At 31.7% G+C, this 69,064-nt stretch overlaps 9 protein-coding genes across 16 annotated transcripts; 6 read left to right on the forward strand and 3 right to left on the reverse strand.

The window, feature by feature from the left end:
• Nucleotides 1-11,528: 11,528 nt before the first annotated feature.
• LOC126686414 (SWR1-complex protein 4) lies at nt 11,529-15,768 on the forward strand. Its single transcript, XM_050380451.2, has 15 exons — nt 11,529-11,969; nt 12,071-12,136; nt 12,217-12,276; nt 12,368-12,424; nt 12,550-12,679; nt 12,766-12,833; nt 13,013-13,105; nt 13,231-13,278; nt 13,668-13,844; nt 14,130-14,240; nt 14,404-14,499; nt 14,721-14,792; nt 14,916-14,970; nt 15,071-15,105; nt 15,203-15,768. The coding sequence occupies exons 1-15, from the start codon at nt 11,763-11,765 to the stop codon at nt 15,284-15,286; spliced, it is 1,359 nt and encodes a 452-aa protein (XP_050236408.1). The 5' UTR covers nt 11,529-11,762; the 3' UTR covers nt 15,287-15,768.
• A 737-nt stretch (nt 15,769-16,505) lies between these two features.
• Nucleotides 16,506-19,361, reverse strand: LOC126686416 (nifU-like protein 1, chloroplastic). Of its 2 annotated transcripts, XR_007643958.2 has the most exons (5): nt 18,927-19,361; nt 18,593-18,729; nt 18,303-18,491; nt 17,214-17,735; nt 16,506-17,098 (listed from the first exon to the last, which is right to left on the reverse strand). XR_007643958.2 is itself a non-coding variant. In XM_050380454.2 (3 exons), exons 1-3 carry the CDS (start codon nt 19,252-19,254, stop codon nt 18,303-18,305), a joined length of 654 nt encoding a protein of 217 aa, XP_050236411.1. In that variant the 5' UTR covers nt 19,255-19,360; the 3' UTR covers nt 18,101-18,302. The 2 variants fall into 2 exon arrangements, 1 of the variants encoding a protein (XP_050236411.1); XM_050380454.2 differs by lacking the exons at nt 16,506-17,098; nt 17,214-17,735 and having other exon boundaries at nt 18,101-18,491; nt 18,927-19,360.
• Nucleotides 16,655-17,953, forward strand: LOC126686415 (uncharacterized). The gene is made up of 5 exons (XM_050380452.1): nt 16,655-16,918; nt 17,017-17,135; nt 17,231-17,419; nt 17,494-17,545; nt 17,632-17,953. Exons 1-5 carry the CDS (start codon nt 16,655-16,657, stop codon nt 17,737-17,739), a joined length of 732 nt encoding a protein of 243 aa, XP_050236409.1. The 3' UTR covers nt 17,740-17,953.
• Nucleotides 19,362-21,646: 2,285 nt separating the features above from the next.
• Nucleotides 21,647-31,514, forward strand: LOC126686552 (DUF724 domain-containing protein 6). Of its 4 annotated transcripts, none has more exons than XM_050380664.2 (10): nt 21,647-22,349; nt 23,155-23,574; nt 25,020-25,490; nt 26,792-26,842; nt 28,287-28,392; nt 28,495-28,664; nt 29,673-29,769; nt 29,846-29,950; nt 30,417-30,581; nt 30,654-31,514. In XM_050380664.2, exons 1-10 carry the CDS (start codon nt 21,873-21,875, stop codon nt 31,343-31,345), a joined length of 2,754 nt encoding a protein of 917 aa, XP_050236621.1. In that variant the 5' UTR covers nt 21,647-21,872; the 3' UTR covers nt 31,346-31,514. The 4 variants fall into 4 exon arrangements, with proteins under 4 accessions (XP_050236621.1, XP_050236619.1, XP_050236624.1 ...); XM_050380662.1 differs by having other exon boundaries at nt 21,648-22,349; nt 28,492-28,664; XM_050380667.1 differs by having other exon boundaries at nt 21,648-22,349; nt 28,492-28,664; nt 29,852-29,950.
• Nucleotides 31,515-37,208: 5,694 nt separating this feature from the next.
• LOC126686553 (protein MAIN-LIKE 2-like) lies at nt 37,209-39,846 on the forward strand. Its single transcript, XM_050380669.2, has 6 exons — nt 37,209-37,938; nt 38,015-38,203; nt 38,866-39,151; nt 39,231-39,348; nt 39,428-39,504; nt 39,787-39,846. The coding sequence occupies exons 1-4, from the start codon at nt 37,261-37,263 to the stop codon at nt 39,275-39,277; spliced, it is 1,200 nt and encodes a 399-aa protein (XP_050236626.2). The 5' UTR covers nt 37,209-37,260; the 3' UTR covers nt 39,278-39,348; nt 39,428-39,504; nt 39,787-39,846.
• Nucleotides 39,847-39,933: 87 nt separating this feature from the next.
• Nucleotides 39,934-42,113, forward strand: LOC130015633 (DUF724 domain-containing protein 7-like). 2 transcript variants are annotated; one of them, XM_056106120.1, is made up of 3 exons: nt 39,934-40,072; nt 40,880-41,047; nt 41,120-42,113. In XM_056106120.1, exons 2-3 carry the CDS (start codon nt 40,948-40,950, stop codon nt 41,809-41,811), a joined length of 792 nt encoding a protein of 263 aa, XP_055962095.1. In that variant the 5' UTR covers nt 39,934-40,072; nt 40,880-40,947; the 3' UTR covers nt 41,812-42,113. The 2 variants fall into 2 exon arrangements, with proteins under 2 accessions (XP_055962095.1, XP_055962096.1); XM_056106121.1 differs by having other exon boundaries at nt 40,901-41,047.
• Nucleotides 42,114-47,437: 5,324 nt separating this feature from the next.
• LOC126653931 (long chain acyl-CoA synthetase 1-like) lies at nt 47,438-56,557 on the forward strand. 3 transcript variants are annotated; one of them, XM_056106244.1, is made up of 19 exons: nt 47,438-47,481; nt 49,663-49,829; nt 49,915-49,978; nt 50,053-50,142; nt 50,227-50,332; nt 50,742-50,818; nt 50,912-50,951; nt 51,028-51,122; nt 51,207-51,374; nt 51,445-51,555; nt 51,680-51,773; nt 51,862-51,922; nt 52,107-52,182; nt 52,259-52,376; nt 55,352-55,597; nt 55,680-55,819; nt 55,909-56,091; nt 56,175-56,294; nt 56,376-56,557. In XM_056106244.1, the coding sequence occupies exons 2-19, from the start codon at nt 49,684-49,686 to the stop codon at nt 56,418-56,420; spliced, it is 1,980 nt and encodes a 659-aa protein (XP_055962219.1). In that variant the 5' UTR covers nt 47,438-47,481; nt 49,663-49,683; the 3' UTR covers nt 56,421-56,557. The 3 variants fall into 3 exon arrangements, with proteins under 3 accessions (XP_055962219.1, XP_050203893.1, XP_050203894.1); XM_050347936.1 differs by lacking the exon at nt 47,438-47,481 and adding an exon at nt 49,269-49,430; XM_050347937.2 differs by lacking the exon at nt 47,438-47,481 and adding an exon at nt 49,536-49,554.
• Nucleotides 52,865-54,041, reverse strand: LOC126653933 (uncharacterized). Its single transcript, XM_050347938.2, has 3 exons — nt 53,827-54,041; nt 53,654-53,746; nt 52,865-53,577 (listed from the first exon to the last, which is right to left on the reverse strand). Exons 1-3 carry the CDS (start codon nt 53,902-53,904, stop codon nt 52,972-52,974), a joined length of 777 nt encoding a protein of 258 aa, XP_050203895.1. The 5' UTR covers nt 53,905-54,041; the 3' UTR covers nt 52,865-52,971.
• A 205-nt stretch (nt 56,558-56,762) lies between the features above and the next one.
• Nucleotides 56,763-60,353, reverse strand: LOC126653930 (probable pre-mRNA-splicing factor ATP-dependent RNA helicase DEAH2). Its single transcript, XM_050347932.2, has 7 exons — nt 59,923-60,353; nt 59,594-59,796; nt 58,416-59,500; nt 57,872-57,997; nt 57,538-57,776; nt 57,253-57,371; nt 56,763-57,123 (listed from the first exon to the last, which is right to left on the reverse strand). Exons 1-7 carry the CDS (start codon nt 60,211-60,213, stop codon nt 56,997-56,999), a joined length of 2,190 nt encoding a protein of 729 aa, XP_050203889.1. The 5' UTR covers nt 60,214-60,353; the 3' UTR covers nt 56,763-56,996.
• Nucleotides 60,354-69,064: the final 8,711 nt, after the last annotated feature.

Here is a 69,064-nt window from a genome sequence, read left to right on the forward strand (position 1 = left end):
TTAAAGTAATTAAACCTTTTTTTTTTTTAAAGATGAGTAAAGAGAATTTTGTTCAGAGGAAAGGTTTAAAAGAAAAGGAGTGACTAATTCCACCATTTAGGGCTTGAATTCCCATAAATAAAGGTGCAGGCCAAAAGACAGCAACAAACATGTATATCAGACACACCAGTAAAAATAATTAATTTGTGGGATCTAAAGTATTCCTCTCTTGCCACATGGCGTCCTCTAAAAGTCCCAAGTCTTTTCTTACTCACCGGTGGATATGCGGTACCATCCGATTTTGAAAATGATATGCCACTATATATTCCCAAATATAAAAAAAAAGTTTTGATGTTGATTTTTAAGAAATTAATTTTATTATGGTGACCCCTTATACTTTTTCATAATTAGTTATATTCAATTATATTCCCCTTTCCATTATAATTGTCACAATAATTTATATAACTTTTTTCCTCAATTAAAAATATCTCATTATTAAAAGACGAAGGTGTTTTTGGATCCAATAAACCTGAAGACAAATAAATTCATTATATATTATATATGTATAGTTTAATTTGTATAAAAAAACTTTGTACACGTATATGTTAACTGCTCCACAAATCGCAAGAGAGTAGTATATAAAAACTTTATAATAATCATATTTTGTGTGATTAATTTAAACTGATGGGAAACAGCATAATAAGCTTAATGATGATAAAATATTAGGTGGACTCGATAATGTTTCTTTATTATCTTACGATGATTAAATGAAACATTTATAGCCATGGACGCCACACCTGATATTATTAAGCATTTCAAGATTGCTTGCTTTAGGGTAAGACAATGTGCATGATTATAAATTTGACGTATTTTTACATGGTACTGGGCTCATCAGATGATTTGGATGGCACTCAATTATAAAATGATATTTTAAGTTTTTTTATATTTAATTATAATATTAAATAATTTTCATTAGAGTCGAATAACTCACTTACAGAGGGTAAAACTCTAACTTTATAACACATAAATATAGTTTGAGTCCACAATCTCACTTAAGTCAACACTCACTTGAGTTAGAATAAATAACACCTTAGAGATACGTAGAATTTTTTTTAATATATAGTAAAATAAATCCAAACTTTTACGGATTGTTGCAATTTTATTCAAATTTTTTATTTTTACAATGATATTCTAATTTCAATGTCTCGTTGTAATTTTAATTGTTTTTTGAATTGACAAATGTTTTTCAATTTTTCACTTTAGTGTAATATCTAGTAGTTTTATTTGAATTTTCTGGTCATTTTTAGCTTCAAATTTGTATTTTTTGCTTAAACCACTGGAAAAGTAAGAGAATTTAAAATAAATTTTAATATTATATTTGATTTTTTTAATATTAAAAATTAAATTCTAAAATATTGAAAAATAAGGGATTTTAATTGTGAAAATAATTTATAAATTCAACTAAAAATCTGAACAATTAAATTGATTAGAAAGTATTTGGCTAAAATTACAACAAAATAATAAAACCGCAACATTGCTACAAAAATTAAAAATTTGGATAAAATTGCACAACCCGTAAATATTTGGTTTTATTTTGCTATTAGGCCTTCTAGTATATACATATCAGATGATAACTTCTAATAATTTCCACTCCTTTGTGGTTCAGCTAATGCTATTTATCATTTATAAAAAAAATCTATTAATTTATAAATTTAAAGAATAATTAAGTAATTAAATATTTTTTGATCAAAAAATAATTAAATGTTTAATAGTTCACTAGATTTTAAACAAATTAAAATTAGAAAATAACACAAAATTCTACTTGAAATCTTAATTAACTAAAAATTGTCTCATAAAATATAAGGCTTATATATATGAATTAAGAAACCTAAAGAAAACTAAATAGAAACCCAACAAAACAAAGAAATTACACATTAAAATATTAAAATTTATAATTTTAAAGGTCTAAAGTGACAAACGTTATTATGCTCTCCATTTTTCATCAAAATAGACATTTAAAACATGAAATTCAAATTTAAAAGTTTGACATAATTATAGATATCAGAGCTTATATTCCTTATTTCCATAAACTTCAATTTTGCATCCAAATCTGCATCCAATTGGAACGTAAATTGCACCATTCTAGACACTTTATTTAACAATGTATATAAGGGAAAACTTCACGTAATGAATAAACAATTCTAGGCAAAAGAAAATATATAAATGTATAAGGTTGTGCAAAGATGAAGACGAAATTAAAAACTGTGGGTAGCTGAAGATCGTTGTCTACTATCCAATCAAGTTAGGGCTAAGTGTAGGTTAAGTAATTGTGGTGCGATGACAGTGAAATTAGTGATAAAATGACGATAATGATAGTCAGAATAATCCTGATTTTGACAATTAAGGAAAAAAACTAATGCAAATGTAGCTCAGTAGGTATATTACTTGTATCCTTGCTTAAGAAATTACGAGAAAAAGGGTCCTTTGAATGTATTTTATATGTTTACTTGTAGCTTTGTGATAAATTACAGAATATTCGTAGTGATCTGATGACCTAAATGAGACATAAAACTAAAACTAAAAAGATCATGATAACACTAAAAAGGAGTTCCAATTATTTTCTCAAATGCTTAAATTAGTATAAATGAGAGGAAATAGAAAGAAAATAAAGAGTATAAGAGTGTGATGGATAAAATTTTGTATCTAAAATTTTATTCTTAAAGAGATATCAGATATATATAAAAAGTTTGGATCAAGTCCCCTCAAATTGATTGAACATGACCTATAATTTTCAATCAATCTACACCATTCATTACAAAATGAACGGTGTAGATTGAAAAATTTAAAATATAGTAAGTTGATCTACACTTCATTTTGTAATGAATGATGTAGATTGATTAAACATGATAGGTCATGTTCAATCAACTTTAAATGATCTTAATCCAAAAGATTGGATTGGGATTTCCTAAATTTTATTTTGAACTTGAGGGGGTCATGTTCATAATTTACATCGTTCGTTACAAAATGAATGGTGTAAATTAAAAAAGTATAATTTTAATCAAATTAATTTACACCGTTCATTTTAAAATGAATGGTGTAGATTGTAAATAGGCCTAATGGTAAAAAAAACCAAACCATTACGACTTGTTGCAATTATATCCAAACCTTTTAATTTTTGCAATAATATCCAAATTGCATTTTTTTGTTGCAATAATATCCAAATTGCATTTTTTTATAGTAATAATAGTCAAATTGATGGGTAAACTTGTTGTTTTCAATTAAGATATTAGGCTATTATTATGTTTTGATGTATAATAATATAGTAAAAGTCCCAAGAAATGACAAAAAACTCAAAAAGATTCATATAAAAAGTGCAATTTGGATATTATTGCAACAAAATAATGCAATTTGGATATTATTGCAAAAATTAAAAGGTTTGGATATAATTGCAACAAGTCATAAAGATTTGGGTTTTTTTTGCCATTAAACCTTGTAAATATGACCCTCTCAAGTTCAAATGAACTTGAGAAAATTCCAATTCAAAAAGTTTGTGACGTGTAGGATTTCTTCCACCAATTTATACGGATATTAAACTCTCTATGTTATTGGGATTACCAGTATTTATAAAAAAGTCATTATGTTTCATTTTATTACAAAAAAACCACCGAGTTATATATTTTGTTATATAAATATTTATTTTATTATAAAAAGAATATTAAACTTCTCGTGAATTATATAAAAATCAATGAGTTATGTCTTTCATTATAAAAAAAGTTAGTAAGTTTGTAATTTCGGCTATCACATAACAAAAAACGCTGCGAATGGTGCGTTTTATACGAGTGAACTACTTTGTAATAAAAGGTATAACTTGGTGACTTTTTGTAATAAAATAAAACATAGTGATCTTTTTGTAAATATCGATAATCTGGTGACTTAAGGAGTTTAATATACAATTTATACCGGTTGTCACAACAATTCGTCTTGGATCATATTTAGGGTTAATTTCCATAAAAATTCACCAATTTTATACGTTTTCTCAATTTAATCACGTTCTTTGAAACTTATCATAAAAATATACCAACTTTCATTTTTTTCTAAATTCATATACGGTGCTGACGTGTCACCCATTCATTAGTTAAAAATTATTTACACCTCATCAAATTGCACCAATAAATGAGTGTCACGTCAGCACCGTGTATGAATTTGAGAAAAAAATAAAAATTGATGTATTTTTATGAAAAGTTTTAAAGAATGTGATTAAATTTTATAAGGTTGGTAAATTTTTATGACATTGCCCTTTAGAAATACCATCAACATTTTGTGTAGCTATGAATCCTATTTATTTGTATTAATTGATATTTATTGATTTTATATACTTTTTTGTTGTAAATAAAAAAATTATCATAGTTCTATTGCGTTTTGATATTAAACCAATTTTAGTCGGCATTTTTATATCTAGATTACTTGTAATAAGTTTTATTGGATATTGTTTTGGGTTAACCTTCTCAATAACTAAGAGATCTGTTCGAGGAACACGAAAACTGATTGAAGTGAAAAAGATCAGATTCGGGGCTCTTGATGTCAACTACGATAACAAAATGATTTCATCTTTTAATTAGTTGGAACTTTGGGCGGCTCTAAAGCAAACAACTACTATAAAATCAACATTATTTGGTGTAAATTGGTGAAACATATTTATTTTCACCAAGCAATAATAAAATGAAAAGACATATGAAACCGATAGAGAGGGGTCCTGCTGCAGATAAACTTGAAGATTGAAGAATAGAGGAAGGTAATAGTATAGGGCATAGCCATGGAGTATGGCATGCAAGTCTCGAAAGTTGACTAATGAATTATTTGAGGCATGTTCTATGGTATGCAGCAAAAATGACAAAAACAAGTACACATAATTGCATTACATATATAACTAGTATATAGATATAATACCTAGCATATATTTTGATACAGTAACAACCAAATGACATGCAGCCAAGAAGATGGATCAAATTCATAAACAAATGAAATTAATATGAACAAGAACGTACCATCAACTACAAAACAATGGCCAAATATCTTTTAATATACCAAATTGAAATATAATGGAAACATAAACTATCTCTATCATCCGATATAAGAAGAAATGTGCCAACAAATTGCATGAAAGCAGCATGCTTAACGTCCTTTTCTCCATTTTTTAAATTAGCTATCTTCACAGATTACTACCCTTATGTTAAAAGTTGTCGAGGCTTCAATCGAGGTGCAATTACATCAAAATTGATCCAATGATCGCGATTATATGTGAAATTTGATGATATGTTTAGAAGTTCATTGATTTTAGAGTAAATTATTATGAGGATCACTACATACATCATAATTAACAGTTTGGTACTCTTTATTTGAAAATCTTATTTAATGGTCTCTCACTTTCAATTTCGTTAACTATTAGGCCCTTCTGTTAATTTAGGGTACCAAATCGTTAACGAAATTGAAAGTGAGGTACCTTATTTTTAACAAAATAAAAAATGAGAATCAAATCGTTAATAAAATTGAAAGTGGGATATCAAATCGTTTGAAAGTAAGTGCCGAAATTAACGGAGAGGCCTAATATAGTTAAGAAAATTAAAAATGAGGGACCATTAAATAGGATTATCAAATAAGGAATATCAAACTGTTAATTATGGTATAATTAGGGATCTTAAAGAAAATTGCTCTTGATTTTATATAGGTAAAATGTATATATCTATGTAAAAATTTAGCCCATTTGTTAAATATATTATATTTTTAAAATTTTATCATATATCGTATCATACATTCAATTTGAAGCTGATATAATGTGATGCTATACGTTTATGTGTATAAAATTAATTATTCCTACCTCATGTAGCATTGCAACACATCTCTTTCAAATTAAATATGAATATACTTGATAAAGTCGAAAAGATGACATATATGATAAGATTTTAAAATATACAATATTTTTGACAAATATATTAGAATTATGAATAAATAAATATATTTCACCTTTTATATCTTTTTTATATATTGTACTTCAATATCACTTATATATAGTTTAGATCCCTATTTAGTCTAACACATAGCACATAAAATTTATGCACAAAGAAGTCAAATTTCTACACAATGAGAAAACATAATAATATATATAAAGACCAGTCGATTTTAACATATATTATTAGGCTTAATACATCATTTGACCCCTAAACTATACACTTTTATTCTCTGAGACTCTTAAACTAATTTGATATTCTATTGGACCTCTTAACTTTATTTTTTGTTCTATTTAACCCGTCAATTGTAATTTTTTTGCCGATCTGACCTTTTTCATCCAACGTGGCAAAAACGCGTGTTTTCAAACGCGTTGAAGCGCGTGAAGGATAATTAAAATGCATAACTTGTTCTATTGAACCTCCGAACTACACTATTTTGTTCTATTTGACCCCTGAATTTATTTTATTTTCCTATTGCACCTTCAAACTTTTAATTTTTACCCATTAACCTTCTCAAAAATACAATTATTTAACTTTTATCCATTTAATCTTCTAGAAAAATAAAAAAATATTGAAATTTAGTCAAATAATTAAATAATATAACTTCTTGTACATGTATATATTTGTTTACATTTCAATAATGATAAAAGAAGTTTTGTCTTTTTAACGATATTATAAAATATATAAATTTACTATACTGTGATAATATTAAAAAAAGACTGATTTTTTTAAAAAATTATAATTTTTAGTGTATTTCACGAATTTCCAATTATAAAAATTTTAATACACCAGCTTTTAATTTTTTGCAATTTCAAACTTTTCAAATCAATTCTGAATTTTTAAAATTTGTGTTAAAATTGGAAAACACGCTAAATTTCATGACTTTTAAAGCCTTAAATGATTTTTTCAAATAATATGTAAAGTACATCATTTTTTATTTTAGATTAAAAAAAATATTTAGACTTAATATATTTTTTGACCTCTAATCTTACCTTTTTATTTCATATGACCTCTAAACTATTTTAGTGTTCTATTGGACCTCTTAACTACTTTTTTTATTCTATTTAACCCCATGTCAGCAAAGCCATGTCAGCAATTTTATCCACGTCATCGCGCGTGGTGTGCACATTCCGAATGAGGGGTTAAATAGAACAAAAAAGAGAGTTAAGAGGTCCAAAAGAATACGAAATTAGTTTAGAGGTCGCAGAGAATAAAATGGTATAGTTTAGGGGTCAAATGATGTATTAAGCCTATATTATTATGTATTATTACTTGATCCTTGTCCAATCTTATATAACACTCTCACATCACAGAGTTTTTACAAGAAAAAGTCGTCAAATTCGTGCATAATATGGTAAGAACCCGTCAAATTGAACAAAGAATGCGACATTAATGATGGTTTTGGAGTTTAGCTGTTGTGCCTTAATAATTGAGTGATTTAAACAATTCTTAAAGAGTTTCTTGAAACCTGACACTAGAAAGATAATCCACTCATAGTCGGTGGTCAAAAAATGTACTTTTATCAATCGTAAATGTAACAGTTTGGTGCCTTCTGTTTGCTTTTTTGCCAATGTAATTATTATGAAATAAATTAGACAGTGAAGGATTTGTGAATTGTAGGGCTCAGAGGTCAAAATCCATTCCAAAATTAAACAAACAACTCTTACTAGACTGGGTGTAATATAGTGCAAATGGACAATCAAAAAAACAGCAGATATCACCATCTTTGAATTGAATCTCTGCAAATTGCATCCCCATTTTTTTCTGTTAATTTCAACTCTCGACTTCTAAGCTGGACCTTTATTCAGATTACGCTAATAATCACCTATAAACCCTAATTTTAGAGCCTTGTTATAAAAATTCTCCTAAATTTTAAAAACGGTCAAAAAAATCCCCTAAATTTTATAGCGGCGCTGAAGAAACTTCTTCAGTCCAAAACTTTACTAATGCCGTCATTGTTATGAGATGTCACTTCAAAAAAAATTCATACTCACCTTTTACTTTAATTGACACCTCACCAAAAGATCATAATATTCTAGAATACTTAAAATACTCTTAGGATCTTAATATTTAATTAAAAAATTAGAAACTAATAAATAACGCTATGGCCTGTTCTCCAAGACTTGAAGAGGAAGAGCAAACAAAGATTAGAAGGAACGCTGATAGGGTTTATTAGTTGTCCGCTGGACGCTCAAGTCAGTTTTAGTGAGGGAAATAAGAGAGAAGAGAAAGATAATTACTTAAATGTGAAAAAAGTGGTAACTTAGGGTTTGCACATAATTAAGGTGGTTTATATAGTCATGTGTGAAAACCTTCTTCTCTTCTCTCTCTTTGGTCTCCACTTTTTTATTTACCTTATGCGGCCAATTCAGTTACCCTTTAAGCGGTGTATTAGGTGTCTGCTATCCAGAGAACATTCTCGTGTGCCAGGGGATATTTTGTAGTCCCTCGAGATTTGGTGTGTACGGATATGAGCCAACTAAAGAGAGTTTGGCCCGTTTTCTAGCATAACCTTGTGTCTTCGATATTTCGGATGAGCAGACAACTAGTCTATTTTACGAGTTCCGATTTATGGTGCGACTTCCGAGCTACTAGTTTTCCGAGATTCAAGTGTCTCTATAGTCTTTGGTGTTTTTCTGGTTGTGATCATCTTCTTCGTTGTTTCATTTAGTGATACTTCATTTTAGCGAGTTTGCTTCACCCTTATTATGTATTATTATTGCGTTATCACTCGTCCCCCCCCCCCCCCCCCCCGAGTTTCAGATATTCATGTCCGAGTTTGCTTTTACTTGTATGTTTATTTTTAAGCTTGTTGTTCGGGTAGTATCTTGATGCATGTTTCCTTTTTCCCTTTTCTTTGACTTCTTGAGCGGGTTTGACGAAGAGTTTTCTAGCTGTTACTTATATGTACTTCTTAAATTTAATTTTTGCCATATTTCGCTTTTCTATACGTAATATTTATATTTTTAATTTCTCCCTTTTCCATTGTCTTCTCCAAACTTAATAGATTAGTGATCCTTATCGCCCTAAGCCCACGTGGAAACATGGGCCACGAACTCCCAGAAAGACGTTGAAAGTGGTTAACTAAAGTTTTGGCTGTTGTCTTTTGTAAAAAAAAAAAATCTTGATCAATTGTCGCTTGAATTCAGAACGTGCCCCGTGTGTTTTATTTGTCTTTTGAGAAATATTTCTCAATAAATTTTAGTTGTCGTCTTTTGTAGAATTCTTTTTTTCTTCATCAAGTGTCTTCTGTTTTTTATTGTCTTTTTTGTATTTTTTTTATTGAGAAATGTTTCTCAATAAATTTGACCGTTGCTTTTGAGAAATGTTTCCCAATAAAATTCGGTTGTTGCCTTTTGTATAAATTTTTTTTCATCGAGTGTTGCTTGTGTTTTGGCCGTTGTTTTTATAGAATTTAATTTCCTTCATCAAGTGTTGCTTGTGTTATGGTGTTGCCTCTTGTAGAATTTTTTTTAAGTGTCACTTATGAGGGGCGGCGCCCTTCCAATGCCAGTTATATTTTATATTTAATTTAATGAGTAATTGGAACTATGATTGGCCAACCTCTTCATAGATGATTAGTTGTACAAGAATTCAGGATATTGTATTAAATATATTTATAGTGCTCAAAATGACAATCATTTACACATAATTTTGAAATGAGAATTACATAACATATTCTCTAAAATGCATTTCTCGCACATCAATAGAGGCATATCTATACCCATACAAGGTTTTTCGTAAATAAGAGTGAAATATAAATGAATGACATAATACAATCTGGATGTATCGCTAGTCTCACATGAAATGATATTTATACTTTTATATTTGAATCTATCATTTACAATATACATGAATATATAAGTTAGCAAAAATTTCCTAATTAATTATCTAATGCGTTGGGTGTCTCTCCTACATCATGTTACTATGAGCTGATTTATTTAAGGAAATATTTGAATAAATTTACTAATCTTTTGCCACTTGTTGAAGACTTTTGAAAGATGTAGATCTCTAAACAAATCTGAACATCAAAACTTTGTATATAGGAAACTTAGTCGTTTTTCACAGACGGAGCAAAATAATGGATTCAGAAAGAGACCATGTTGTCCTTCGGATCGCTTCATGACAAATTTTATATATATCTGAGTTACGTCCTACAAGACAAATAAGGTCAGATAGAATTTCAGACTCTTGATCAGAATTCCACTCCGAAATTTAATTCAGTATTTGTTTCCATATAATATAGTAAAATACTATATAAAAGAGGTAATAAAATTTAACATACTATAGTAATAGATTGACTTGTCTTATATATAGACTTGTTGAGTAGACTTTCTTATAAACTATCAATGTCGATTTTTGGTATAAAATGGTTATGTGAAATTTTGTCATTTGAATTATTATATCAATTATTATGTTGCATGTAATTTTCTTTTATTATATGTATCGTCGGAATATAACAATTAAAAATTACATAAAAATATAAATAAGCTAATACATATGATCATACAAAGACGGTGAAGTGTAAAATGTATTAGTTGCATATAATTTTTTAAATAGGTTTCTTGCAACCTTCCAAATTTAAGTTATGTATGTTTGCGAACTTATTTGTTACAATTCATTTAGAATTATATGCTTAATTTATCTATTTTTATTTTAGGTGTGGTACACATATTTAATTAATATAATGATATTTTTAAGGGCTAATGTCATAAAAATTCACCAACTTTACACGTTTTCTCAATCTAATATGGAATTACATTTTAAACAGGCACAAAATTGAAATTTCCTAAGCCGCGTAGACACAAATCCGTCAAAACCAACAAATTTCTTAGAGTTATATGTTTTTCTTTGTTTTTGCATTTGTTTCTTTTGAATTTCAACCAAAAAAAATACAGGAACCCTTCAATTTAGTTTCAGCGAACAATCTAAAATCTAAATCAATACCCAAATAGCAATACAGCCCAGGAGGGATAGACAGAAAAGGAGATGATGAGTTGATGGAGGAGCAGCCATACAACAAGGCCAAGCAATTGCCTTACAAGGTCAAGAAAAGATATAATATGCAAATAAGTAATTTATGAAAAGCTTAAGCAGGGTAGCACCAAATTAAAAATCAAAATCCATGCACATAATAATAAACTTCTACATAAAAGTGAGAAAAGTCGCGTTTCAAGCATTGTAAGACAGTTCGGTTCATATCTAGAATTGGCGACCGAGTAGTCACTCCCCCGACGAGGAGAACTCCCGACGGCCGAGGCAATTCAATGATGGACGTTGGAGTCAGGTACATTGTCATACCTTTAGCAAAGCAGAGAGCTACTCATAATAAATTAATACTAATTGTTATGATAAAGTTTGTAAACAAAAGATCAGTAGTGGGGATTTGAGCGTCAAGATGAATCAAGTTTTAAGAAAGAAAAGTTGGGCCGCTTCTTGGGCTATTTATATGGGCTGATGAAGCCCATAATCATGACGATATTGCAGCCGGTAGTCCGTAACAATTATGGTTCAACCCAGTTATTATTACCCGAGGGAAAGTTGTCTGTCACCCGCCGGTGACGCAAAGGCATCTGGTTACACTTCTTGAAAGTTTCGCGCTCGAAAAAAACCCTAATTACACAACCAAAATAATCCCCGATTTCTTCGAATTTTGATCTATCAAAACGAAAATTCATCAATCAAATGCTTGAAAATCATATTAGAAACATGACAAACCCTAATTGAAGCATCACTTACCAGTCGGGAGTAAGATCAAAACCCTAATTTTTTTTCACTATGGAGCTATCAAAGGACCTTCTTGCCGGAGTGCCCAAGACTCCATTATCAATAACGCAAGAGAAAAAATCACAACCTAAAAAAGACTCGCAGAGAAAACCTGATGGCATTTCGCGTGAGGTTTACGCGCTTACTGGTGGATTGGCACCTCTTATGCCTGCAATTGATACTAATCAGCTGAAGAAACGACCGCCGTCGGACGAGAAGGTAATTTCACTGTTAAAATTTGAAATGTAGTGTTCATTTCAGCTTACGTTTATGTTTTAAGTATATGAATTAATGACCAAGTTATGTATAATTGTGTACAGATTACGTGGCAGTGGCTTCCTTTTACTAGTTCGGCTCGTAAAGATAATTTACAGCTCTACCATTGGGTAAATTTGATTATTCATGACTGAATGTATTGTTTGTTAGTTGGATTGTTCAGAAAGTTTGTCTGTTTTATGGTTTGTAGGTTAGAGTTGTGAATGGTGTACCGCCAACGGGTGATTATTCATTTGCCAAGTATAATAAGGTGTGTAAAAGTATGCATTATGCCGCAGTTGGATTTTATAATGTTAGTTATTAAGTGAAATGAATGTTCTGTTTTTTCTTAAATTTCGCAGTCAGTTGATGTCGTCAAGTATACGCAAGAAGAGTATGAGAAGTATTTGACTGATCCTGTAGGTATCATCTCATGGTTGCAAGTTTTTTTAATTTTTGATAATTGCAATGCTGCCTTTTTTAGCATGTTGGTTTAGTATAAAGTGCTTTGTTGAATTAAGTTTTCTATGCTTTGTCTTCTTAGATGTGGACCAAGGAAGAGACAGATCAATTATTTGAGGTGTGTGAAAGGTTTGATCTTCGCTTTGCTGTTATAGCTGACAGATTTCCATCATCTCGTACTATGGAGGAATTGAAGGATCGTTACTACAGTGGTATATTTTATCTTTCTATTTGTTTATCTTTTTTGATTCTTAAATAGTCATGTTTTTTTACGATTTCAATTTTTTATTGTTTCTAGTTTGTCGAGCTATTTTAATCGCTAGAGCTTCATCTCCTGGGGATGTCTCAGGACACCCTCTTGTCAAGGTATGGTAGCACTGTAATTGGAATTTGTGCATGATTGTTGAGCTGCATTGTTATGATGTTAGCCGTTGAATGCTTTGGCTTTATTTTATACTTGTTGATTTTAATCAATTACCTAATTAGGAGTTTTCTATATTAATCTATTCTATTCGTAAGGATTTGATCTATATTGCTTCATGTAGGAACCATACAACTTTGCACAAGAGACAGAGCGGAAACGTGCATTGTCCATGTACCTTTCACAAACAAAACACCAAGAGCGAAAAGATGTTGAGGTCCGTAATTTACTTTGTTACTGGTCATAACTGGTCACTCTGTATTTTTGAAGGATCTGCGAATGGAGTCTTCAGTTACATATGCAATATGTATTTGTTTGCATTCTCATATTTCCATTCTATAGGTCCTTGCTGAGGCTAAAAGAATCACCGAGACACGCATTGCTGCAAAGGTTAGTCATGATACTGAAAATGTAATAGTTAAGGCATCCACAAGGAGTAGGGGTGCTCAATTTTATTTTTGTTGATAGAAAAAAGGAGAAATCTGATGTGAAATTTTGGTACAAGATGAAATGATTCTTATTTAGGTCCTTGCAAGTATTTTACAAATTTATATATCTACGCATGGGTTGGAACTCCCTCGGTGCTCTTTGGTTTAATTCAGGTCCTCTGTTTTTAAATGAAAAAGAAATCAATAGAGAAGTGTAGTTTATGAGTCCATAATATGGCTACTTTGCTTTAATTTAAAAAATCATGTCAGGATATTCTTTATTTATATGATGCATGCTCTCTTTGTTTTTATCATGTTGGTCATTATCTTTGTCTTTTTTTCCTTTTCTAGGGTGTTGAAGAAACTCAATTGCCTGTAGCATCAAATGCACAAGAAATGGCCGAGGTTGCTACTAATCTTGATGATACCCCATCGCCTTCATCCAATGTTCAGCTTGCCTCTGCAGCAGTTGGAACTTCAGCTTCAGTGATGGCAGAAAATGCTTCTACTTTAGCTTCTCTACGGATGGTATATGACTTTGTTTTTTACTCTTTTGCTGCTCCTTCCTTCTCATGCTCCTCTCTTTATTTTTTAATCTTCTCCCAATCTCACCCAATACTTTGAAGGAATTTTCTTATGGAGGGAGAAGAAGAAAGAACAAATTGTAGTTCTTGTTTTTCTTGCTAGGATTTTATTTTAATAGCTTTGCTAACAAGTTTGGATCCATGTGAACCTTTAAAAAGAGACACCTACTGCTTATTGATTATGTTTATATATTCAATTGTATATTGACTAATTTAATGAAATTGTCAGCTTCGAGTATACTTGAGAACGTATGCACTTGAGCAAATGGTGCAAGCTGCTAGTTCATCAGCAGGGCTTCGGACAATCAAGCGAGTTGAACAAACATTACAAGATCTTGGGGTCTGTACTCCCTGCAATTTCAATGATTTTTCCCTTGTTATATTTGTTTTGTAGTGCTTGATTTTTTCATGAGGCCAAAAGTTAAAGCTAATCTTGGTGGCATCTATTCTTTCATATATACATTGAGAATATGGTTATAAGGTACATAGTTGTCATTTTGCAGGTTAATTTGAAACCAAGGGTGCCAACCAAAGCTGTTTGTGCAGAGCACCTTGAATTAAGAAAGGAGATATTAACTTTGCTGAATCTTCAAAAACAGGTTTGCATATCCCTGATGTTCATCTTTTGGATTTTTTTTTTGTTAAGGTTTTCATCTGCCACATAATTAATCGTTGAAAATAGAAAAATAATTTTCATATACAAATATGTGCTTGTGTATACTTTTCCTTTAAGATTTAAGGTATATTGATGTGATTATTTTAAATGATGAGTTCTGCATTAATACTTTCTGACATCCAAATTTTATTGCCTATTTATCAGTTGCAGTATAAAGAGGCAGAAGGTTCATCTTTTCGTGAAGGTTCATATTCTGAAATGCCAGGGACACCTAAGGTTACTGATCTATCTGATCTTTTGGAATTTTGTTGCAGTTCTGTTTTGTTTACTTATGATCATGGGAAAAAATGCATATATTTAGTAACTATTATTTACTTTGTGTATGTACATCAATCACAGCGTTTACAGCGTGATCAGGATCGTACATTTATTCCAGACACAATGAGTTTTGGAGGTAACTACATAAGTTGCTTACTTTTTGTAGCCATTTGGCCGTTCCTTATTTTTGTTAATTATGAAGTTAACTTTATAATCCTGTTAATTTGGGATATTAGGGGAAAGGCCTGGTAGAAAGGACCCGAAACGGAAGGTAGATACAATTTTGTCTTTTTTGTCTAACTTCTAACATATCTATTTTCTATAAGTACTGTGAGACTAATTAGCCGTACATAATTTACTACCTTAAGGGACCTGGAGCTGGAAGGGGATCCGATGCGCCATCATCTCCAGCTCATAAAAGGCCGAGAAAACTAAAAGCTACTGACCTATGATTTAAAAGGATTGAAGGAAGCAAAACAATGGGGAAAATGAAATATTACCACTGAATTGTTCTCCTAGGATCCATATATTCTCGTCCAATTCACCAAATTTCTTGACTGGCAAGCTAGTTAGCTGTTCGTGCTATTTATAACTGATCAGAAGTCGTGCTATTTATAACCAATCAGAAGTCGTGCTGGGATTTGGTTGCTACCTGAATAACTGTAAGGTAACCATACACCGCAGCTGCAAGATTGTAAAATCTGTAAAATCTTTTTCGCCAGTGTTCACATAGAGCACAAGGCTTTGGTTTTGTACAAATGATTTTTATTTGGAAGCTTTAGGCATTTGTTATCAAGTAATTGTCACATTATGTGGATGCATCTAATCCTGAAATGTAAATTATCAAATACTTTAGAGCGAGCGGCTGTATAAGATATTGTTTCCGGCCCCTTTTTGGAAGTTGATTTTATCGCAAAATACATTCTACCGTAAACATGTATGTGTTTTCTTTCAAAGTTATAACTCTTACTAAAGAACATGAATTCTCTCTCTAAATTACAAGGAATATTTCATACAGCAGCTTTGAATACAAATTGACTTGCGTGCTCATGAGTAACGAGCTATCTAAAGATAGCTAAAGACTGAGAGACTTACAATATTGTCGGTAAGACTGCATGAAAAAATTCACATTTTCTTGCTAGCTAGAAACTAATGGTTTAATTTAGGTTTATTTGCATATTAAATCCGAAGGTCTCACTTTAATATCTTTTTAATTTTATTTTTTAAAACGTTGCATGACGCATCCAACTTTTTAGTTTTCGACATTTTGTAGCATATTTCTATTTCGTGAACGTCGTTTTACACAAAACGGCACGGTTTTTCACATTTTATAGCTTTATATTTGGTGAAAAATAATTTTAGTGCAACAGCGCGCAAAATTAAGATGTACAATAAAATATTTTAAAAAATGAGATTAAATCACTGCAAAAGTTAAACGTTGTGATTTAGTATGCAAATAACCTTTTATTTACCATAGCATAGAAGAATGATCCCACTGGGAATGTATTTTGGTTTCACATCTTTTTCAAAAAAATACATTTAAATTTGTTTTACAACTTAATTTTAAAAAAGAAAACATATATTTCCTCTCATATAATTGATAGGTCAATTTTTTTTCGCAAGTTCACTACAAACAAAGAGATAGGAACTACAGAAATTTGAAGCCAACAATCAACACCAACCACACATTTTTCAGATACATTCTATGATTACACATGATCGATATACATGACAATTAATAATTTATTTTTATTTCTATAATGACAATATTAATACAACAAAATAATAACTATCAGCAATGGAAATCCTAAGAATAGAATATGCTAAGCCTGCATCTTCCCCGTTTCATTCCCAACCTCCGTCCCTCTAATCGGAACCCAAAACGCTTTATAACGAAACCATATTGTAGTTTAAGAGAGCAGGGCAATGAAAGTCCAAGAAACACTTGGCCATTTGTTTCTGTTTCTCTTTTCTGCTCAGGATTCTTCTTGGGTCCTCTCATTGATGGTCTACATTCAAGGGTTAATCTTGTAGAATATCAAAATGGCTCGATTGACATCGGTCCTCTTCATACAAACATATGGGTATAATGGAAATCTTTTTCTTGCTTTTTATTCACTTACTGTTCGATTCAAGATGATTCAGTTGACCTGTTCTTTTGTATCTTTACTGTTGGATATAGGTTCCTCCTTTGCTTGGATTGTTCTATTCCTCTGTTGGGTTGCTGCAACTCTTCTTGGATGAAAGGAACTCTTCTAAGATTCCTGAAGAAAACCCAGAAAAAGTCGCTATTTCACTGGCGTAAGTATTTAATCTACCTCCTTGCTACAAGAAAATTAGTCTACAACACAGTAACTAAAGGCGATTGCTAATATTTACCTTATTCTTTGATACAGAACCCTTTTGTTGTTCATAGAATTGAGTGCTGAGATGTATAAAGCTGGAATACCAGACAACATTGAGGCTTACATATTGTTCGCCGCGGCAGAATTCATATGGTTGTTCCTCGACAGGACACGCCTAGGCTTCACCTTAGCATCCATTATCGGCGTCGTTTGCCCGTTGGCTGAAATTCCCATTATGAAGTAAGTTTGCTCCCACCAAAGCTATCAAACATGACATGCTTATTTATTCATTTGACACATTTGGCCGTTTTCAGGTTCTTCCACCTTTGGTATTATCCACAAGCGAACATTGAAATCTTCGGTCAGGTAATTGATTATGATACCAAACAAAAACAGTCATAGCTTAGAATCAATAGTGTTCTGAATAAATAGACAATTTCTGTTTTATGCAGGGATTAGTCACTTGGACATTAACTTGCTACTTTGTCTACACGCCGTTCCTGATCAGTTTAGCACGCTGGTTACAATCAGTCGCAGCTGCCAGAGATGAATCAACCTAGACAATATGTTGGGAATTAGCATTCTTTTGGTTATTAGGAAAGGGAATACTAGGTCTCATAACATTTCAAGCTAAAGGACTATGAAATGTACTGACTTTTGAACAAGTGAGAAGTGTGCAATTAGATCACCAGTTTAATAACATATTTTGCCTCATCTCCTTGCCTAAATCTAAATGCTTGCAAAAATGTTGACCAATCTTGCTTGCAAGAAGAACTTGGGCGTCTTTGTTCTATAGCCAGCCATATTGATTAAACAGAATCAAGTATTATCCCTATTGCGGCAAAACTTAAATTTGAATTCAACAAATATATTAATATAACAATGTCAAGCAGAACCCACGTGTGAAAATCCACGAAAAGGTGCAAGAACAAGTACACACTCTTATTTCAAGTTGCAGGCGTGGAGCTTGATAGGCTCGTGTTCGAATATAAACGACAGATACAGTATATCGAAAAATTTACAAAAAAGGTAAAAACACAAGAATAGAATGGTAAACACAGCATGACATTCTGACTAGTTCATAAACATTAATCAGTTTTAAAAATCGAATGTAAAGCCTGACCTAGTCGACAAACACAACATTCGTGATATCCGGAAACTTCTCCTTAATAGCCGCTTTGACTCCAGAACCAATAGACTCCGGACCTGTATATTTCACAAGACATTCCCCATTTTCAACAGATGTTACTTCTACACTCCCACCATAGTTCTTTATGGCCGGTCTCAGTATATCAAGATGCCGATTCACAGCCTGCAGGCAGTTGAATTGCACAACATCAAAAATTGCTAACATAATCAAAACAAAATACAGCTAATGAAATCAGTTAATCACAGTTAGAGAAATTTATTTACCTCGGGAGTTGTCTCCTTCACTTCTTCATCGTAAACTTGGCGAATATCTTTAACTGCATCCCCAAATTTTTCCTTAAGTACTCTTTCAATCCCCATTTTCATAGTAGTTGTTGAGCTAGGGCAGCTACCACATGCTCCTGTAAGTATCATAAACTCTGTTACATTTATAAATAAAAATGCTACCTTTGGAGTGAATTACAGTTGAATTTCAGCAAACAGTAAAATCATAGCAAAATTTGATTTGTAAAACATATAATTTAAACTTTTCAAACATGAAAATCTTGCATTTATACCCTTATAATTCCATAATTGAAAAGTCTGTTATAATAATAACCTTGGAGTTGGAGGGAAACGACACCGTCTTCAACGGAAACAACGTCAACGTTCCCGCCGTCGGCAATTAAGTACGGCCGAACATCCTCAAGAACCAAATCCACGTTTTCAGGAGTCAGCTCAAACGTCTGGGCTGAGTATAGTCCTGGAGACTGGGAACCAGTGGCGGTGTTTTGGCTCGTTGCTTTTATTGCTGTTTTGGACAATACTACCCTTGTGCCGGAGACTTTCAGGGTTACGGATGTTGGATACTGCTGATGAGTGCTTGCCGGAATTTTGGGGAAGTACTGTGGAATCTTGGATAGCGTCGTGGATGCTAGCGACGCCATGGTTATTAGAAATTTAGAATTTGTTGATTGTATGGGTTGTGGATTTTCTGGATTTTGAGAAATTGACTAGTTTTAGAGAGAGGGCTGTATTGATGATTTTGGAAAGTTTATGGGGCGAATGTGTAAATTTCGAATAATAATATGCTGGAAGCTGATGGTGGGCGCGTGTCATGTTGGACCGGTAGTAGGGGCTGTAGTGTAATATTTCCATTTTCTTTTATGAAATGATTTGGTTTTCCATCAATTAGTTATTTTATATAATCAATAAATATAAATAAAGGAATTAATAAACTTTTGGTGTTTCTGCTAAAAAAAATCAAAAAGTCCACTTGATATTGTGGATTATTGGTTCTTTTTCTCATCGAAAGATGAAATCCTGTATTTTATTAGTATTCAGGCATATTAGAATATGTAATTTCATAATAATGATATAAATGAATTCAAACTTAGTAAGTGATAACGGGACCAGTAATATAAAGGCGGTAAAACAGCCTCACCCACATATGACCTCATCAGGTCAAGCAAACATGGGGACCCGGCATAAGATATTTACTGTGACTGACCTGCTAAAATGGAGATTATATAAAAGGCCGGATCAAAACATGATCACCTCGGTGCGAGACACATCGGTCACAGGCGAATCAGAGCTCGACATCCTGTCTCTCAATCGAGCTAAACCTTTCTCCTAATAAACTCTAACAGAATCTGACACATTGATGGTTCTATGCGTCGCACTTTACTCGATAAACGAGATGCAATAAAAAGGCGTCACCTCAGATAACCGATTCTGTGGGGACCAAAAAAGAGCTATAATCTATTGTGGTAAAACTGTACCAAATAAAACTATATAAACCACCTTATGGACAAACCCTAAAAGGTAATTCTTTCCTATTTTATACTCTCTCTCTTTTCTCTTCTCTTCTTCCTTTTCTTCCTCAAATACTTATTAGACCGTCAGAGCGATTTGCTAGTGTCCCCCACCGGTATTTCCGCTAACGTTCTGCTCTTCGTTCTTATCTTTTCAGGTTCAGTTGACCGGACCAGACGGCAGTGATTTATCAGTAAGAATGACAATATAATGAATTACAGAGCTAGAATTTCAACATAAAAAGAACCAAATTATAATATATGAAATTGGCGATCTTAAAAGTTTGAGAGTTAAGTTATAAATTATTAAATTTTTGATGCTAATTCAACAATTTTGAATATTTAGAGGAGGCAATAACACTCACATGCCTCCCTCCCTCCATAAGCGAATATGATGTTTAATAAAAATTTATATTGAACAGATAAGTGAACCTGTTATATAATTACAAATTCGTAGATTTACCATAAATACTTTTAGGAGGTTCCTCTAAAAATGAGGCAATCCGGCCGAAATATTAGATCGAGGACGTCGTTTTGTCGAACTAAAACCAACTTAAAGAAAATTTAAATGTTCTTCTTAAATCTTTAATGCATGCAATTGTTTCTTTATTATTTAGTTTGGTAATGTGTTTTAATACATTTCATGATTTTAGTTTGAAGATTAAAGAATTTTTAGTAAGAGAAAACGAGGTTAGAGTGAGAAAATGGTACAAAATGAAAAAAAATATGACATTTTTAGCCTGTTTTCAATATTTTCACAGGAAAACTAGGACCAACGATCGTCCAAGACCGTAGACAAATTGTTCACCATTCTAGTCCCAAATTTACACTTTGGGACTCTTGCAAAAAAAAAAATTACACTTTGGGCGATCGTTTATTTAAACGGACGATCGTCCACAACAAGCAACACTTCAAATGCAATTTTTTTCAATAAAATTGTACGGCAAAACGTCTGAATCAATACCAAACTTCAATATAACCTGTAATCCACTTCAAAACATCAAGAATTCATATCTCAAAAAACAAAAAAATCAAAAAATCACATGACAATAGCAAAACACATCAAATTTATAATCCATCTAAACAATAAAATTTCCCGACAAGCTTCACATCTATCTATACTATATATAAAAGCACGGATGGAGGGACAGGCAAATTTGCTGAATAATCCTTTTCAGTTTACTACTAAATAAAGGTTTTATAGTCATTAACTAATTAATTATTTAATTAATCACTATTATAATTAAAATCCTAATTAAAATAGGTAGCACGTAATGCGAAACTAGTATCGACAAACACGTCAAAAAACTACACATATTCATCGAAAAGTCGACGAAACATACGTCACACACCGAAAAAAAACACTTAACTAAGATATGGGGGCATCACAATTACATTATGCCTCATCAAATGAAAGCTCATTATCATCACCAATCCCATTGTTTGACTATTATTTTATTAAGATCTTTTTGACCATTTGCCATTTAATTATAAACTGCCACCCGATCTAAAATTATCCCATTAATGTTTAATCTTAACCTGTAAAGGCAACTCCAGTCCGAAAAAACATCATTTAAAAGCACTACAAATTTCGATCCTCTTCTGCAAAAATTAGCCCGCCAAAAAAAATTAACACAACAAACTCACGCCAAAAAAAGGAAAAAAATTATCCATTTTCACCCATAAAATAAAATCAAAAATATCTTTACACAAAAACCCTCACTAGGGTTTTCTAGAACACACTCCAGTGAATGAAATTCAAAATCAAATTCAAAATGCGCACAGAATCAAATCCCCAGCAGCACATCAATTTCATCAAAGGGCAGCAAATTGAAGTAAGCAGCGACGAAGAAGGGTTCAGAGGGGCATGGTACGAGGCCACAATTGTCGAACCCATTTCTAAAAAGAGAAAAAAATTGAAGGTACAGTACAAAACATTGGTTAATGAAGACGGGTCTACTCCATTGTCGGAGCTTGTCGATGTGGCTTATATAAGGCCGTTACCTCCTCCTGGTGGTGAGAGCCGGGCTGTGTTCGACATCGGCGACGTGGTTGATGCTGGGTATAGAGATGGGTGGTGGACTGGTATTGTACGGAAGGTTTTGGATGGTGGGTGTAGGTATAGAGTTTATTTTGATAATCCGCCTGATGTGTTTGAGTTTGAAGCTCAGAGTTTAAGGCCTCATTGTGATTGGATTGATGGCAGTTGGGTTTCAGCTGAAAAACAGGTGTTTTTTTGTTTTAATTTTTGTTTTCATTTCTTATTGTTTATGTTTTTTTAATATTGTTCTTTGAAATGTTGATGTGGGTGTTTTTTTAATTTTGTTAATGTTATCTATTTTTGCATGTTTTGAATTATGTTTTATTATGCTGCTGTAGTCTTTTTTTTTTTTTGATAGCAAATAGATTTATATTATCTCAAAATTGTAGCGGGTATAATTGTATGTGATAGTGCATATACGAACTGTTTGTTTACTTTACTGTTTGAGCAAGATAACCTTGATTCATAAGAATCGGCAACATGTAAGTGTGAAGCAACGCGGAAAAGAGGCTCGAACAGACCAAGAAACTGCATTTACAAAGACAAAGCACCATAAAACAACCAAAAAAGACACTGAAATAGGAAAGCTCCATGACAAAGCAATTTTATTGAAGATAAACTAATAAAAGTAATATAGACAAAAATCATGTGAATCAAGTTTTGGGCTGAAAACCACCCCCTCCATAAACAAAAATCAAGTTTTGATAGAGAGGGTATTGAGAGAGATAGGAGTATCTGTGCTGCTATAGTCTAACTAAAGGCTTTTGTTGCATTTTCTAGTTATACAAGTGTTAATCACATGATTTATCTTGGGTCATTATTTGTATGTTAAATTCCACTTTTATTTTCCAACTACTTGTAATGTGTTGTATATGGTGTTGATGTACTTCTTTTTGCTCTTTCTATTTTGTAAAACAGAGTTAAAGCTATATGTAGTATCACCAATTTGCATACCATATGAATAATTTGGTTTTACTATTTGATTTTTAAAGCAAGTGGCGCCGGCGGAATCACTATTTAGCTCAGGCACAGCAGTAGAGGTGAATATTGACAAACAAAATGCTCGCGATGCTTGGTTCCCTGCAGTCGTCATAAAGGAAAATGGAGACAACACTTTCTTGGTGAAGTATCAAAGTTCAGGGAATAGCGATGAGGCTGCCACCAGACTTAATGTGGATTCCCTTCATATTCAGCCTGCTCCTCCTCATTATGAAGACAGAAAATTTGAACTGCTTGACAAGGTGGATGCGATGTATGACTCTTGTTGGCAAAATGGATTAATAACTAAACTTCTTGCTGGAAGGAGGTACAATGTCTATTTTAAACATATAAATACGGAGAAAGCACTTAGTCATATAAAATTAAGACCTCATGCAGAATGGATTGATGGCCAATGGAGGTGTAAATACAAGGTATAATTCCACCACGGCTTGCTTTTTTGGAATTTTATTATTGTTTTTCATGCTCAATGAGCTTTTTATGGTACTTGTGAGGCGTTATTTTTGCTTCTGGATTGCAATAGAAAAGACAATTGCATTTCTGTTTTGGGTCTCTAATACTCTCTGACTCTCTCCGTCCCAGTAGAGTTGTCCACTTTGAGAAATACTTTTGTCCCAAAACTCTTGTCCACTTCAACACTCATTTTTCCTATATTATCCCTATTTAAAATCCACTAATGAGTAAATTGAAAGTAAATTGCATGTGGACCCTATATTAAATAGGGATATGACAACAAAAGTAAGGAAATATTTACAAAACCCATAAACAATAATTACTTTTCTTAAACTGTGTGATAAAGGCAAAGTGGACAACTCTATTGGGATGGAGGGAGTATTGTTTTTGATAGTCATGAAATGAGGTGGTGAATATGTGTAGATTCAGGGGCAGAATTAGAAATTTTAGTATGGGATGACTGATTGGTACCAAAAAAATTTTGTAGGGGCGATTGTACAAAATCTAAAGTATAATAGCCATAATTTTTAAAAATGTTTAAAAGTTGAAGAACTAATTCTTCCTCTTCAAAAAATTTGAGGGGCCGGACGCCACCTCAGCCTATAAGGCTGGGTCCACCTCTCTGTAGATTGTATCTTCTTCAGTTAAATTTTTTCCTTGCGATTAACGATTTAGAATTTACACTGTCTGTTTCTTGTTTTAATGCTTCAATTTTCACCTTGTTTATTGTGTTGATTTTTGTATGGTATCCAAGGAATATGAATCTGTCATAGCTTCTAGATCAAATGATGATAATCTTTTTGTGACTGTTAGGTTTTGATCCCTCTCACTGCCACATGTCTGCCTGCTTCAATTACTTGTGACATATAATGGGTTGCCAGCTTTTGCTTGTTAATCGGAACATTGCCTAGTTTGCTTGGTAATTTGAATATTATCTTATCGCTAGGCATATATTGCACTGAATAAAAAATGGTAATGCCTTTCATATTTTGGTTTATAATGTATAAATTCACAAAAAAATAGGAAGATGTGAAAATACAGGTCCAGAGCTGCATAACGAGGCCTTAAAAGCAGAACCGACTGTATTCTCTGATGATTGTGCTTTTTTTTTTCCTATTGCTCCATTCTTACCTCTAATCCTCTGGTAATACGTATCTCTCGATGTTTTTGGTCGTTCTCCAGCATTGATTTCGGCTGTTTTTTATTTGATTAACTTAGCATTTGGAATGTGGTAAATTGTTTGGAGAATGACAAAGTGGCGTTTATGATTATTCTGCCATCTTTTCTACCGGATGTTTTGGCTTCTTGCTATTTTAAGAGTTTATCAGCATGTACATTAGGAAGGCTAAAATTTTGGAGTTTCCGCTCATCATTTGGAAGCTTAGACAACAGTTTTTTTTTTCAGGAAATAACGCCTGCTTCTCATGATGATCAGAAACAGTTCGGTGTTCTCAATGGCTGCAGTTTTAGTTCTGGCTTGTCCATAGAACAAGAAAGTTCAGGTACTGCAGAGGCTAAGACTGAAGAAAAAACACCTTGTTCTGCAACTGTAAGGGATATGTTGGAGCAGTCTACTCGTTGCAATGAAAAGACACCATCTAATACCTTGCCTCCAAGCAAGAAGATTAAGCTGGCAGCTCCTAGTGGTACCGGTGTGCATCCAAGTTACTCCATAAAATTACCAGAAGAAGATGCTTTAGATGTCCCATTATCAGCTTCAGTGAAAATGCCAAATAAAAGACCAGATATAGAAACTCTTCGTGGAATAGCAAGTCAAATAACCAGTGGTAATAGGGCCAGATTCTCCAAAAAACCCATTGTTAGCTCACTGGTTGCTGCTAAATCTGAGAGCACTACTCCTGCAGGAAAGAAAAAAGTGAGTCAAACTTTTTCTCGGAAGCATCAGTTAATATCTACTATAGTTGTCAAATTGAGATTCGAATCAAGAATCAAAATGCTTGATTAGTGAATCGAGAATCGGGATTCGAATCGAATCATAAGATTCAATTTATATTTTTAATATTATTTAAAAAATATATACTTGCATAAATTATATATAAATTTTATATATTTTTAAAATTTGAACTATGCAATATTTAACACATAAAAAGCTTAACAAATAAAATTAGAATAATTTTAGCAAAAGTGTTCAACAAACTAACTATTTGCTTCTCCAGTGTTTTTATTATATTCTGTTCTAAATTATAAATTAACGCTCTAGGCTATTTTAAATTAAGAAGGTTAGTGATAAGTCACTTTCAAATTTTTCCTATTTATGTTTCTCAATTTTTTTCCCATTTATTATACTCTTCTTCATTTCTCTTTTAATTTATGATATATGGAAAGACATTATTTGAATAATTATTTTTTATCTTATTCTTTCCTATTTTTGATAGTTTTTGTCTAATTTAATGAATCGTGGTATCGCACGAATTGTAGATTCATTACGATTCACTGTAGATTCGGTAGTTTTGGCACCGATTTGGTTTAATTTGCAATTCACTCAGAGATTCAAATCGATTTGGAGGTGAATCGAATGGAATTGTAAGATTCGAATTGCGAATCGTATGCATGATAACAGTTGCTATGCACCCTATGCAAAATTTCAATGTTTCTAATTGGACTTAGCCCAGTTTGAGCTTAAGAAACATGTTAGTGTAATCAGTAAGTTTTTGTTAGCTCCTCTTGCAATTTTAGGACAGGAACAGAATATGGGTCCATGTTTTAGCTTTATGTTGAATGTCTAGATTTGTATATTTTACGACTATTCACTGCCTTAACTAAAGAAATCAGCTTGCCTGTAAATGTAGTGATTTTGGTTCTGTTTGACAGAGTCAGAAATAGTTCTTCTAAATGAATTAGCTCTGGTTTCTATCTATTTATGTATCTCTAGTACAAGTATGAAATTATTTAGAGTAAATTACATTAAGTTTGGATGACTTAGGAAAATACTGTAGGCAAATGAAGACTTCTTATTATTGTCCAGTAGTAATTGAACTAAACGTAGAATAAACGCATGCGGTAACTGGTAAGTAAAAGCTATTGATTTAAACGAGTCCTATTTATAAATCATGTGAATGTTTCTCTACACTTAAGCCTTTAGCTGCTTCATTTCTACCATTTTTCTTTATACTCATTTCGTTGCTGATGCTTATTAGAGAAACTCAATGTTTGCAGCTTGTTTCTCTGTCTAATAGCAGTCTCATTCGTATTAAAGAGCTACCTGAGGTATGCTTCTATCCCTTTACATCTCTCTTTTCTTTTTTTCAAATCTTTTTGTGGTTCTGTTTTTTTCTTCATTGGACTCTTAAGTTGGTGTTGGACAGCATGTGAACCAAGTTTTAACATATAATATTTTTGTTTGCAGTTTGCAGTTTGCTTTTGCATTTGTGGTTTTGGTTTTGGGATATGGTTATTTGGTATAGTGACAGTTTCGTGATTTTTGTGCTCTAGGTTAGGTTTTTTTCCTTCTTGTTTGAACTTGTTATTATGGAAATTTATTAATCTTGAATATAACTAATGTTCTAACATGCCGGTTTATATAGTTGTTGCTTACTTGTGTCTCTTATGTCATCATTATATATATTTGTAACTGATAAAGCAATCAAGGATTGTTTGTAAACCCTCTGACATTATTATATATATATATATATATATATATATATATATATATATATATATATATATTAACTTTCACAATTGTAAAATCTCGTGTATAACATGCATTATATAAATTTTTGATGATTGATACTGCATTTGATTAATTGGAGTTGTAACTTTTGAATCTTAAATCAAAATGTTCATCTACTTTTTCTTTTTCCTACTTTTGGCATTTGACATGCCAAAAAATATACTCTCTCCTCCGTCCCATAAAACAGAAAAAGTTACATTTTCTCAAGAATTAAGAAATTTATTAATGATGGTTAAATTTGTAAAACTATTCCTACAATACCCTTTTAATTTTTTTAAAAGTGAATTATTATACAGTCACTATATTTAATGCTCATATAATAAAATGATGAAAGTATATTAATAATTTTGTCTCCAACTAACATTAAACGTTGCAACCTTTTTCTTTATGGAACACCAAAGTGACTACTTTTTCTATGGAGGGAGTAGTATTTATCTCTATATCAATACTCGTGAAGTCACATAAAAGATAATTGAGCGTCAAAATAGTATTTGTTGTAAAGGATGTATCTTATACCAATCAGATTGTTGATGAAGGAGTTTTAACATTACTTTCACTGATAAGATCTTATAATTATTAGTTATAATTATTTTAGTAGCTCATAATTTAACAAATCGCAATTGGTTCAATAAATTCGTATGATTGCTTGATGTTATATTTGTTACGAAATTCTAATTGCAACAAATTTCTTCATTGCCTTTTAAAATCAATAGGAGTATATTGAATTTGATGCATATTGTTTTTATTCAATTGTTATTTTCTTGTTGACATTTAACGAAAGCAGAAATTTTCTTGTTGACATTCAAGTCTGTACCAGTTTTTTTGGTCGCAAGGGTAGCTAATTCATTTATTTATCTTTTGAAATGAATATATGCTCATCTGACATTTTTGTTTGTCCAGTGAGCAGTGACCATGTTTTCTGTATCAAATAATCTCTTATCCCCCTCTGTTTTTATAATCACATGTTCCTTATCCATGCAGAAGACTAGACTGCAGAAAACTGCTGAAGTAAAATCCCAAACATTGGACATTGTCACAATGAAAGGGAGACATACTAAATCACCATTTCGAAGTCCAAAGGTTTCAGGTACAGCTGTTGCACAGACTGCTCTTGAATAATTAGAATGTGTTGCAATGCCTTACGCTTTTTTAAAGGAAGTTGTTTGAAATAGTTTTTGTAATGCAGTAGAATCTGCTACTTGCATGGATGCAAATGAGGGTGAAAAGAATGAGGATGAAGCTAATGTCCCTCTTGACTTATCATTAGAAGCTACTGGAACTCCGGTTCATGGTGATGAGACACTGAAGCTTATAAGGGAACAAAGAAACTTGAGTGATTCAGCAGGTGGCACAAATACGGTAAGCAGATATAATTTTCGTACGTCTTATATCAGGGATTTTATTTGAAGGAATATCAAAATTGAACATACTGAGAGATTTTGAAGAGTATAAAGAGAAATTTGTTTAGCTTTTGGAATTATTTTAGTTAATGGGTATTACATTTTGTGTCATAGTCTAGGTTTTTGGCACTCTATGTCAGTTCTGATGTTTGTTAATTATGAATATTGACCATGAGTGGTATCCCTATTTCAACCATTGTTCATTTATGCTAAATTTGCCAGTTCATTGGATTGTGCCATTATCTCCTTTAGCCATTGTTATTGTACAAAGATTTGAAAAGAGAGAGTACTTACTATTTAGCACAGTCTTAAGGACATGGTTGTGGATTAATGGAATTTGATGATGAAAAATCAGAGCAACTTTGAGGAAACTCGGAATCGTCAAGAGACAATTACAGAGCAATCTCTATAAAATAATAACCACAAGACTTATTAATTTACTAATTACAAGATATTTTTAATTTACAGAGGTTATTATGCAATTGTAACTTTTCAGAAAACGGCAATCATCAAGAGATATTTTACATTTCAACCTCGATAAATTTAACAACCGCAACTGCAAGTCCTATTTTTTCTTTTAATTTATCAAAGGTTTATTTATTTTGTTAGTCAAGTCTGAACATCAAAAAAAAATTTAGTTAGTAAATGTGTCAATTTATCAAATATTTTTAGGTATAGAGATTATACTGTATGGGTCATCCATTGATGCTTTAGTTAATATCAGCATATTTTGTTTCAAGATTCCAAATAACCAACTGTACAATTGTTTTTCAAAGGTCTCAATACCTTGTTATCTGCTACTTATATGTTCATTTTTCAATTTGATTAGGTGTGTATTCCCCTGATTTTGTTCTACCTTACTTTTTACACAACTGGCTTATCTTATATAGCTGTTACTTCACGTATATTTTGTTCTTATCTTGATAATAATTGTTTTATCTTTCTATAATTGTTGTTTCTTCTGTAGATACTTCATCAGTATAAACGTGGAGGAAGCAGTCAACGAAGAAAGAGAGGAAGACCACGAAAACTAGTAACATTAAGCCAATTGGGCACAGAAGCCGGTAAAATTCAAATCACAAGCATTAGTCAAGTGCTCATATATGTTTTGAGATACACAAAAACATAAACCAATTGTAGGTACAGAAGACAATGGAATTCAAAATGTTGCTAATGAAACAATTGTAAGAGCTCAACCAGCTAATGAAGTTGAACTTCCCTTACAGAAAACAGTGAAGTCTACAGGTACAAGACATTTAGATTTTAAAATTTATTTTGGCTTTCCTATAAGAAATTATTTTTATCAATACCAGGAATCACTTAAGACTAGCTAGGAGATAAAATTACATTATGACCTTGAATTTTGAAAATTGTTAACCTCAAAGTAAGTTGTGGTTTGGTTTGTGCTTGAGTGGTAGTTGGCATCTTGGCACAAAGATTATATCCAATATCTCAAAAAGAGGTAAAATGTAAGTTTATAATAAATCTGATATCAAGTAATGAATATTTTTAATCTCTTAATGTTTGCAAATAAATATCTGTAATTTTCTGAATTTATACGTAATCTTAGATCCTCTTAATGACATAGAACTCATGGAGAAATTCGAATGGTTATGTTAATTCTGCAATTGCCACTGAAGAATTTCTAAGTTTCTATTTGTTTCTAGACATTGAATTTTTTAAGAACTGAAGCTCAGTTTATAACTTATAGTTCCTGAGACTGCATTTACGGAGGAAGCAGCTAGAGTTTCCAGGACAGATTGCTTCACAACAGATATGGCAATTAAACCTGCATCAAAGACTCTGCTTGATGATGATCAACCTTTATCAATGTGGATCGATGGGATGCACTCCTCTGCGTCTGCTGATGAGTTAGGTAGGTTGCTTGAGAAAGTTGCACTGTACTCTGTACTAAAGATACTTGTTTGACTATTTGTTTTCTACTCAGTTTCTGGAAGGAATTCTAGTGGACTGGATGAGACAAATGGAAGAAATGTTGATATGGCAACGGTACCTTGTGTGAAAAAGGCCCAAGGCGTAAAGATACCAGATGAAAATGAGTGTGTGCCTTTCGTAAAGAGATCATTGGTATGGAATACCATTGAATCTATGGAAATCTTTCAAATGATACCACAAAAACCTCATTTTCGTCCTTTAGCTGATTGTAAAGAGGAGTATCGTGAAGGATCGGCCATTGGCATAATGGTCACATTCGCCAGTTTGTTTGAGAAGATAACCTCATTGCAATTTGATGGTTCCGAGAGCATTTTGACGAGTATTTTGGAAAGTCTTGTTGATTTAGAGAAGCATGGATTTGATGTTGCCATTCTGAGAAACCGTGTGAAAGATTTGCTGTCAATTAAGGATGGGAAAGAGGAGCTTCTAAACCAGTCAACAGAAATTGAAAGACAGATACGAGAGCATACCGATGAGAGGGGACAATTGTTTTCAAAGATAAATGATATCGAAAAGAAGATAACCGAGTTACAGAAAGAGCTCGCGACGTTTAAGTCGGAGATGAAAACCAAGGAAAATGTGATCGCCAGGCTGCAGTCGGATGTGGATTCTATGAACAGACGCGTTAACACTGACCGAGATAATTTTGCAAAAATAGCTAGTGCCCCTTGGATTTCGTCGTGATTAGTTGTTTTTTTTTTGTGGTAGTACACGTAGAATATGTAGGGCGCAGCGACCAGGAAAATCATGACATTTTCGCTGGAGCAATGAATTCAGTAGTGATTGATAACAATGTACGGACCATACTCACTTCTAATCTGTATTTACGTAGTGGCGCATCTGGTTCTGGAGATGATGATTTTCCATGATAGCTCATAGATTATATTGGATGCTGGGATAGAATCAGAGATGTCATTTTAGCTGTGTCTCGAGTAAAAGTTCTGTTCCAAAGGTGATCAAACTTGAAATTCTTTTTGGGTGGACTTTTTGATAACTCCTAATTCAAGTTCAAATATAAATATTTATAGCTAATTAGGAAACAATTGAATTCAAGATCCAAATAGATATGATTTTGAAATTAACAGTTTCTCCTATAGGTTAATTATATCCTATATTTCAACCATTTGTTATTTTTGATCTTTTTTCCCCTTTCTGTACTTTGCCATTTTGATTTTGCAATTACTTGAAGTCGAGATTCGGTTATAAAATAATTTTAAAAATTAAGACAATCTCAATATGTCGGTTCAATTCGTTCTTTTTTTTTTATTTTGTTTCATCAAAAAATTAACCCAAATTTTTACATTTTTAATTTATCGGGTCATTTTGATTATTTAGTTTGGTTTGATTTTGTAGTGGTTTGATGTTGTCATATGCATCATTTTATTCTTTTACCTGAAAATTCTCCAATCATTTAGTGTTATAAATTAAAGGTGCATGACTAGTATAAAGATGAATCCAAAACATTATACATTGAATAGTGTTTTTTTTGTTTGGTACAATTTTACCCTTGTTTCTTATTAAATTACAAAATATCAAGTATGGATTTTTATATTTTTTTGTCCATATCTATATAACTAGTATAAAGATGAACCCAAAATATTGTACATTGAACCGTGTTTTGGATTCTCTTTTATAATTTTACCCTTATTTCTTACAAAATTACAAAATGTTCTTTTATTATTGAAAGAGAGGGGCTAATAATCACCCATGGCCCCTCAACTTTAGGGGTACGGGCTCTAAACCCCCTGATGTTTAAAACGGGCGCTAAACATCCGACCGGACCACACCCACCCGACCACCCGACCACCACCGGAAAATTTTCCGGTCATCTTCTCCGTTGAAGATCTTCCGGATCTGTTATTTTTTCGGTGACCGGAAAATTTTCCGGTCATCATTCACTCGGAGAAGATGACCGGAAAATTTTCCGGCGGTGGTCGGGCGGCGGCGGTGGTTAGATCACTGGTGGTTTGGATTTGAATGGGTGGTTGGATTTTGGATTAGGTTTTTTCATTTTATCAGATATTATATTTAAGGGTGTTTTAGGTATTTTTATTTTTTTTGTCTTTTGATGACATGTCAACTGACACTTGGTGTTGTCAATTTTTTTTCTGTTTTAAAAGACAGCCGCCAAACAAAAGAAGGCGTTGGGGGTATTTTCATCCAAAAGGGCTTTAGTGAGCGCCGCCACAAAGATCAGGGGTTTTAGCGTCCGTTTTTAAACATCAGGGGGTTTAGCACCCGTACCCCTAAAGTTGAGAGGCCATGGGTGATTATTAGCCCATAAATTGTGTGGACATTTTATGTAAAATATAAAAATTAAAAATATAACTTTGTAGATATATTATATGTATTGAAAGAGACCAATCAATAAGTGTCATGTCAATGGTTGTAGGAGTTTTTTACAATTAAAGTTGTAGGAAAATTTTATTCTTAAAATAATTTAAGTGAATATACCTTTTTAGTAATAAAAATAAAAATCAAGTTTATTGTAAACTTGGTGTCCAAGTTTAGGATTTAAATTTATTTAAAATAATTTAAATAAATAAGTAATTTAATAATAAATATAATTTCCAAGTTTATTGTAAATTTGGATACTAAATTTATTAATAAACTTTTACACCTGCTTTAGAATTGGATTCAATTTAAGATAATATGAATAAATAAATAATTTAATTAATAATAATAAATAACAACATTATTTGTAAAGTTTGACACTAAGTTTATCCCAAAACTTGGACACTTAATGGTGTTTGGTTCAGCTTTTTGGTGGACTTTTTAGTTTTTATTTTTCAAGAAACTCTACTAAAATATTTGGTGAGAATTTTCTATAAGCTTTTTGGAGTTTTTTGAACCTCCAACAGCTGTTTTTTGAAAAGCTTTATTTTGGAGTTTTTGCCAACAGCTAATAGTTTTTTCAATATTTTTAATTATTTAGACAAAACTATCCTATTAGAATATATTGTTTTTTCTAATATATATATATATATATATATATATAGTTATTTTTTTAATTACTCTAATCATTTTTAAATTATTTAATATTATTTATTTATATTAACAAAATTAAAATTTAATTATTATTTTAAAATAAATTATAAATTTATCAAAAAAAATATCTAAATAAGTTTAAAATAAATTCCTTCTTATAAAAAAAATAATTTTTAATTTTTAATATTTTTATTGAATATTTTATAATATAATATAATTATAAATTAATAAATAAAAATAAAAATTATGCCATTTACGGTCATTTTATATATAAACAGCAACAACTAATCAAATCTCACTAAACACGTATGGTCTATCAACTATCAGTTACCAGCTAACAGCTATCAGTTATAAGAAACAGCTGAACCAAGTTTGTTGCACAACTTGGATAACAAGTTTATTGATAAGCTTAACTTGCGTTGGAATTGAGTTTCAATAAATAATTATTTTAGTAATTAAAATAAACATTTTAATACATTAATAGATATCAATATAAAATAAATGCAGAATTTAAAATGAAATCAATTCAGTTATATAATTATTTTATTTCTAATTAAATTAAACAAAATTTATTTAAAAATTATATTAAAATTTACATTTAATATAAATAGAGTTTGATAATTTTAAAAAGCTTTTTGGAAATGCTTCTTTTTATATAAAATAAATAGATCCCACATTCTAAACGCTTATCTCAATAATTTGTTTGTGAATAATTGGACCTTCTTTGTTACGTATGATTAAAATGTTTAGAAGGATTTGAATTAGTTGTTTTTTAAAGGTAATCATCTATAGTTTTCACTTTGGAAAAAAAAATGTAGTCTTCATGTTAATATTTAGTTTTTCATTGTCTTTTGATCACAAGTGTTTTATTCGTTTTTCAAAAATCTATTTGCCTTTTATTCTATTCGTTTATATTTTACAAAAGAAAAATCTCATATTTTTTGCGTAGCATACATTTAATAAGTAAATATGGGCTGGAAAAAATGAATTTTTAAACAGAAAATATACCGTAAGTTTTGTTGGTATTAGAATTTAAAGACAAATTATCATTATTTTTTGATGTTATTGAACTTGAAAATGATATTATATTGAATTAAGTATGAATTTCATATTAAATAATCTTTTATATTGATGAATAAAAATATTTTTAACCAAAAAATATATTAATTTTTTAAAAAGACTTATCAGTTGCATTTAGTATTATTTATATTTATCTGATATACTATTATATAATACTTAATAAATATAATATATAATATATTTATTTTATTCAAATTTTTAAATTATCATATCAATTTAAATATTAAAATAAAATATAAATCATGTATATATCCAAAACTACTTTTTTTCTTCTAAACTATTACTAATATTTAGATAATTCAAAATTATTAAATTTATATTTATATTTCAACTTAATCAATTCCGAAACGAAGTGAGGGTTTTACACCAGTATTGTTAATAAAGTGATTCAAATGAATAGATATATACAATTCGCTTTTCATTACGAATCCACTGAACCATTTCTTTCCAAGAAAATAATCCCAAATTTTTAAATTTTTAAATATATAATATATATTTTATATATAATCTGAATTTGATGGGTGACGAATCCAACAAGAATAATATCTACTCTTAAAATAAAAAAATTGTAAATAATAACAAGTAGGGTCAAACCCACGGATATATATATTTTTTAACAAAATTTAAATAAAAATAGAGGGAGTTCAAATTTGGAATAAAAAATTTAAATTATTAAACTAAAAGTCAATTGAAATCAAGTAAAAAAAATTGAGAAAATAAATCAGTATGAAAAACTCCAACCCAAGATATAATTTTAGTTCAATTCATTAAGTTGATCATCGATGCAAATATAGTTTTTAAATTTATTAATAAATTGGTTATAATTGTTGAGAAACTCTAACAATCTATTTTCTCTTTAATTTATCGTTAATCAGTAAAAATTGTTTTATTAATTTTTCTATTTGATAAATAAGAGTTAATTGCAAACTAAATCACGAACTTTAACTTGATTTGTAATTACAACACTAACTTTGAAATTTGACAATATCAGTTACCAACTTTCATTTTTTGAATATATTTGAATCAAATAAACAGTTCTATGAGTTTCAAATTTAAACAAAACACTTATTTAATTTGTTGAAGTTATTATCAATAGACAGTGTGCTAATTTTTCTAAATAAATGTTTCGCCAAAATAATTACAACTTTACATTGCAAGTTTTGAGTTTTATTTTTTGACTTTTTGCCCTAACTTTATTTACCTGTTTTCTTTTTTTATTTACCAAAATACCGTTTTCGGTTTTTCAATTTTGGTTTTCGGTTTTTTCGGTTCGGCCAACCGAACCGACCGGCAGTTTTTTTATATAATGTAAGATTAGTGTATATATAGTGTTAATTTTTATTTTTTATAGATTTTTTTCCTGGAATTTTTTATTTTATTTTTTATAGTGTAACAGTAGTGTATATATAGTGTTTATGGTGTTTATATAATATAAAATTAGTGTATATATAGTGTATAAGTAGTGTATAAGTGGTGTATAAGTAGTGTATTTATAGCATTTTGTAGTGTTTTTTGTGGTTTACAAAAATTAATATTAATAAATAATTCTCATTAATATTTCAATTTGAATAAAATATTTATACTAGCCGAATGTTCCCTTAGGTTTCAAATTTAAATAAAACATTTATTTATGAGTTTTTAATTTATAAAATATTTATTTATTTTATTAAATTGTTACATTTAAAATACTTAATTTCAGATTAATTTACATTATAATCAGCAATAAACAATCAATTATAAGTATTTAAATTTATCAACTTTAAATTAAAATTTATAAAAAAATCAAAAATTAAAAGAATTATAATGATTTGGCGCAACCACAAAAGTCAATATGTTAATTAAATGATTTTGATGAGAAACTAAACTCATTAAAAAGCTACTGATATCAAGAAATTTAAAATTGCCGCGTCTTTTGGCTATCCAAAAAATGAGAGAAGGTGGAGCGATTTTATTACTTCAAAATTGTCCATAAAAGAAAGAAGAAGAAAAGACTGTGAAATTGAAGAAAAGAATCGGACTGAAGAAAATTAGGCATCTCCATCTCCATTTTCAGAACTTTCCCGCAACTTCAGATTGTTTTTTTTTTCTTCTTCGTTTTGAATTTGAAAAACGGACTGTTTTTTAGGATGTTGCATATTAGCTCATTGATATCAGACCAAAGCTGAAACGAATTTGATTAGTTAATGTTTTGTTCATTTCTTCTGATGGTCAGTTTTAGAATTAGGTCACTCTTTTATATTTGTAATGCAATCTTGATTGTTCAGCCCATGTAAGATTATACAGTGAGCTTGTGCAATATTTGTAAGATTATTCGTAGGTTCCATCAGTTACGGAGATTATCGTGTATTTTTATGTAAATGTAGATAAAGTTTTGTTCTGTTTCTTTAAATTCAGTTGGCTATTGGATTGGCAGGTGGTACATTCAGTCGCGGCTCTCGTGAACCCCAGTACCAGATTGAATTCCATGTCTACTCTGGTAATGTACAAGGAAAACCAGAAATCTACATACTGCTTTTTATTTTTCTTGTTTTATGCACTTTGTTCTAAGTTTCCTTTTCTTTATGCAGAATAAGATTCGTGCACGTTTCAAATTTGTGGAAGATTGGCAGCTGGATGCTAAAGTCACGAAAGCAATTCAGCATTTAAGTTTCTTCCAAATTAGTACCATTTCAGGTTGTAAATTCAATCCGCGCCTGGTAGCAGCTTTTTGCAACCTCTACCATGAAAGCGATGATGTTTTCGAAATTGGCCAACATAAGTTGGGTATTTCATTAGAAGATGTGTTCATGTTTACTGGGCTTCCTGTTGATGGAATGCCGTTGGTGATTGCTGAATCACTAGAACCTCTTGAGGTTTGTAAACACCTTTTGGGATGGGACAGAGTCGGAATTGATGCTGTAAAACCGGGCAGCATAAACTTAAAGAGGCTGCAGGAGAAGTTTATGGTTGTTCCAACTGAAGTTGAGGACCATAGCCAAGAGTTGAAATATTACGTTAGGGCGTACCTTCTTGCCTTGATAGGGAGCATACTGCTTCCTCGCTCGACGGAACAAATCGTTCCAGTTTCATATCTGCTATTTATCGACGATATTGATCGAGTTGATGATTATGCTTGGGGAGCTGGGCTATTGGCACAACTCAACAGTGGAATCAGAAAATTCAGGAACGAACCACGGAAGTGTGCTTACGGAGCTTTTTGGCTAATTCAAGTGAGTCTTCTTTTATCTTTTGTTTAATGATTTTTCTATTTCTGTAATAACTCTGCTTTTATTGTTTGTGGTCTAGATGTTTATAATGGAGCACTTCCCTTCCTTGGCAAAGAAGATCATGTTGGATCATTCTAATACCCTTCCTACACGTCTCCCGAAAAGAATCCCTCTCGTAGTTGAGTGGTCAAAGTTACTTAAAGGTCCATCCATGCAAAGTTTGAAGAATACCAATTTTGCTGAAATGCTTGCAGCTCCTAATCTAGAGGTATAAATTTAACTTGTTAATATTGTTGGAAATTTGAAAATATAAAGAAATTGTAGATAATTGATATAAAAGAAAAATAAGATGAGATAATTTGATTAACTTCAATGATACAATATTCATAATTTAAGATGCCTTTATATATGCTTACAAAGAAGCTGATAACATAAAATCTCAACGAAAAACTCCTATTTTGTAGCAAAAGATTGGTACACAAGATTGGTACCTAAACTGATGTTGCATTATAGCTTATGAGTCACACTGTTGCCAATGTGTAGGCAAGAACATTTTTTTTCATTTGTTTATTGTTGAACCGATCTTTTAAATTGAAGTGTTATTTTGGTTGACCTGCGGAGAATTTATCTTATATGTATGCCAACATTTGCCTAATGAGTATCCATTTATTTATCGACAAATTTATTGTGGATTGATGAGAATGTTGGTGCCTCTTGGTTTTGCTGCAATTAGTCTATTGATAATATTATAGTGTTTGACAAAAAATCTCATCCAAATGTTAATGTCTTGGATGGCATCTTTTCGATAGAGTAGCGAAGTCATTGATAGTAGAGAAGCAAATTGAGAAACTTTGTCACAAAGTAGGATATTCAATCTTGCTTTGAAATTTATTATCTTTTGATATTTGGTTATGCTTTCAACTTTTATAGTTCATATCGAGGCCATATGAACGAATAGAGGGGATTGTCCGTTCAAGATTATTTTATTCTCGAACATTATTAATCGGCCTCAATTATCTTGCATATCACCGGCCTGATCTCTTCCCTGATCAACTGGGGATTGGCGAAGTAGATATGTCCGATTTGCGGAAAATAATACGATTTAAAGAAAAAATACGAACTGGGGACAGCGGAAAAAATTGGCCGAGAAATTACAAACAGTATATAAATGAATGGAAGTTTAGGTACCAATCTTGTGTGAAGGATTGCAGCGAGGGTGAGTCCTCACTCAAACTTTGACTTTTTTCTACATATCATTTTTTAGTCTTTGATATTGTTGTGTTTCTTGCATGTAGGTACTGACTTTGTACTTCCACAAATTAATACCACAGAATGCTGTTAGGGAAGTGTATCAGGGTTCCTCTTCTCCTATCACTCAGGATGATGACAGGGTTGTCCAGACAAGCAACTCAAGTGAGTTCTCCGAAACTTGGGTTCTTTTGATACTTATCATTTTGAAATCTCTGAAATTGGTATTGTTGCTTGCTTGTAGGTCTACACAAAGTCATTGATGGGGATAGTATTTTAAATGCTGAATCTTCCGTGCCTAGAAGTTCTGAACCTGAAATTGTATGTAATCTTCTAAAAAGTGTTTTAAATGTTTACTGCTTTTTAACTGATCATATTATTATCGTATATATTTAGGAGAAAAGTTGTTTAGGTATAGTTTTATTCAATGGAAATGATGAGGGGACGATTTTAGTTGCTGATTCTGAAGCTCTATGTGTTCCGAAACTTACATTTTACTTCGTTATCTGCTACTTATATGTTCAGTTTGTCATTTACATAAATTTTGTTCTTAGCTTGATAATATTTGTTCTTATCTTTCTATATTTGCTGTTTCTTCTGCAGGTACATCATCCGTATAAACGCGGAGGAAGCAGTCAACGAAGAAAGAGAGGAAGACCATGGAAACTAGTAACAATAAGAACAATGGGCTCAGAAGCTGGTATGTAAGAACTTTTCAAATTACAAGCATTAGTCAAGTGTCCGTATATGTTCTGAGATACACAAAAACATACAAAAGTTGCAGGTACGAAAGACCATGGAATTCAAGATGTTTCTAATGAAACAGTTGAAAGAGCTCAACCAGCTAATGAAGTTGAATTTCTCCTACAGACAACAGTGGAGTCTACAGGTACCAGTGTTCAGATTTTGAATTTTTTTTTGGCTTTCCCAGTGGCTTATCAAAATTTAGAGAGTGCCTATTTTTTTTTATTAATACCAAGAATCTAATACTCCCTCCGTCCTGTAAAGATAGAAAAAGTACCCATTTTACAAGAATTAAGAAAGTAGTTATTTATAGGTAATTTATGATAATTTGTCTAAATTACCCTTTTTACTTTATTAGTTATGTACATTTCCCAAAGCCACTCTACTAATTATAGCACTTACAACTCATTTGTTTATCTTTTCAAAATATGCATTTAATGTTTTATGATAAGCATGTAGGGGTATTTTGATAATTTTTGACTTAACTAACTCTACTTTTTCTATTTTTATGGGACAAAAAAAGGTGGTACTTTTTCTATCTTTATGGGACGGAGGGAGTATATATCTAAGAGATCAAATTCCTCGCTAAATGACCTTGAATTTGAAGTTTTGCTGTTGACCTCAATCTAAAGTTGTGTACTTGTTTTGTGATGTTGAATATTAGTTGGCAAAAAGATTATACACAATTTCTCAAATAGAAGTAAAATGTAAGTTTATATTAAAATCTGATACCAAGCAAGAATGTATCGAATCCCTTAATGGCCATTGTGAGTAAATGTTTCTAAATTTCTGAATATGTAATCTTAGATCCTCTTAATGTCATAGAACTCATGGAGAAATTGGAATGATTATGTTAATTCTGCAATTGCCACTGTGAAGTATTTCTAAGTTTCTATTTGTTTCTAAACATTGAAATTTTGAAGAACTAAAGCTCAGTTTATAACTTATATAGTTCCTGAGACTGCCTTTACAGAGGATGCAGCTAGAGTTTCCGAGACAGATTGCTTCACACCAGATGATATGGCAGTTACGCCTGCATCAGAGACTCTGCTCGATGATGATCAACCTTTATCAATGTGGACCGAGGGGATGCACTCCTCTGCGACTGCTGATGAGTTAGGTAGGTTGCTCGAGAAATTTGCACTGCACTCTGTACTAAAGATAATTGTTTGACTATTTGTTTTCTACTCAGTTTCTGGAAGGAATTCTAGCGGACTGGATGAGACAAATGGAAGAAATGTTGATATGGCAATGGTACCTTGTGTGAAAAAGGCCCGAGGCGTAAAGACACCAGATGAAAATGAGTGTGTGCCTTTCGTAAAGAGATCATTGGTATGGAATACCATTGAATCTATGGAAATATTTCAAATGATACCACAGAAACCTCATTTTCGTCCTTTAGCCGATTGTAAAGAGGAGTATCGTGAAGGATCGGCCATTGGCATAATGGTCACATTCGCCAGTTTGTTTGAGAAGATAGCCTCGCTGCAATTTGATGGTTCCGAGAGCATTTTGACGAGTACTTTGGAAAGTCTTGTTGATTTAGAGAAGCATGGATTTGATGTTGCCATTCTGAGAAACCGTGTGAAAGATTTGCTGTCGATTACGGATGGGAAAGAGGAGCTTCTAAACCAGTCAAAAGATATTGAAAGACAGATAAGAGAGCACACCGATGAGAGGGGACAATTGGTCTCAAAGATAAATGATACTGAAAAGAAGATAATCGAGTTACAACTAGAGCTCGCGCCATTTAAGTCGGAGATGAAAACCAAGGAAAATGTGATCGCCAGGCTGCAGTCGGATGTGGATTCTATGAAGGGACGCATGAACACTGACCGAGATAATTTTGCAAAACTAGCTAGTGCCCCTTGGGTTTTTTTGTGATGCTGTCATTAGTTGTTTTTATTTTTTGCGGGGCGCAGCGACCTGGTAAATCATAACATTTTCGCTGGAGCAATGAGTTCAGTAGTGATTGATAACAATGTACATATCATACGCACTTCTAATCTGTATTTACGCAATGGCGCATCTGGTTCTGGAGATGATGATTTTCCGTGGTAGCTCATAGATTATATAGGATGCTGGGATAGAGTCGGAGATGTGTCGATTTAGCTGTGTCTTGAGTAAGATGCCAATGAAATTATAATTTGGTATTTACCCCTTTGATGCCAAAAGTTCTGTTCTCAGAGGTGATCAATCTTGAAATTCTTTTTGGGTGCACTCCTTGATAACTCCTAAGTTTGGTTCAAACATAAATATTTATAGCTAATTAGGAAACAATTGAATTCAAGATCCAAACAGATTTTATTTTGTTATTCACATTTCACACTTTCTCCTATAGATTACTTTTATCCTCTGCTTTTCTCCCATTTGTTATTTTTTTTAATCTTTTTCCCCTTTCTGTACTTAGCCATTTTGATTCCCGATTACTTAAAGTCGTGATTTGTTTTTAAAGTAATATAAAAAAGTTAAAATTAAACCGAAGATGTCGGTTCTGTTTGATTTTTTAAATTTTGCCTCATCAAAAAATAAATTGGAATATTAGTTTTTAAAGTTGAAATAAATTATCGGTTCATTTTGATGATTTAGTTTGGTGTTCTAGTTTTTGTGATGGTTTGATGCTCTAATATATGCATCATTCAATTCTCGTACTTGAAAATTCTCCAATCATTTAGTACTACTAGTTTCGCATTACGTGCTATGCACGTGGCTCGTAACATAACTCGTTAATGTACATGTTAGTAAATTTATTATAATTATATTAATTTTTTATTTATAATTAATATTAAATTAGTTAAGAATTTCTGTAAAAGCAAATATAATATATTCGGTTATTAATTTTTTTTTTCATAATGAATTTATTCTTCTTTTGGTTTTATAATAACCATAATTAAGTAATATCTTTAAAAATAATAAGATAGAAATTTAAATAATAATATATTGACCAAATAGAGTATTTTAATTTTGTAGTTAAATCAAACTAAAAGATAGGTATTCCTACTAATTTGGAGATAATTTAGTTATTTTTTACATACTAAAAACTAAATTGGAGATAATTTAGCTACCTATTCTAATTAGAACTTTAATTACAATAGTGATTAATTAAATAACTAATTAATTTATGACTATAAAACCTTTATTTAGTAGTAAACTGAAAAGGATTATTCAGTAAATTTGCCTGTCCCCCCCCATCCGTACTTTTATATATAGTATAGATATAGATAAATTAAAGGTACTAGATATTTTAAAATACAACTGGATTTTGTCTCTTTATAATTTTAAAATGTAGAATGGTGGCTAGCAAGTAGTAAAGGCAGTGCTACCAGTGCAGAGGATTAGGTAACAACATTTAATATGATCTACTAATAATTATCCAAGAAAGCATGGTGTGATATTTAAATGCAAAGAAATTTTCCAATGTAAAATATGATAGTTTAAGTAAAAAATAGAAGTATTGGCAAAACAAATATCAATGTTTTATGTTTGTAGCAATTTAAATTAAATATTCAAAATGTTACAAAACAAATCTCAACCATTTTTTCCCTTGCATTTATAGTTTAATTTTGATTTCTGGAAAGAATATGTGGCCGGAACCGAAGGAAAGACGGGGTTCAAAGAAGAAAAATGAGTTTGATATGTTTGAGGTTAGGTGTTTAAGTTCAAAAAAAAAATAGTAACGTCCTGTCCAAAATAAATTGGTTTCATTTTATTCAAAACAAAATCGTTTCTTTAAATTAAAATTCAAAGAAAATGGCTGCGGTTTGAAGTCTTTATAAATTTAGCATTCCGGCATTTTTCACGTACGGAAAAAATGGCCGGAAATTAAAATTGGGATTACAAATGCAAAACAGAAAAAAGGTTGAAATTTGTTTTATAACGTTTTAAAGATTAAAATTAAATCGCTGCAAACATGAAATATTTGTATTTATTTTTTCAATACTTTAAAAACACGTAGGCGATGATAGAATCAGATTAAATCTAAATTAATGTCAACAAATTGGTACCCCAAACATCAACATCTTTTAAATTTTTCTCCCACCAGAAAATTAATAACATATGCTCTTCCAGTTCCATCCATCTCCTTAACACCAATAGCCAAACCTACAAAAACTACTCAATGGCTCCACTGAAAGTATTGAAAATTACTACCACATTTCAATTATAAGATTTTAACATTTCGTACTTTATTTTTGGGACCAATTTCAATAAATTATATTAGCCTAAGCTGCACTAATTTGTCTGTACGATAGTTAGAAGCCTAATACAAAAACTTCATGCATATTAGAGGAGGACTTCTCTAATTTAGCAGGCCAATTAGTCAAATGAAACTGGATTGTATTTCTAATCAACTAAGTAAATATTAAGTACTAGCATTAAAAGGTTATGCCTTGAGTAGAAGTAAAGCTAGTTAAAGAACAATTTAATATTCGCTGTCCACAATTATTTTCCAGAAGTATTTTAGAATTTTATTTCGTACTTCAATTGTCCATAAACTTTTATTCAATAATTTGGTTATTCCGTCGTGAATTATTTTAACTCTGCAATCAATTTGATTTTGAAATGATCAAATATTTCAATAGGTTGATCAGCTATGGTCATTATGCGAACTCCATGGACGCTATCACGAGGCCACAATGTCAGGTAAAGACAATTGGATCTTTCATCTCGAAAAGACTAAGCTAATTTTCATACCTCAGCTACAATTCTCAGTAATAGAGAGCATTAAGTAAGGTATATAGTCGATTTAGCAAAATTTGAAGAGAATATTATTGATAACTTAAAATTTTGTTTCGGATACTCATTTCAATGCTCTCTTTTAACAAGTCAACAAAATAAATCTTCATAAATATTTTTGTTTTGACATAAACCAAGTCTGGTTCGATTATTTATATAGAATAAAATTAATAACCGACTTCTTTTCATCCTTTTGTTTTTGTTGGTAAATTTATCGATTAGACACATCAGTTTCACATATACACAAATCAAGAATTAGAGATTGACCAAAATCGTCCAAAACTGAAGATGAAACCGCTTAAAGGCTATATTAGTTTTATTGTGAGACATTTATGGGTTAATTACATATAAAATCACCACTTTTATACGTTTTTTTTATTTTAATCACGTCCTTTAAAAAGTGTAAAATAAAATCATCACCTTTCATTTTTTTACAAATCTATCATCGATGAGTAAAATTTGATGTCTTTTTTCTTCCAAATAAATATTTTAATCTGACTAATACCCTGTTAACATACAAAATACATTCCTCTTACTCTTTTCTTGTTAAATCCAGTTATCGAGTCAATAAAGATACACCGAATTTTCACATTCGTGATAAATTTACAAAAAAATGAAAGGTGGTGATTTTATTTGACACTTTTTAAAGGACGTGATTAAAATGAAAAAACGTATAAAGATGGTGATTTGAGTTCCTCCCATGTTTTCTTAAGGAAATAATTGAAGGAAAAGTAAGAAAATAAACATTAATTATAGGTACGAGTGCATGAATTCAACAACTAACTAATAACTACTCATGTATAACCATTAACCAATGCCATTGACATTGCCCATATATATCGATGTTGTCAAATTTATTGTCTGTTGCAAATATAGGATTTAATTACTTCACTGCAATTGAATTTAATTGAATTGACATTACGTTGATGATATTTTCCATCAAAGGACGAGATTGAATTTTTTTTTTGTCTTTTCTTTGACAATCGCAAAATACTTAACTCGCATGCAACTTTCATGCCTCTATTATGATTAATTCTCATTAAATGTCTGTTTCTAAACCATTTTATATTTATAAAGATTCATCAATATCGAACAGTTACAAGTATAGAAATTTAAAAAGAAGGCTTAATTTCTTAAAAAACCCCACCTTGCATTTTATTTTAGTTTATACCCTGACCTTGTAAAAACACCATTTGTACCCAATTTTGAGTTTTTATGTTTCATCTCTACCCAAAAGCATTAAATTGTACTCTTTTCATTTGAAAAAAAGTTTAAAACAATCCTTTTTTAACTTATATACTAATTAGATATTAATGTTATTAATAGTACAAAAATACCATTTTCTTCAAAAAATTAAATATAATAATAATTTTTTTAAATTTTTTTAAAAAATATTTCTGAATTTTTTTTAATTTTTTTAAAAAATATTTTCGATAAAAAATTAAAAATAATAATAATTTTTTTTATTATTTTATAAAATTAAAAAAATTAATTAATTATTTGGATGTATTTGATTATTTTTTAAGTTTAAGGATTTATTTGTATTTTTTAAAATAGAAAAAAGTATGTTTTAAACTCTTTTCCAAATGAAAAGAGTACAATTTAATGCTTTTGGGTAGGGATGAAACATAAAAACTCAAAATTGGGTACAAATGGTGTTTTTACAAAGTCAGGGTATAAACGAAGAAAAAGTACAAGGTGGGTTTTTTTTAAGGAATTAAGCCTAAAAAGAATAATAATCGTTTCTAATAATCTGACGTAGAACAAAATGCAAAATCTTGATTGCAGATCATTTTACAAAATAAAAATCAACATTATATAATTGCTCTACTATAATAAAAATCCAATTTAAGTAAGCCATTTGTAGTATTTTGTGTTATTAACTCTACAGTTTAGTAATCTTAGAATGGGTTATTTCTAAATGGGAAAAAATATCATTTATACTCTTAATGTTTGACTTAAGGATCAAATAAGTCCTCAATGTCCGAAAATATTCAATTATGCCCCTAACGTCTTAAAAAGTGAACAGACATGCTCTAATTTTGACACAGAAATGAGACGTTGGGAGTCTAGTTGTTAAAATCAAAAGGTAATTTATTCACTTTTTAAGATTTGGGGAGAATATTTGAATTTTTTTACACGTTGAGAGTTTACTTGATTTTAAAGTCAAATTTTAGGAGTATAAATGACCATTTTTTTCTTTCTAAATGGAGTTAGCTAATCCAATTTACAACCATATTGCATGACTTCACTCTCTTTACTTGAAAAGCAAACACTCTTTTTGTCTATCACATAAATGGCAATGACGCTACTTTTGCATGCAATTCAGTACACTACCATCAATGCATTACCTAATTTTATGGCTCGCCTTTTTCACTCAAGCTTCCTTAATTACGCTGCTGCTTTTCTGGGATTTATGGGTGAGCATTCCATCGGTTCGGCTCCGCATTTCTCAAAATCATCCGACCCGAAAAAATTAATTCGCTCAAAACTAAAACTGTGTGAACAAATAAAAATAAAATCTCCAGAAAAAACCCAACCAATAACCAAAAAATTGGAATATCGGTCAGTTCGGTTAAAACCGGTCGGTCGAGGTATTATTCTCACCCCTAGATTGATTAATGCAATGGGTGCTTGCTAATCTTTATGTTTATATGCCGGATTGCATGGTTTCACGCTCTTTTAGCTTGTGGGTTATTAGTTGTACTAATTAGTAATTAATGATTATCAGTTTGTTGCTGCCTGCATTTATAAATTCCAACTGCCTTTTATCCTTGTTTTGCCCTCTTAATTTATGGGTTTCACACTCAGCTTATTTAGGTAAATTATTTTTCTGATTTGATTTCTTTTTTCAATTTTGAGGATTTTTACATGTTTTACTTTAATACTACTACTAATTTAAATTACAAACCAGCACCCACCATTAATCTTATGCTTCTTTGTTTTTTTCAATTTTTCTGGTTAAAATTGTACTATATTTTTCAAAACGTTAACTATATATAAAGATATTATTTAAATTTTAATTATAAAATTTATTTAGTTTGCTTTTTTATTTTTTAATTAATCACATATTGTCATTAAGCAATTAGATTGAAAATATTATTAGCTTTAATTATTGTATTTAACTAACAATCAAAAAAAGTTTATTGTATTTAACTAAAGAAGTAGAGTTGTCTATTTCTTTATTTCCAAGGTCAGTGACGGAATTATAATTTTTATCCATGTGATGTGAATTTTTTAATCGGATGACCAAAAAATACTTTATTGACCTTTTTTAGACTAAACGACATATTTTTTAGCTAGATCGAACAACATGTTATTTGAATTTTTAAAAAAGTTAATTTTTAAAAAGAAATTATTCAGTCTTTTTAGAATAATTATTCAATATTTATTGAAATTTAACATCTTGGAACCGGAGTGGGGCGGTTGTCCCACCTCGGCCTACCCTTATTCTGTCTTTGTTTTAGGCGCATTTGAGTTGACAATGTGCTTTTCTAATTTAAGTAAAATTATAAGTTTAAATTTTATTCATATATATTGTTTAAAATTTAAAGTTAGAATTTTATTTTTCACAAAAGATCTATCCGCCTCATATGAAAATTAGGTTATATTTAAAAAGTTTAAAGATTTCATCATAGATGTCCAAAATATTTCATGAACCATTTGGCATATATAAGAAAAATGAACCTTCAAAATTTTAAATCTATTTATCCCCCATCCAGCCAAACCCACTGTAGATGACCGGTTAACCTCATAAATTGCTGCCCAAGCTCATTTAATGTTAGTTCGGCATTCTTGACTTACATTTTTTTTTTCTGAAATAGTCAAATTGAAGCACTAAAAACTAGTTCTCCATGAATTCTTCGGTCTAAGAGGTCTTATATTTTAATTCTAATGTACTCCCTCTGTCCATTTTAATTGCAAAAATTCTCATTGCACATTGTTTAATAAATTTTAATAACTTTACTTTTATATCCTTATATTACATTAAATGCTTCATCATTTTTTATATAAATATTTTAAAACTGCATTAATTGATGAGAATAAAAGAAGAAAAGTAGTGTGAAAAATATTCTATAAATAAAAAAATTTAAATAGAATGGAACACCCAAAATATATAATTTGGTCAATTAAAATGAGACGGAGAGAGTATATACTAGTAGCGTATAATTTTTGTACGAAGAAATTTATCGTTTTTATAATTCTATTCAAAATTTTCATCATTCTTACGAGTTTGGTATATTGATTAATGTATAATTATATTTTCAATATAAAAAATTATAGTATTTCATGATGCATAAGTATGTTTTTGTTTCTAAAAAATATAAAATCATAAAGTTCAATCTTAATTTAGTTTAAAAGCTCCTTCCGCAAGCGCTCCTTCTACCTAATTATATATATATATATATATATATATATATATATATATATATATATATATATATATATATATATATATATATATATATACATACATATGGTAATATATTTTTTAATTTGTCATTTAAAAGCATTGGCAATGGCAGTGGTACCCATGTTAGTATGGATATGGTTGGAAATTAATTATACACTAATAAATAGTAATACTTAACTTTGAATTGTGCCCATCTATTTTGTCATAATTTTTACTAGTCTCCTTCAAACAAAATTCTACGTTCGCAGGACCGCCGCCACTGCTTATGCTGTTTATATTACAAATTCAAATAGATCCACACTTAAATAGCCTACGTTACAGAAATTCAGCTGTCTGCATTCTGTCTGAAAATCCTGTTAGTTTTTCTTAAACTCTTAATTTTCTTACCTAACAAACAATCTAATCACTGATCATAAGCAAGTCTTTTTCCCACTTCGAAAACACATTCATATGACTTTTTTTCCTGCTTGTTTTCGGATGTAATCGACCGCTAACTCCGATCATTTAATGCTTCATCAACTGCTTCTCCTCTTTAAAATGCGTGCTTCTTGAGTTATAATCTTACGCTAAAATTATCTCAAGTGCAGGATTAAAAACAAGACTACAAAATGAAGATTTTTGCAGCTAAAGTTGAGGAAGGAATCGAAGGCCAAGACGGAAAACTATCCGTTGGTCCCGTCTATCGTAATCTACTCTCCAAGAATGAATTTCCACCGCTTGATTATGATATGAGCACTGCATGGGATCTTTTCAGGTATTCGTTTCCGCGTTTTTCGTTTTCCGTTTCTGTTTCCGTGCTATATATATGTTCTGAGAGCTGAATGTTTCTTGATGTTCAGTGTATCTGCAACGAAGTATCCTGATAACAATATGCTTGGCTGGCGTTCTTTTGTCAAAGGAAGGGTAAAATTTTAACTGAAATTATTTTTACAGTTAGATTGAACTGGTCTGGTAATAATTTGCCATATATTTTGAAGGTGGGGCCTTATTTATGGAAAACTTATAAGCAAGTGTACGAAGAAGTTCTGCAAATTGGCTCTGCAATTCGAGCCTCTGGTGTTGAGCCTGTGAGTGATCACTGATATGAAGATTATGAAAATTATGGAATCTGTTGCGTTTTCTTCTTAGATTTTTGGTTTTTTTAATGATAGGGATGCCGAGTTGGAATTTATGGATCAAACTGTCCTCAATGGATTGTTGCAATGGAGGCTTGCAGTGCCCACAGCTTGGTTTGTGTGCCACTTTATGATACCCTTGGTAGGCTTTTGTATAATAAATTAATAATGGGTTATTTGCATATATATAAAATTTTAAATTTGTGCGTTTTTAACGATTTAAGTACGACTTTTAAACCTTAACAGAAAAGGGCTCTAGACTTTTATTTCTTGGCATTTTCTAGCACCAAAGGCATTTTTTCTTCGCCGCGTAATGTTGTTTTGGCGGTTTTTAATGATTGAAACGACATTGGATATTGATTTTGGACTGTAAAGCCAAAAGAATGAAAAGTTGGATTTTTGTATGCCAAATTTTAAACGTTGGGCTTAAATCACTACAAACGCGACGGTTGAAATCTTATATGTAAATAACCCTGTAATAATTTTACCAATCTGGTGATGAACTTGGATGATTGTACAAAGTTGAGTTGAATGAGTTGTGTTTAATGCAGGACCAAATGCTGTAAATTTTATCGTAGAGCACGCAGAGATTGATTTCGTTTTTGTCCAAGATAAAAAAGTTAAAGAAGTAAGCTCAAATTCTGCTCTTTAATGTTCTTCTGTAGAATCTTGCATAAGAAAACAGTTTTGTCAGTAACTAGGAATTTTCTGGCATTTGCAGCTGTTGAATCCTGATTGTCGATCTGTTTCACGTATTAAAAGTAAGATTGAACATATACAAATATGCAAATTCTCTGTAAAAGCTGCATACTAATTCGTGTCGTTTTTTGATTGAAGCTATTGTTTGCTTTACATCAATGACAATGGAAGAGTATGACAAGGCAGCTGAAATGGATATACGACCATACTCGTGGGACGAGTTTATGCAATTGGTTATTTCTGCTTACCTGATGTTCTTGAAAATTCATGAGTTATTATCTAGCTAGATCTTTATCTATAGAAACTCTGTTTCTCAGGGGAGAAAGAATCCATCAGAAATAGTACCTCCTCATTCTTTTAGCATTTGCACAATAATGTATACAAGTGGAACCAGTGGAGATCCGAAAGGCGTCGTATTAACACACGAAATGCTGGTTTCTTTTGTTCGAGGCATGGATTTATTTATGGAGCAATTTGAAGACAAGGTAAGAAAAAAAGAAAAAAATTGGATTTTGATTCTTGTTTTATATTGATACACGTTTTGGCTTTGTATAGATGACGGTTGACGATGTATATCTATCTTTCCTGCCCCTTGCTCACGTACTGGACCGCGTGATTGAGGAATACTTTTTCCGAAAAGGCGCTTCTGTTGGTTACTATCATGGGGTAAGCTTCTTTCTGATAGAGATCGATATTCAATGATGTTGTAAGAATCTCTTATAATTTGCATACTTTATTAGCTTTTGTTGATCAGGAGTTATGTCTTGAAGTTGTTTTTGTTTCTTTGAAGGATTTGAATGCATTGAGGGATGATATAATGGAGCTGAAACCAACTTTTTTAGCCGGTGTACCTCGAGTCTTCGAGAAAATATATGAAGGCATGCCTAGTTGTTAATATGTAAACATAATTAAGTTGATCTTGGATGACTATTGTTTATTAAGAATGGGAAATAATCCGTGTTCTAGGTATACAGAAGGCACTGGAAGAACTGAATCCTGTCCGCAGGCGAATTTTTGATGCTCTATATAGATAGTAAGTCATTCTGCTACTGTTAATATAGATATACTATGTTGCAAAGAAACGAAAATAATGGAACGGAAAATGCTGAAAAAGTAAATGAAAAATAGAAATTTTATGGAAATAGATTTTGGAATTTTGTAAGGGGAATTGAAACTGTTATGCTGAATAGTGATGTATCCTGATGTTGTTTTGACAGCAAGCTATCTTGGATGAATCTTGGTTATAAACAGAAATATGCTTCACCTCTAGCAGATTTATTAGCCTTCAGAAAGGTATAATCTAATCCATTTAAACCTGTCTTGTATTTATTTTTTTCTCATTTTAATGTTGTTTTAATCATTTTCTTAGGTGAAAGCTAAATTAGGTGGACGAATTCGTCTGATTATATCTGGAGCTGCACCTTTAAGCTCTGAAGTCGAAGAATTCCTGCGTGTCACGTGTTGTGCTTTCGTGCTGCAAGGCTATGGTAAACACTGGAAATAAGTTCAGACAATGCTCATTGTGTTGAAAAAGGGGAGAAATTACTCTTATCCTAAGTTTCTCGGAAATTTGTGGAGTCCTACATTTCAGAAATTCTTTTGAAACTCGAAAAGTTTATATTAATAAACCTATTATAGTAAAAAGGGGCTTTTTCCCAAATAATTCCTCCATAAAAAACTTATTCCCAAATGGTGCTTCTGGCTTGAATCCGCAAGTCTGATTTGCGGATTGGCCCATGAATCTGCAAGTCTGACTTGCGGATTCAAGCCAGAAACCCTTAATCACTCGATTAAGGGTGATTAACCCTTAATCGAGTGATTAAGGGCTGACACCAATCATTGGGAGACAATTTTGTCTCCCAATGATTGGTGATTGGGATTAATGATTGGGCATTTAGTGCCCAATCATTAATCCCAATATATCAATAAAAAAAATTAATTTATATATTAATCTATTTTAACAAATATCTACTAATTTAAAATTGATAAAAATATTAAACATTAAAAATTAAATACAAATTATAACATTTGTAATAATTTAAAATAACAATATTATTTTAAAATTGTTTACAAGTATTAAAACTAGTCACGATATCGAGCCGGTTTCCGCATGCGGGTTCTCATGTCATAACCCTGCTGAGTGCGTCGGTGACGTGAGGTATCAGTCACAGGGTTATAGTCGCCACCGTCACCCTCGTCACTGTTATCAGAATCGTCGTTGTCTTCTGAATCGTCACTGTCTTCGTCTACGGACTGGTGTGGCTGTTCTATAACTGGAGCTGGAGTAGTGTCTCGCAGATCCTGCGAGGTGATGTCCGGATACAGGGTAAAACCAGGAGGCGTAAAATGCTGAAACCAATCACCGGAAAACGGATCAGCAGACAGATCTGCACCAGAGCACCACGGTTCCGTAGTCGAGAAATACATATGCGAAGGATCTTGAGCCTGAGGCGACCCAGAAGGTGGTAGCTGATGTGACGATGACGCCTGTCCTACAGTAGGTGCGGCGGGATAGTAGAACAACTGTTCAATGAAATCCGACTCTGTCGACGTACGCCATGGGACATCTGAATGCGTCGGCGGTGCAGGCCATGACTGATCTGACTCTGGCTGAGCCGGCGTACCTAGTGGAGTATATCCCATCTCTCCCAGATATGAATGAAAAGACGGAATCGGTGGCTGGCGAACCTGAATAATGAATTGATTAGATTTATAAACTGAAATAGAAGATTATAAATTACAAATATAATAAAATAGGTCGAACCTGTGAATCAGATGGCGCAAAAGGATCTCGAGGGTTGGCAAATGTCGTATGTCTAAAAGATGAGTCACTATACGGCATCGGCGCCGGGGGGACCTGAACAACGTAACTTATTAAATTGTAAACTGAAAATGTAAATTATAAATTAACTACAATAATAATAAAGTAACTCAAACCTGTGACTCAGATGGCCCTGGTGGATCCTGAGTGGTCGTAAAGGTCGTATCTCCAAAAAATGAGTCAACATACGGCATCGACGCAGGCGGGACCTGAAACTATAACATCGGGTGGCACTAAGCGTAAGAGCATAAAATACGAGTTAATCAAGTGAAATAGTATATTAAATTGTCTCAAACCTGTGGATATGATGCTTGGGGTGTCGCCCCGGAGGTTGACCCGTAATGTTGTCTTTTCCAGTAGTCCGCCTGCGGTATGTTAACCAATTCATCGAAATTCATTCGTTCACTGAGTGGCATCTCCACTCGACAACCACCGTGATATTCTACTCCACGGGGGGAGTTTACAATTTGCCCATCGAACCATATTAGAAAGGATACATTGAGTGTCGACATTACTACACATTTTTTAACAAAAAATTAATTATCTATATTTAATATTTGTCCATAAATTATGATAACCATTTCAAATACAAAGCATCTTTTAATCACATTTTACTAGCACTAAATAATTATAACAATTATTTCTAATACTTTACTAACAATATAAAAATAATTTCACTTTTAACAATTATAATTTTTTAATATTTTTAAAAGTTAAATAAAATACAAATATTTTTCTAAAAATTACTAATCCCTAACATTTTACTAAAATGTATTTAATTTTTATTATTATCTATTATACTAATTTCTTTAAATCATACCATTTTTTTAAATTATACTTGATTCTAGAATTTTATTTAATAATGATAATACTTACCATTTTACATTACAAATTTTATATAATAAATCAATAATTTTCACAATTAGTATTTTCTAATTTTTTAAACATTAAACTAACATACTAAAAAATTTAATTTTTTTTTATTTGACTAATTTCTAAATTAAATATTCACAGTTATAATAAATACTCTAAAAATATCAACCCAAAATTAATTATTAACATCTAATTAACAATTTATATTTAAATTAAAATAAATTAAAATAAATAAAATATTTACTAACCTCTTGTAGTCCACAAGCAATAATACACTATCCGTTGTTAACGCCTAGCTCCGATACGCTGTCCGTCGTTAACGCCTAGCTCCGATATTTGTAAATTATAGAATTGTAAATTTAAATCGAAAAATTGAAAGGATTATCGAAAAAAAAAATTAGCAGCTAATGGGTTTTTTTTTTAAAAAGAAGTGTGGCATCCGGGTGTGCTGAAAATGCACACCCGGGTGCTAAATATATCTAAATGTATCCGCAAGTCATACTTGCGGATACATTTAGTCTGATTCCCATGTGGGAATCAGAATTGATTCCCGCATGGGAACCAGACATGTCTGATTCCCATGCGGGAATCAGTTAATTATCCCCGGGATTGCTGCTTGAATCCGCAATATGACTTGCGGATTCAAGCAGCAGGCACCATTTGGGAATAACGTTTTTCTCTAGGAATTATTTGGGAAAAAACCCTAGTAAAAAGCATGATTTCACCGATTCTAGTTTCAGCGTTTTCCATTTCAACGTTTCTATTCAGGTTTGACAGAGACCTGCGGACCAGCGACGCTTGGATTTCCGGATGAAATGTGTATGATGGGTGCTGTCGGCTCTACATCCGTATACAATGAGTTACGCCTCGAGGAGGTTCCAGAGATGGGCTACAATCCACTAGGGACTCCATCCCGCGGTGAGATATGCGTGAGGGGAAAGACCGTGTTTGCAGGGTATTACAAGAATCCTGAACTCACAAGAGAGTCCATTATAGATGGATGGTTTCACACAGGTTAATTAAGTAGCCTTATTTCTGTCAAATCAAAGTAAAGCTAATTCCAAGTTCTAAATTATCAATCTTTTTCTGTTTTCAGGGGACATAGGGGAAATTCAACCAAATGGAGTAGTGAAGATTATAGACAGGAAAAAACATCTTATAAAACTCTCACAGGGAGAATACATAGCACTTGAATACCTGGAAAATGTTTACTCAATCACCTCAATTGTTGAAGATGTAAACTTTTTTCCACTACTTAGACATTACATAATCAATAATCAATATTCCCTCATATTAATTCTATTAATGTTTAATTTGTTGTGAAGATATGGATCTATGGAGACAGCTTCAAGCCGATGCTAGTGGCAGTAGTTGCGCTGAAGGAAGATAATGCGAAAAAGTGGGCGGATGTAAACGGTTACATGAGTTCATTCTCACAACTTTGTACTCTTAATCAGCTACATGAATATGTTCTTTCAGAACTCAAGTCTACAGCTGAAAGAAACAAGGTAATCATCATCGATAAGCTGCGATCCGTCGTGTTCTTCTATAACTGCAGACTAATATGTTGTGAAATCTGTGTGAAATGCAGCTGAGAGGTTTCGAATATATCAAGGGAGTGATACTGGAGTCTCGTCCGTTTGATATGGAACGAGATTTAGTGACTGCGACACTGAAGAAGAAACGCAACAAATTATTCAGTTACTATCAGGTAAATTGAACAATTCCCCTATTAATTTTTTTTGTAGCTTTTTTGAAATAAGAGCTCATGGATAATGTGATGAATGTGCAGAGGGAAATTGATGCACTTTGCAAAAACTTAGCAGCAAGAAAATGACTATAATCAAGTCTCTGTTCAGTTCAGTCTTGGTCATTTAGTTATGATGTTGATGTCCTTTCATACGTTGACATGTTTATGACTCTTATGTATCTGTATTCTGTTGATGAATAAACGTTAATATATCAATTTCCCTATTTCCATTTAAGCAAATAGAACGCGCACAAAGGGCAAAAAATAAAACTAAAGCAGAAAACATAGACTTTTCCAATTAATGTATTGCACTGAAAACAGAAATAGTGAACTTTCAAAAAACTTCAGTTTATGAACCATGGAATAACTGAAAACATTACGGGACTCACGATTTTCACATGCTATATAGATCAGACAGGTTCCCATGAGTAACAGATAAATAGAGAGGGGTTCATGTCCACATTTAAACTCTGATTAATCTTACAAACGTTAAATAAAACTTGTATAGCAATGAAGCCACATCCAATAATAAATGTGGAATCCTAACGCTATAGTAGAAGCAAAATAGCTAAACTACTGTTTAAGCAATACAAATGACAGCCGAGTAGAAACCAGTGAAAAGGAAATCTACGATGATTAACGCGGTAATCAGTTTAACACGTTTCATTTTTTGTTCTTGCTCTCTTCCTTCTCTCGCTTCGGCTTCTTATAAAGCTTCTCCAGAACACGCTTTGCCTCACAATTTGGAAAGTTTTCCAAGTCATAGTAATGTGATGCTAAGTCTACCAGCCTGTACACAAGACATTCAGTTATGAAGATTATACATCAACGCATCCATCATGTAAATAAAAGGAAAACCTCATTTGGTATAAAGAAAAAGGCAAGAGGCGCAAAATATCTGTCAAATTGAAATACTAACCATTCACCACGAATATCTGTCACTGTCCGGATAAAATTCCGGCTGGTTTTAACGTATTCGCTGTATATAACCCACTCCGGCTTGTGATCCAGACAATTTGAGGGATGTAAGTGCACAACCTGCAATAACAAATCGTCATCTTCTATAAGATTATCTACATCATCCAAAATGTTGCACTACACAAAAAGGAACATGAAAGCAAAGAAATGAACAAAAGGATGCCATCAACTCAAGATTCAATGATGCTGGAAATGAGAAAGGACAGACTGCAAGAGAATAACATACTTGATTGTCCTTGACCGTTAGGTAGTGCCCAGTCCGCTCCAGGTGAGCAACCTGCATAAAATATCCAGCCAGCATAGCCTTTCTTATGTTGACATAATACTCGCGGCTGTTGAAGTCCGTGCTGCACAACTTGATGTTATACCTCGCCATGATGCGTACAAGCTGTTGTCTAACATTATCAGCAGATTTGAGAGCCCGGTGATTGACAAAATTCTCGTAACACCAAGATGGATCCTCATCTGCAAGCCATTTAAAAATGGTATACACATCAATCAATAATTGAATCCTGGGGAACAGTTTTAAAGGAAAGACGAATATAAAAGCAAGCACTTACTGTTTTGCTTGTATGCATGGTAGACATTCAGCAGCGTCAAGTGATCTCCATCTATGTGCCCAAACCTAGCTTTTGCTTCATCAGCAGCCTTCTGTGCCTCCCTAGGTCGTACAAAGCAATTGGGTACTAAAGAAAGAATTTTGTTATCACAGAAGAGGCCCATTGTAGGTCAGCAGAGCATAGGCGAGACGACACCATTTGCTTCATGAGATAATACTGAGAAACTGCAACTATCTGCATCAGCACTTACTTAAAATCTGATGGTGCATGCCAACCGGGGGCATGGAACCCATACAAGAAAGTGGCTGATGACAACCTAATTAGACACGAGCTTCTAACTACTTACATGTGTATAAACTGCATGTATGTACGCTTGCATGCACACGCAAGTAGTTAGATTGCTGAAACCATGCACACAGCTGTGTGCATGACACATTGAAAGAATGCATTCAATTTTAATGCAATCCAATGGCATATCTTAAAATTAATTAGACCAGATTCTAGACATATACACAGAAAAAAAAAAAGGAGATATTAGTTATACCTGAGAGCATCGCGGAGATGGATAGAATCTCATTTGAACAGTTGAATTCAGGACTAACGACCAGCATCTTTGACATCTGAGGATCCAATGGAAACTCACTCATGATCTCCCCAAGCCTTGTCAAGTTTCCTTCATCATCCAAGGCTCCCAAATAATTCAGCATCTCCAGTGCTCGCATCAAGGTCTCAGGAGCAGGAGGGTCCATAAAATCAAAATGCACCAAGTCATCAATTCCAAGTTTCTTCAGTGTTAGAACTGTGTTAGCAAGGTTTGATCGTAGTATCTCTGGATATGTTTGCGGCTGAAGATCGTGATTAAAACTTCTCTCCGTATAAAGTCTAAAGCATTTGCCTGGCTGTGTTCTTCCAGCACGACCTGATCTCTGATGAGCACTTGCCTTTGATATTGGGGATACCAGCAAGGATTCAACACGCACTCTTGGGTTATAAACCTTTTGCTTAGAAAAACCTGGGTCAATAACATAAACTATACCATCTATGGTCAAAGAAGTTTCCGCTACATTTGTTGATACTACAATCTTCCGTCCAGCAGGGCCATCCTCGGTTAGAGGAGGTGGAGCAGGTTCAAAGATTTTCTGCTGCATTGCTGGTGGGAGAGTTGAATATAGAGGCACCACTTTCACTGGCCCAACCTGGTCCCCCATATTTCCGATCTCTTTTGTTATTTTACGACATGCATCTTCTATCTCTTCCTCACCAGTAAGAAAAACAAGTATGTCCCCAGCAGGTTCACACGTGTGTATCTGGACAACTGTCCGAATGGCTGCCTCAAGATAATCCCTTTCAGGATCCTGAGTGTAGAAGATCTCCACAGGATGAAGCCTTCCCGGAACCCTCATCAGAGGTGCATTACTAAAATAACCCTGAAACTTCTCAGCCTCTAGGGTTGCACTCATAACAACTAGCTTCAAATCAGGTCTATTTCTCAAAACTTCTTTAAGAAGCCCAAATAGCACATCAGTTGCCAAAGTCCTTTCATGAGCTTCATCAAGGATGATTACTTTGTATCGTTCCAAAAGGGGATCGGTCATTGCTTCTCTTAAAAGCATACCATCAGTCAAATACCTACATAAACAAATATCAAACGCATTAATACATACTCTATAATCAAAAAACATAACTCAGTTCAAAACTTGCTCAGATATTAAAAAAACTCACTTGAGAACTGTTCTTGCACTACTGCAATCTTCAAAACGAATACTATAACCAACCTCCTCGCCAATAGTAACATCCATCTCTTCCGCAACACGCCGAGAAACAGACATGGCAGCAACCCGACGAGGCTGGGTGCAAGCTATCAACATCTTCCTACGTTTATCAGGCGTTTCAAGGTCTACCGCTTCCAATACAAATTGAGGAATCTGTACCATACAAAATCATTAATTTATCATCCATATTCAATCATCCCAGCATTAATAACTCAACAAACAACTTAAATTAAAATTCTACAATAATAAAACACAAAATCAATGCAAAAAGAAGCAAACCTGCGTCGTTTTACCGCTACCCGTCTCGCCGACGAGAATAAGTACTTGATTTTTGTTCAAAGCGGCCAAAAACTCCTCTTTTTGATGCCAAACGGGTAAAGTTTTCCGTTTCTCGAGAATCTCATGGTACCGCTGCGAATACGCTCTCCCATTCCACCTGTTTACAAGACTGTTGGTCCCGTTAAAATTCATCGCCGCTACTCCGCCGTTAAATTTGCCAAGTTTGGCGGATATTGAGGTTTCGTCTACCACGTCAAACAAGCTCAACTTCCTTTTTCTCTCCGTACCCATCCAATTTAGCAGTCCGAGATCCGATTTGATGGATTCGGATCAAAATCGCACGGTTGCAGATGATAATTAGGTTTCTGCGACCGTCTACCAGTAAAACCCTAAAACAAAAACTGAATGTGACAGACAAAAAAAGGAAGGCTACGAAGGGCTTCGTCACGGTATTTATATGACTTTAAGAAACTTTCTAGATTTGCTGATTGGTCCCTTCTTTTGTTTTTTTATTAATTATGCCAATTCTAATCCAATTCCTAATTCAAGTTAAATTCTTACTTCCTTATTCAAATCAAATAAACTACTACTTCCTTATTTAAATAGAATTCTTCTTTTAATAATTAAATAATTATTTTTTCATTAGTAATAATTAAGCAACGATAATTTGACTAGGAGAACTTTTATTAATCAATTTTGGTTATTTTTTTTTTGAAACTCAATAATCTCATTACATTAAATCCGAAGCAATTACATGTGTAATGCAGGAAAGACAGAAATTCAATCCTGGTGACCTGACAAGAAACAGGCGTATTGCGCTAACAAATGTGCAGTCTGATTCGCAGTCGCCTTACAAATAAAATGGAAAAATTACTAAATTGCTTCGTTAACTCAGCACAATCTTCAATCACAATGTCTGAATGAATACGTGCATTATTTCGGATGTCCAGTACTATTTCAAGCGCGTCCAACTCAACAACAACATTATTCCACCTCTTTATCCAACTCAGCGCTTCTCGGATTGCGATAGATTCTGCAAGACGAGGAGAAACAACACCAGGGAGATGAACGGAACGAGCTTGAACAAGCTGTCCTGAACTATCTCTAATCACCATACCTGCACCCACTGAATTACTACTACTGAAACAAGCGGCATCAACATTCAGTTTCCAAAACCCAGGGTCTAGTTTCCGCCATTTGATCAGACCTTCTTCTCTACCCAGACTAACCTCCCGCTGATCTCCTCTACCAAAATTAGCCAACCTCTAAGCTGCCAAATTATAACCTGCACTGTTTAGCACTGCGTTAACAATTCCTACTTTACTCGCCCAGAGAACATCGTTTCTGTTGCGCCAAATGAACCAGCAAATCATGGTGGCTAAACAAGACTCCTCCTCCGGAAGTGAAACAATCCACGAAGAAACCCACTCCTTAAGATCCATATTTAACTGCAACGACAGTTTAATGTTGGAGGCCCTCCACACATCCACAGCAAAGGCACAATCACGCAGCAGATGGATCGAGCTCTCTGGTGTTACCCACAATTTTGGTTAGTTATATACGTTTGGTTAATCTATTTATAAGTATAAAAGAGAAGCAACTTTCGCTGTGCATGGAACAGTGAAAGTTGGTCCTCCCTAAAATGCCCCTTCAGTTGAAAATATGATTCTCCTCCTTAAAATGTCCATGTAGATGTGATTATTTGCACATGTTGGTAACTTCTTGAGGAAGTATTGACCGATGTGGAAGTTTTCTATCCACAATTTCTGATAACTTCTTGAGGAAGTTTTGACTTATGTGGAGGCTTTCTATCCACAACTTTTAACCTCTTCTAATTATACTCTCAGTGTAAATTGTTGCGCTTTTGCATCGATTTTTAACTAAATGGAGTTTTTCAACTCAGTTTCAAGATCTACAGTGGTGGCATTTGCCTTTTGTCTATGTTAATTATCTTTTACTCTGTTAGTGAACATCGGCTGTCAGATAGGCCTCTAATTATGCTATTAAATTAATTATTTGTTTACATATTTGCAGTGCAATGCCAGCTCAGTTTTTCTTTGTATTTTAAACTTGCAGAATAAAATATAAAATATGTCAACAGTGGAGTAAAGTTTATTCGAGGAGACGATTCAAAAGAATACAAAAAAATTATCATGTCGGAAGGATAAATCGGTGGCATACATGTATCTGAGTACGTCACTGGAAGTCTCTTATGCAAGGAAGGATAAAAAATTATTTTTAGCGAGGAAGATGAAAGTAGTGACAGATTTAGGTATTAAATGTTAAACTTTTGAGTGTTTATCCCACATAACGGATGTGCCACGTCATTTTTACAACAAGCTAATAATCATTTGCGATAAGGAATCTTTATTTATTATTTATTTTTTTATTATTAAATATTTGCACATGACTAACGCCTCATTGGTTTGTTGCACGAATGACGTGGCGCAACCGTTGCGTTGTATAATTATTCTAAACTTTTACAATCCTTCAATTTTTAAAGATGATAAAATTATGTGGTGGCTGCGTTGGAAAGAAGACAAATAGACAGGTCTTCTGCCGGTTAGCATTCGTATTGGATTTGGGTTTGGGGTTTGGGCATGGGCTTAACATGTTGTATCGCAAATAAGCAGACTTTGCTAAGCTGTACTCGAATGTCAGGCCTTTGTATTGAGACTGATTCATGTATAAAAGTGGTTCATTTAAATTATAGTAACTTACTAAATTAATATTTTACTAAAACAATTTGTAGTTGTCATTATTATCAACTTTCTAAAAAATATATGATTCCTGTATATGTGCATGTATTATTTATTATTACTAGTGTAGTGTATATGATGTTTTATTTAAGGATTGAAGTGTTTATTTTTTATAATAATTAATTTTATATTGTGCCACTAATTGTTACTCATATATTTACATTACATGGGCTTTTTTTTGTAATTTTTTTGTAATTTTATTTTTTGTTAAATTTTATAAGTACACACTATTTACAACGATTAACTATATAATTGGATTTCAATATATATATATATGTTATCAAATTACATCTATTTTTAAATATTATTAACTGTGTAAAATAATTGTGCTTTTGTTTTTAAAAACGGCTTTCCCGAAGCAACGCAAAGGTTTTATACTAGTTTAAAAATTTAAAAAGATAAATATTATTTCAAACTATATCGTCAAAATAAACATTACGCTGTTATTCTTTTAATTTTTGCCACAACACATAAAAAAAGATGGCAATTTATAATGAATTTGATATTGTAATATTACAGCCACTAAAGCAAAAAAAAAAATGAAATTTGAAACAATATATATTGATTTAATTTTGTTGAAACGATGTTAATATGATTTTATTTAATATATGCTTTCTAATACTAAAAAGTTAATACTATTTTAAACTATGTGCTCAGAAAACGCTATATGATTATTTTTTTACTTTTAGCAATTTATAATTTGCTTTAATACCAATGATACAAAAAAAATGATAATACCTGAAAAATGTATTGATTAAGGATACTTTTAATATTTATGTAATATGAATTTGATATTACACTTACTACTACTTTAATTATTAATAAAATTAAATAATTTAAATTTAAATTTAAATCCAACTCATAAATAAATTTTATTAATGTAATAATATTAATCCAACACATAATATATTTCTAATCTAGAAACTCTGATTAATTTAGCGCTGATTATAATTTTAAAATATATTAGTATAATTATAAGAGCATTTACAATGAAATTTTTTATAGTCCAAAACTTTTTATTATAAAGAGTATAAATATACAAAAAAAAGTCAATGGATTTTTTATTTTTAAAAATAAAAAAGCCAAATGACTTAAAAATGTCAAACCTTTAATGAAAGTTTCACAAAAATTCAAATTTTTCAATTTTACTCGTATCTTCTTGAAGCATAGTTTCTCGTTCAATAATATACAACTACGTAAATTTATTTATATGGTGTCTGGTGCTGATGTGGAATTATCCCACATTAGCACCACATAAGCAAAATCACTTAATTGCACATAATTGAAACGAAATCTTGCATTTCATGACTAATTGGATAAAATTGAAAGGTTTTGACTTTTATGAAACTTTTATAAAAAGTTTAGCCTTTTTCAGTCATTTGGCCAAATAAAAATAAAGAATGAGTTTGGCCGTTTATATGTAAAAAACCAAACCAATTTTTCTATTTTTACAAATATACAACCTATCTATCATTTCTCCCCTATCAAACACGTTTTTATTATTTCTATTTCTAATAACTTCATCCAGATATTTCCTTCTTTGTTCAAAAGATCAGTTTTCATTCACGACGATGAGTTATTTTAACAATTATAATTTATATAGATCATTTAATGAATTCAAGTTCTCAGATGCCCTACAATGAGGGCAAAAATAACAACAACAAACAATATTTACCCAAGGAATTAATAGAAAAATTCAATTCTGATCCAAGTGAGCATTATCGGGATATTTAACAAGTAGAACTTTTTGAGATGAGGATCTGTAGTTCAAAATATAATTTTAATGTTCTAGAAGAGAAAGGACGACGATAACAGAAATAGCAAAAATATCAAATTAAAAAAAGTTCAAATAATCAAAAAAAAATTAATAATTTTAAAGAGTCCACTAAATACAAATAAAATTTTCACTCTTTATCATTAAAAATACTCTTTAAAATAAAGAGCATCATTATAAATACTCTAACAGCTCTAACTAATATACTATTACACTTACGACTACTTTAATTATTAGTATAATTAATAGTTCTAATATAACTCATAATTTTTTTAATCCAACAAACATTCTAACTAATTTAATATTATATAAATAAAATTAATTTTGTGAGAACTAAAATTTAAGTAAACTAATAAAATAAATTGAGAATAAATATTATATAAGTAAAAATAAAAAAATATTAAGTAAATTAAATCAAAACAAGAAACCGTAAAATAAATTCAAAATAAATTTTATATATGTGTTAAAATGTACCATTGATGATTAACCATAAAAAAGGTTAACATTATATTTTATCACCTCACTAATTTAAATAAAAAATTATGTATCTAAGTCGTTAAAGTATGAGTGGGGTCTATAATAATTATATAAAAATTATTTTGATATTTTTGTAAATATGTTTTAAAAATGGATAGATTTATTGTTTGAAAAAATATTTTATACATGGCAGAATAAGTGTTTAATTTTCACTTTTTATAAAGTTTTCGAAAACTGCCCTTTATTTTATAATTTCACTATGATAATAACTTGACTTATTTACACAAACTACTACTTTTTATAAACTTAATCTCATAATTACATCTCCATTTTTACTTTTTAAAAAATACAATTATTTCTTTTCTTTTTTAATTTTTATATTTTTGCTTGTACACAACTACCAATCACTCCTTGAATTCTCTCATAATCTAATTTGTTCAATTCTAACTCCTCTAATTCCCTCAAAACATTCACTTTCCCAGTCTCCACTTTCTCCATCTTTTATCCTTATCTGAAACCCTAGTTGCTGGTACTAGTGGTGATTGTGGTGCTTTCGGCGGCCTCCTTTTCATAGGTTTTGGTTGAATCAGCATCGCCGTATTTTCGTCATTTTTCATAGCTGATATATTATGACCTTTTCATCCCAAATTGCGGCTCAAAACGTGAAAACAAATATATCGTCGAGCTTTAAAACGTCGATGTGGTGGATAGGGACGACAGTGACAAGAGGAATGACCATATAGTTGATCTCCGTTCCATTGAGAGAACCGAGATCTTCGATTAGCCATTCAGAGGGGAATTTGATAATTAAGTGTTTTGAGGAGATGTCGGGGTCTCTAATGGTCAGATTGTTGGCTTTTATAATTCATCCGATCTTGATAGTATATTCTGGTGGAAATTCAACTGTTCTGCAATGGTTAACCAATGGTTAACTTTGAGTAAACCACTGACTATTCTGCAATGGTTAACCAATGATTAACCTTGGGTAAACCATTGGCTGTTATGCAATGATCGTGTTGATTTACATGTAATTTCTTGTGTTTTTTCACCTGTGTATATGAAAATATTTTGGATGTTGGTTAACCTTTAGGTAAATAGTTGGCTATTTTGCAATGATGCTCTTAATTTTGTAATGTAATTTTTTTTTTCACTTGTGTATTTGTAATGGTTTTATTGTTGGTTAACCAATAATTTACTAATGGTGCACCGATATTTTTGTTTTTAGTACACTATCAGTGAATGTTGGGTTAACCGTTGGTAAATTTGTAATAATTTTTATTTTGAATGAATGGTTAATAAATCGTTGGTAAACCGTTGTTAAACTTATCCCAATTCTTGTTGATGGCACCATGCTCAAAAGACCGAATTGGTAATCAGGCTAAAAGCTTTTGGGGTGAGTTGTGTATTTTAAACAAACTGCACTTTTAAAAAAAAATTAACAATTTTATTTTTTGAATACTGTTAGTGAACCGTGAGTAAACTGTTGATAAACTTATAGTTATTTATTTTTTAGTATATCGTTGATAATTTTTTTAGTAAACTTAAAGTGTACATTTAAAACATAAATTATTTTTTAATATACTATTAGTAATCTGTTAGTATACCGCTGGTTAACCAAAATCGTTTTGAAAATAACAAAAGTTATTTTTACAAAAAAAATACAAATTATATTTTTGATAAAAAAAATTTTTACATTATATTTTTAAAATATTTTTTTTATAGGTATTTATATAAGGAGGCCTAATAAATCTTGTTGATATTTACAACTTTTCCAATCAACAATTATTGTTCTGGGCCAAGCTCCAGTTAGTATATAGAGATAATTAGAAAAATACCTAAATAAAAAAAAATTAGCAATTACCTACCATAATATTTGGATTTGATTTATCTACCTACCCGTGTCAGCCAATTAGTTTTATACCCTGCGCTATTTGTTTTTATATATAAAAATTACTCCACTTGTTTATAGTGTCGTCTTCTTCTTCTTCTTCTTCTTCTTCTTCTTCTTCTTCTTCTTCTTCTTCTTCTTCTTCTTCTTCTTCTTCTTCTTCAGTTTATTTTCAAAAATAATAACAAATCAACAAATCAAGTCTAATCTTTAGCTCATGACATTTTAAAAAAATTAATTTATGTGATTTTATTACTATTTTTTAAAGTTTTATTGCTAGTTTCAAATATATTTTCCGATCCGCTCGAATTTTTAATTTGTAATCAAATCGCTTCAAATTTCACTTGGAATTCAAATCCAACGATCATAATTTTCTCCAAAAATAAAGAAAACTGATAATTTTTTATTTATTTGCTCTATTAAAATTGGTTTCTAACTATTTCAAACAAAGTTTCAAATGTAATTTCAAACAGTTGCATACAATTTTTAAAAGACATATTTATTATCATTTAAAAAAAATTATACAATGGTTTCAAACAGTTTACAAGCGTATCAAACAGTTTCCAAAAAAATAGCCTCAAACAGTTTACAATGGTTTCAAACAGTTTATAAAGGCTGCAAACAGTTTCATAAAACACAATATGCAACATTTATCTAAATACAGTTTCAAACAATTTAAAAATGTCTCAAACAATTTATAAAGGTTTCAAACAGTTTAGAACAAAAACACTTTAAGACAGTCTCAAAAATAACAGTTTCAAATTGTTTACAAAAGTTTCAAACAGTGTAAAACAGTTTCCAAAAAAACACTTTCAAACAGTCTAAAAATAACAGTTTCAACAAAACAGTGTCAAACCGTTTACAAAGGTTTCAAACAGTATAAAACAGTTTCGAAAAAACAGTTCCAACAAATTTCTAAAATTAATTTAAAAACGTTTGAAAACTATGTCAAAACATCATTAATGAAGAAAAAACGATTTTTTCAAAAAAATTGAAAAAAAATAATACCAAAAACTGATACTACAATTAAAACAACATAGAAAGAAAAAGAAAAAGAAGAAGAAGAAGAAGATTCTGAAGAAAAAAAAAGATCAATGATGGCGATGACGAGAAATTTCATTATTTCTTGAAACGAATTAGGTCGATTTTTTCATAATGAATTCTTCTTTATCTTGAATTTTTGTATAGAATTTGTTAAAAGAATTCATTAAAACAAAAAAAAACGTAAAAAATAAAAGTTGCAGAGAAAAGAATGATGGAGAAGAAAAGAAAGAGAAAAGAAGAGAGAGAAAAGGAAGAAATAAAAAAAAATAAAAATGCACATGTATCTTACACGAGTAGAGTAAAAATGCTAATAAGTTAAAATTCTAATTGGGGTAGAGATAGAAACATTATAAAAAGAGAGTAAAAATATAAATTTTCAAAGTTGATGTATTTAAAACAAATAATTATAAAAACAGAGTGTTTTGTGCAAATTCCTCTAGTATTTAACACCACTTTATATTTGGGCCATGGACTAGGAATTGAACCACATGTTAAGCAGCTAAAATGCCTCTATTGCTTTGTCTGGGCCATGGACCAGGAACTAAAATGCCTCTATTGCTAGCGCGTTATGCCCGTTTTTTATCAGGTCATCAGGATTGGTTCTCCAATTATTCTGAATTTCTTACAATTGTCATTGCTTTTGATATAATATAATGAGTTTTTTGAGCTTCAAAAAAAAATCAAGTCCTAATCATTCAAAATACTTTATCATCTTTGAGATTTTTTTACAAATACCGGAAAAAATGAAAATATTTACAAAAGTATTACTTGTATTTTTTTAACAGAATTATAAAAAATAATTACAAAAATACAGTTTTTTATAAATTTTCGTATATAAAAATGCAGTTTTGTATATAATCTGTATATAATACGAATTATATACGTTTTTTTTTTAAATCAGATCTGAGAATGAGAATATCTCTGAAAAATGGAGAAGATGAAGCCAAATTTCATAGTTAATCGACTAGGAGGAGCAGAGAAGGATGGAGCGGCGGCGGCGGGCGGAGCGGTTGCGGCAAGCTGAGAAGAGCGGCGGCGACGTGGAGAAGAGCGGCGGCGGCGTGGGAGGAGAGCGGCGGCAGCGTGAGGTAAGAGTGGCGGCATGAGGTGAGAGCAGCGGTGGCGGTAGAATAATGGTGGATGTGTGTTAATGGAAGAAAATAAGAAAATAAATTAGGCTTTTGAGAGATGTTGAAGATG

The sequence above is a fragment of the Mercurialis annua genome, linkage group LG6, assembly GCF_937616625.2.
Source record: "Mercurialis annua linkage group LG6, ddMerAnnu1.2, whole genome shotgun sequence".
NCBI lineage: Eukaryota > Viridiplantae > Streptophyta > Magnoliopsida > Malpighiales > Euphorbiaceae > Mercurialis > Mercurialis annua.

Bases quoted from the DNA above. Each gene is read 5' to 3' on its own strand.
- LOC130015633 (XM_056106120.1), top strand. From the start codon at position 40,948: ATGGCAGTTACGCCTGCATCAGAGACTCTGCTCGATGATGATCAACCT. The intron at 41,048-41,119 runs GTAGGTTGCTCG...TTTTCTACTCAG, and splicing joins TGCGACTGCTGATGAGTTAG to TTTCTGGAAGGAATTCTAGC.
- LOC126653931 (XM_056106244.1), top strand. From the start codon at position 49,684: ATGAAGATTTTTGCAGCTAAAGTTGAGGAAGGAATCGAAGGCCAAGAC. The intron at 51,556-51,679 runs GTAAGCTTCTTT...GTTTCTTTGAAG, and splicing joins CTGTTGGTTACTATCATGGG to GATTTGAATGCATTGAGGGA. The intron at 52,377-55,351 runs GTAAACACTGGA...GTTTCTATTCAG, and splicing joins TTTCGTGCTGCAAGGCTATG to GTTTGACAGAGACCTGCGGA.
- LOC126653933 (XM_050347938.2), bottom strand. From the start codon at position 53,904: ATGCCGTATGTTGACTCATTTTTTGGAGATACGACCTTTACGACCACT. The intron at 53,747-53,826 runs GTTTGAGTTACT...TACGTTGTTCAG, and splicing joins CAGGGCCATCTGAGTCACAG to GTCCCCCCGGCGCCGATGCC. The intron at 53,578-53,653 runs GTTCGACCTATT...TTCATTATTCAG, and splicing joins TTGCGCCATCTGATTCACAG to GTTCGCCAGCCACCGATTCC.
- LOC126686552 (XM_050380662.1), top strand. From the start codon at position 21,873: ATGAAATTCAAAATCAAATTCAAAATGCGCACAGAATCAAATCCCCAG. The intron at 26,843-28,286 runs GTATGCTTCTAT...TTATCCATGCAG, and splicing joins GTATTAAAGAGCTACCTGAG to AAGACTAGACTGCAGAAAAC. The intron at 28,665-29,672 runs GTAAGCAGATAT...TTTCTTCTGTAG, and splicing joins CAGCAGGTGGCACAAATACG to ATACTTCATCAGTATAAACG.
- LOC126686416 (XM_050380454.2), bottom strand. From the start codon at position 19,254: ATGGCGTCGCTAGCATCCACGACGCTATCCAAGATTCCACAGTACTTC. The intron at 18,730-18,926 runs GTTATTATTATA...TGATACTTACAG, and splicing joins CGTTTCCCTCCAACTCCAAG to GAGCATGTGGTAGCTGCCCT. The intron at 18,492-18,592 runs GTAAATAAATTT...AACTGCCTGCAG, and splicing joins TGAAGGAGACAACTCCCGAG to GCTGTGAATCGGCATCTTGA.
- LOC126686414 (XM_050380451.2), top strand. From the start codon at position 11,763: ATGGAGCTATCAAAGGACCTTCTTGCCGGAGTGCCCAAGACTCCATTA. The intron at 13,845-14,129 runs GTATATGACTTT...TGAAATTGTCAG, and splicing joins CTTTAGCTTCTCTACGGATG to CTTCGAGTATACTTGAGAAC. The intron at 14,971-15,070 runs GTAACTACATAA...TTGGGATATTAG, and splicing joins AGACACAATGAGTTTTGGAG to GGGAAAGGCCTGGTAGAAAG.
- LOC126686553 (XM_050380669.2), top strand. From the start codon at position 37,261: ATGCACTTTGTTCTAAGTTTCCTTTTCTTTATGCAGAATAAGATTCGT. The intron at 37,939-38,014 runs GTGAGTCTTCTT...TTTGTGGTCTAG, and splicing joins GAGCTTTTTGGCTAATTCAA to ATGTTTATAATGGAGCACTT. The intron at 39,152-39,230 runs GTGAGTCCTCAC...TCTTGCATGTAG, and splicing joins TGTGAAGGATTGCAGCGAGG to GTACTGACTTTGTACTTCCA.
- LOC126653930 (XM_050347932.2), bottom strand. From the start codon at position 60,213: ATGGGTACGGAGAGAAAAAGGAAGTTGAGCTTGTTTGACGTGGTAGAC. The intron at 57,998-58,415 runs GTATAACTAATA...TTCTTTCTTTAG, and splicing joins CATCTCCGCGATGCTCTCAG to TACCCAATTGCTTTGTACGA. The intron at 57,372-57,537 runs GTATGTTATTCT...TTGTTATTGCAG, and splicing joins TAACGGTCAAGGACAATCAA to GTTGTGCACTTACATCCCTC.
- LOC126686415 (XM_050380452.1), top strand. From the start codon at position 16,655: ATGCTAAGCCTGCATCTTCCCCGTTTCATTCCCAACCTCCGTCCCTCT. The intron at 16,919-17,016 runs GTATAATGGAAA...TGTTGGATATAG, and splicing joins CTCTTCATACAAACATATGG to GTTCCTCCTTTGCTTGGATT. The intron at 17,136-17,230 runs GTAAGTATTTAA...TCTTTGATACAG, and splicing joins AAAGTCGCTATTTCACTGGC to AACCCTTTTGTTGTTCATAG.